The following is a 72,089-nucleotide window of genomic DNA, read 5'->3' as shown; positions in this document are numbered from 1 at the left end:
AACTTCACTTGTTGTGCTAAGCGTTTTGTTGTACGCCAATTTGAAGCAAAGTGAGACTTTTGGTTCGTCAGCAGGCATGTTTGTCAGTCGAGGTTGGTGTACGTGGCCTGTCTATCAATAGCCGTGAGACGATGATTGTCTTTCTTTGCTTCGTTGTTGCAAGTCAGTCTGTTTCTCTTTGTCTGGCTGTCTGTCTCTCTGGTATTTGGACTTCTTGGTAATTTCCATTTCAAGTGTGAGTTGTTGTGTATGTGTGCGTGTGTGTGTGAGTATATGTCGTCTGTCTCCGTATGGCAAATGATTTATTTTTGTAGTATTGTTGACGCTTATTTAACTAATTTCTTAACACACTTTTAATGATATCATTAAGTTTCCATTAAAAATTTTTACATTTTTTCGTTGTCTACCTCACTTGCCAGCTTGGAATTTTTGTGTAAATGTCTCCCAAGGCACACCTAAGAGTGATGATGACAAACGATGATGTCCTCCTCTCCCCGCATCCTGGCAATGCTTAATGCATATGCTTGGGGTGATATATATTAACGTCTGCGATCAATGCAAAGTGAAAGGTTGTAATGTGTCTTTGGGCTTTCTGAAATATTTAAGGAAATCTTATGACGATAGCAGGTTGCCGGCTAGCCTCAAGGTGGAGTTTATTAGCGTTAAATACGATTAAAATGTGATTGTTTGAATGTACAATAATTGTCATTAATTAAATTGTTTAGTAATTGATTATCGCTCCAAAATTGGTGGCATTAAAATATGGGGATATTTAAGTGACTGCAATGTACATGCTTCTTTAAAAATGAACTGAATGGACCATGTAATATTGCATTGAAAGAAATGGAAAGTTATTCCAAATTTAATATATTAAATCCAAAATATATAAAATTCAATACACAATACTTGTTTACAAGCCTTCAAAGCAGATATAACTCTCCCACTAAGTATAGGAAATCTAGATCCATTCCTTTGAATTTGGTTTTAATACCCGCCACCATAGTATGGAGAGCATATTAAACGGGCATTCCGATTGTTACACATCGATATACACATTTTAAAACGCACAATGTCGATTTAGCGATTTCAGTCCATCTGTTCGTCTGTGGAAATTACTTAGCTTCTGAACGAAGTGAATTGGGTTGGTAAAATTGTACTCAGATTTGTATTAGGTCTGCAGGACTTTTGGTATTGAAAATGGGATATATAGGTCCAACTTTTTGGTATAGCACCCATATAACTGTACCTCAAGAAGTTTTTACCGGAAAAATGTTGGATTTAGAAGTTCCTAATGGGCACTAGAGCCTGTGACAGAAAACTGTTTATGCAGGTGTTAGAAGTTCCAATTGGGCACTAGAGCCTGTAACAGAAAACTGTATATGCCCCCATATAATGGTACTTCGTATAGCCCCCATATAATGGTACTTCCCAAAATTCGGAATTTTGATATTTTTCGGCATTCTTCGCCGGAAAAAATTTCTCATTTCCTATGTCCACGTCTTCATGTAGACTCTAGTATAACGGTAATTCCCTATATTCTCTGTTTTTCAAAGGATTTCTTATATAGCCTTCACCGAATAGAGAAAAGGGTATAATGTCTTTGTGTATTTTTTGTACCAGGGGAAAGGAAGGGAGATGGACCTTAAGGATCTTCATAGAATCACTTCCTGAGTCGATTTATGCACGCAAGTCCGTCTGTCCATGTATTTTGTGATTATCCGGTTGAGATGAAATTTTCCAAACAATATTTGTTTAACTCAAGGACAAACACTACTTAAATTGGTGAGATTCGATCCAAATTTAGATGCCATATATATCATCCACCAATTTCGGGTTAATTGTGTACCAAATGGCCAATATCAGTCAACATAAATTTAATTTTGGCACGTCCGACCGTATTCAGTCCAGAATAAAGTATATCAAATTTTGAGGAAATAAGTTCAGATATAGCTCCCATATAAAGCCCTTCACATGCGTAATAAGTACTCCAAAAGAATGATATTTGGTACCAGGAAACTTATGTATGTTTTATCCGATTTGGTGTTAAGATTCGGCTCAGAAATAAGTGTTTAAAATTTTGTAAGGATCGGTTCAGATTTCGATATAGCTCCCATATATATTTTCAAACGTTTTCTGGTTAAGTGTGCACCAAATGGCCAATATCAGTCCAAATGACCTGAATTTCGGCACATCCGACCAAATTCAGGATTTTCAATTACTTCTTTTTCCAAGAAAATTATTGGTTATTATACGAAGCTAATTATCAAACCTTATGAAAACAGCACCTTATCTGAGGCCTCGCAGCTACCGTGACCCACACCTTGTAAGATTCTAGGTTCAAAAATATTGAATTTAACTTCAAAACACAGATTGTAGAAATTTTTAATACCCTCTTACGTTCACCAGCAGCTACCTACATGACAAATCTCAAGATTCTGGCCATCATTGTGGCATTGATACCATTATTTTTAAAGTGGTGTAGATTTATCAAGTCAATTGGTTTATAAGAGTTTGAACTACCAATACTTAGAATTTTACAATATTTCCCCTACTTTGCCAATTCACTTGATATACAATTTTAGAATTAACACAGCCGGGTCAGTTTAATGAAATGAGTTTTGAATTCGCACACTCATCTGTGGCCAATCGATAATTATTACAAATTAATTTGTAACAACCGTATTACAAGAAAAGAAAAGTCGGTCATAGGCCTGACCATTTGCCAGGTGAATGTGGAACTTGGCAAAACATAACAACACATTATCTCACACACTCACACCCATTTATGTTAATAACCTAAATTAAGAATTTGTTATGCCTAAAAATTTTATTTTAGCAATCAAATGATGGTCATGGTAGGTGCTGGTAAAAACTTGTAAAATGTCAAAATTTTCTACGCTTTCAAAACGCTGTAAATCAATATAATTTAAAATTATATTGATATATTGATAGAAATTTAAATTTAGCACTTTATGGTAAGAGTTAGATTGGGCTGCCAAAAAAAAAATGTTTTTAAATAATATTTTATATTTTGGAAATGAGAATTTGCTAAAAACGAAAGTAAGTTTACCCATCTAACCCTCTTATTTGAGTATAACAATGTGGCCAATACATCTATCGCAATGGCTGTAAAAGGTAAGAATATTATTACAGTAATTTTGAAGAGTAATTACTATACAGGGTGACATGAAACAACTGTATATATATATAAAAGACGACCACCAGATCTACTAACTCTACTGGTTCGGTTAATAGAAAGAGTGCTATATTTAGTAACTTTTAGTACTTTTCGTACTGTTCTAGTATGAACTTAATTGTCACGTTCGTAAAGTTTCACAGGATATATGCTATGTAAATTATTTTTTAATATTAATTGCATAATATTAAAAAATATAATACCCCTTCGAAAGTTATTGCCCGCATCAGCAAGGCAGATATGCCTAGATCGACTATAAATATTCCAATATTGATTTCGTCTAAAGAAACATGTGGTCAAAAACGGGAATATAAGAAATCCCCTGTTACTTCCCTATATATTGAACAAAATGTTTCCAATAGGCCAAAATACTAAAAGGGGAAATTTTTGAATTATTTTCAAAATTTATACATCTCAAATCAATCAATAGGCCTTTATGCCTTGTGGTAAAATAATCCATTTATAAAAGTTTCCGAAAACAGAAAATAACAGAAAAAGTCAAAATACATATACCGCAAATTGTTTGATAAAATTTGACAAATTATGACAGCGCCAAAATGCATAACCAATTGCCCTAATATCGAGAGGGCAATCAATATCGTTATTCGCATTGGGCTTAGCTATGCGGCTGGGAACAAAAAATGTTTTGTTTATAGTTGTGCGCCGACCCACCGCTGTTAAAAACTAATTAAAATCTGTTTATCAACAGGTCAAAAACTGCCGATCGACCGAAATGTGCCGGTGTGTTGGCTTTGAAGTGACTTTGTTTCACATTCGACATGTCTGTAACAAAAGCAGGCAAAAAGTAAATGATAGGAAGAAATTAGCATAAAACCGTTAATACTTTTGTAAACTTTTAGTAATTTTTCATTTACATGTCCACTTGTCGGCTTAACCGTCAGCTAATTTCTTTGGTTAGCCGCGACTTTTGAATGATGGTGGTCGATTTTAGATTGAAATATAAAAATATGTGTATTTTCCAATTTGCGTATAATAGAATGGGTTATATAATATTAATAATAATAATAATAATAATAATAATAATAATAATAATAATAATAATAATAATAATAATAATAATAATAATAAATAATAATAATAATAATAATAATAATAATAATAATAATAATAATAATAATAATAATAATAATAATAATAATAATAATAAAATAATAATAATAATAATAATAATAATAATAATAATAATAATAATAATAATAATAATAATAATAATAATAATAATAATAATAATAATAATACTAATAATAATAATAATAATAATAATAATAATAATAATAATAATAATAATAATAATAATAATAATAATAATAATAAATAATAATAATAATAATAATAATGATAATAATAATAATAATAATAATAATAATAATAATAATAATAATAATAATAATAATAATAATACTAATAATAATAATAATATTAATAATATAATAATAATAATAATAATATAATAATAATAATAATAATAATAATATAATAATAATAATAATAATAATAATAATAATAATAATAATAATAATAATAATAAAATAATAATAATAATAATAATAATAATAATTATAATTATAATAATAATAATAATATATAATAATAATATAATAATAATTATAATAATAATAATAATAATAATAATAATAATAATAATAAAATAAAAATAATAATAATAATAATAATAATAATAATAATAATAATAATAATAATAATAATAATAATAATAATAATAATAACAATAATAATAATAATAATATATGATTTGGGTGCTATCGAATAGTAGAAATAAGTATAAGTATACAGGGTGAGATAAAAAAACTTCAACTAACTTCAGAGTGCTGTCATTTCTAAGCCACTCGTCCGACAGCTGTTAAAATTGTCCCAGTGACAGCTCATTATATTGTTTACAAGTGAACAAAAGCATTTTGGTGTGAATTTTCCAAGAAAAAAGTTATTCGTGATGGAATTCAAACGTGATAATGTGATTTCTTTATATTTGGCTGGAAAACCACAAGTAAGGAAGTGACTTGATCGAAACCCGCGTTGCAGTGACCGAAACATGACTCGTGAGCTGAACATATCGCAATATAGCTCGGGGTAAAGCCATTGAAATTCCAAAAAGTGCAAGAACGCAACATGGAGAAAATAGACTCAAAAGAGCTAAAGAGTTGCTTCGCTTAGCCGAAAGTGGTGAATTACCGAAATTGGTTTTCTCCGATGAGAGTTTGTAAACAAAGAAAATGATCGTGTTTACCTGCCAAAGAGGTCAGCTTGAAATGTGCACCTTCGGTTGGCCATCAGAACTCAAGCGCCGGCCATGTGATGGTGTGGGCCATAACAGCCAATGGTCGCTCTTCGCTCGTATTAATCGACCGTGGCATCAGAATAAAGCCGAATATTATCGCGAAAATATTCTGGAGGGTGTATTAAAGCCTTGGGCACGCAAAGAATTTGGCCGCAGTCCGTGGACATTCCAACAGGACTCAGTACCATCGCACTCAGCACGCGCCACCCATGAATGGTTACAAAATGAGATTTCTCACTCTATTTCCAGCGCACAATGGTCACCAAAATCTCCGGATACGAATCCGATGGAATATTGTGTCTGGAGTATTTTTGGAAAGCAAGGTAGGCACTAAAAAATACCAAAGTGTCGATCACCTCATGCAAGCGCTTCGCTGGGAATGGGCCAAATTACCGCAGAGCAACATTCGAGCGTGTGACGGTTTCATTAGCCGTGTAAAGTCCAAAAGTGGCCAATTCGAACGAATCTAAACTTATTCTAAAATTTTATGATATTTCCGACATTTGTTTTGTAATTGTAAAAATTTTCATTTCGTTGCAGTTTTTATATCTCACCCTGTATAAGGAGAGATCAGGTCTCCTGAGGAGAATAACACTGTGGAGCCGCCTAAAAAGAGCTTCTCGGGCAGACCCAGTCGAGAAACTTGCAAAGGGACTTCCTCGACAATCATTTGACCGAGAATATCGAGAAGGTAAAGTTGTGAAATCGAGTGCTAATCCTATGGATTCTGCGAAGAAATTCCGGGCCCGGCAGAACAGGAAGCGGACTATACTCATACACTTATACAGGAGAGGTCCCCAAGAACATCCAAAAAACGCCGTTCTCAGCAGTTGGGCATGGCTCGGTCCACTTTACAACGGATTTTTCGCATTGATTTGCATTTGTTCCCATACAAAATTCAATTGACGCAAATAATGTTGCCTGCGGACAAGCCTCGTCGATTGGAATGGGCCCAAAAAAACATGGGTCCGTCGAATATGGGCAATACTTATATTTCTCAATGGTAGTTCCATTGATTTAAAAAATAAAATACCTTAAATTCAGATAGAATTTCTGAAATTAATATAGAATTGCAATTGAAAATGGTGTAAAATCTTGCAAGTCTGATTAGATAATTTTCTCTGGCATGCAAAACTAAATAGAATATTTGGAATTTTTGTTTTTTCCGATAATGCTTCTTTTCCTAGGTAAATTTAGGAAACCACTCTAAGGTACAACTTATGTTATATATTCGCATCTTAAGTGATTGATCAAACTTCAGAGAAGAGCTTACAAAATCAAATGTTTCCAACATTATAATAATGGAATGAAGTCTACACACTGTTAATTTAAAAAAAAAAAAAACATTTGTATTAAAAAAAATATTCCACAATAGTGATGCTGCTGATGGTGGCGAACGAAAAGAAGCCATACTTTCCAAACACACAAAAAAAGTCGGAAAAAATTAAACATAAAATTTAAATTAAAAAATTCACACAAACGTAAGAGGCTATCGCCAGCCCACTTCTTATCCCACAACCATTTGGTGAGAATTTTCCATCCGCACAACATTATCTTGTTGCCAACAAAAGTGGCAACAAGTTAAAAATAGTCTTCTGATTGCCACCAGCATCTCTGTGGCCGGACGTAAGTAAGTCATAGTGGCAACCAAAAGATTTAAATTCTTTTGGCGCAAAGCACTGTTTCTTGTTGGCAGATATAAAAGAGACGTGTAAACGTCTATGACTTAATAGGCCTCTGACCAAGCAATAAAAGCTCTGTTGGTGGTCATCAGAACATGTTGACCATTGTTGAATGACCGAACGACCCACCAAGGGGCAGCAGACCATCGTTGCCATTTTTCCTGCTGTTGAAGCTGCTTATTGTTTTTGTGTGGTGTCTGTCGGTTTGTTGTTGATGTCTGCCTGCCAGTGATGTTACTGAGGATCATCGCCTGATGATGATCATCATCTTCAATGGATGATGGTCATCATCATAAGTCTATTTTTATGTTTCCATTTTCTCGTGGTCGTATATATGTTTCTGGTTCTAGTGTGAAATTTATATTTTCCCGCGTTTTATCACTTTGCAATGGTGATGGTGTACCACAACAAGGCTTGTTACTTGCAGCATTGATTGTTTGTGTGTGAGTGTGTGAGAGATTGCATGTGGCCATGTCTTGATGTGGCAAAGTGTCGAAAATGTAATGAAAAGTTGGGTCTAAAATAAAGCAACTAACAAATGCTGCAGCGGATTCGAATAACAGTGGAGTGAATTGGTATTCATTTAAAGAATGAAACGATCATATTTGCAATCCCTAGAGTTGAGATATCAGGCCATCGATTGCTGGAGCACAATCTCCGAACTGATTTTGAGGCAGCAAAACTATGGATATCACTCCGTATTTTTTTTTTTTTTTTTTCAAAATAAAAGTGTCGACAACCTAGGCTTCAAAGAGACCATTTGATCCCGGACTACTGTAACGTTAAATACTCCAAATTTTATGCCCGACACTTAGAATGTTTAACTATTGACTTGAGTTACTGACTTTTGTCAGATATAGACGCTCATACCGTTTTCCGAGCTTAGCCTATATGTTGCATATTGCTTGAATGTTGTTTTGTGTTTTAAGTGGGTTATCCATCGGTACTTCGTTGAAAGTTGAATGTAGGGTCCTTCGTGGTCGACCAAGTATAGTCTACCGTAATTCAGAGGGTTCAAACTGGTTCTTAATAAAGGTTCGGAATATGTTCCTGTCTGGGATATGATGATATACTTGGTGGACAGCATTATTTTGTAGGGGAGCAACATCCAAATCTTAACCGAAATTCTCAAAAATTGTCAAACGCACTTCTGGACAGAATTTGACCGCGTGTCCCAAAATGCGTCCGATTCTAACTAATATTACGAATTTGGTGCACAATACATTTCAAATCAAGCGACACTATATATGGTATCTATATCCATATCTGATTCGATTATCACCAATTTCAATTAGGTTGGTTATTGAGTCAAACAAAAACTCGTAAAATTTGATATAAATCGGACCTGTGTAAAATTTGACGCCCTGTTTGGTGTGCTGCATTTTGTTCACAAAAATACATGGACCTACAGAGGGGCGGATGAATATCCATAAATATACTTTGAAAGTAGTTCTATGAGGATCCTTAAAAGAAAGTATGAGTCTATCTCGCTTCCTTCTCCATGATACAAATAAAAAAGAGCTATGAGCTTAATTTTTGTTCCATTAAAATGAGAAATGAAAAATTGAGCCAGAAAGACGAACTCAGAACCACAGTCTCTGTAAAAGAGTCTATATAATCACTTGAGACCATATGAGCGAGCTGAAGGCCAAAAATGTCTATATAAGCGGACTGAAGACCCATAGAGTCTACATAGACAGGCTGAATACTAAAAATCCTTATAGGCGAGCTGAATTTCGGATACAGCTGAAGTTGCAAAGGCTGTAATAATGTGGGCTCAAGGTATAGAGATTCTATATATGCGAGATAAGGGTCCAGAAAATCTATATGAGTGACTCGAAGTCCCAAAGAATCTATGTTATTCCCTGAAATCATATAGAAAATCTGAAGGCCCAAAGATTCTATATAAGCGAGTTGAAGACTTAGACAGTCTTTATAGACGGGCTGAATGCCCAAAGTCTTCATGGGCAAGCTGAAGACCCCAAGAGTTTTTATAGGGGAGCTGAAAGCCTTTCCAAAGATATAAGTCTAATCATCCACTGAACCTAGTGTCTCCTATGCCTTTTTTCTGGTCTGACATTTCGTTTTATCAGAGGAAAAAACTGAGGTTACGAGAAAGAGAAATATATTGCCTCTGCCTACGGCTCCGTACAGAAGACGACTCTTTTGGGTTTCATTTCTGTAAATCGATCAACTATTGAGCGGAAGTAGACAGAACTGAATGCGAGACGGCCTAGCTCTAAGGTGTTGAGGGTCTTCTGTTTAACCATAGGAGACTCTTGACCTCGGAATAGAGCAAACATGAAGTTTTTAACATATTTAGTTTGTACCGCTTTCGTGGCCCTTCTTCGGTATTTTCAAGAGATGATACCCTCAGCTTATGTCCTTTTTTAGATATATTTTGACTTGCGATATGATTATTTAATCTGTTGACCCTTTATGGGGGAGGTACCAAAAGAATCGGTTACTTGGTTCTGAAGTTATGAGAGTTTTATTATGAGAGTGTTCAAAAGTCTTATGGCATGTTTACGTTAGAGCTTTTTTCCGGGTTAACCTTCTTTATGAAGATTTATTCGAGGTATATGAAATGTAATTGACAATTTAAACCTACTGGGTTTTCTAAATCCTTTACAGCGTAAACGTACTATAATCCTTTTTAGGGGTGGGCTGATATCTATCATCTTCATGGTAATACAAATATTTCGATGTTTGCAATTTTAAGAGAATCCGATGATTATAAAGTTTGTTTCAAAGTTTGCCACTTTAAAAATTTCGACTTTTTGTGTTTAGGTGCCAGAAAGAGTGGACCGATATATCTCATCTAGATGGTGTGGAAGGTATTGATAGAAATATTAGGATGTGCCAAGTTTGAAAGGATTCGGATGCTCTTTTACGTTTTATGGGATTTATGGTTATTCAAAATTTTGATTTGCAAGGGAGGTGCCAGAAGTGGTCGTTTGCTTCAATGTTTTCAATGGGAGATTTTGCGTTCGTAGAAATATTGAGAGTTGCAAATTTGAAGACTATCGGACTCTTATTTCACATTTTACAAGAGTTATATTTATTCGAAATGTTGACAATTTATGGGGGAATTATTTGATGGAGGGGACCGATATTATACATGCACTTTCACACCTCAATTAGAGACTATGAAAATATTCCGATTTGCAAAGTTTCGACAGAATGGGATGAAAACCTCCTGTTCTAAAGGGAAAAATTCTGAGAAAATTTTAATTTTGAAAATCGATATTGCCCATCTCCGAACTCGATCTAAGTTTGATGATAATATTACAATGCACAAAGTTTGGACCAAATCGGATATTCCCTTTGAGAGTAATCGTGTGTTTCAGCCAGACAGAAAAACGGAAACCTCTAGATCGACTCCAAATGTGCTGAACATATTGGGTCTAGAGAGACCTTGGGTCTAAAACCGTTATTTCAATGAATATTGCCAATATTCATTCAGGTTTTTTTTATCCCAATAAAATAGTACCTCAGTAAGACGATTCATGGTTATATCATAGAACAAACTGAAAATGTTTTTCAGTAAAACAAATCACGAAACGTGTGGGAGCTGTTTAAACAAGTACTGCCAAAAATATAATAGCTAACCAGTAAAGAAACTCTTAAAGTCGGTCGGGGCCAACTTTATGATACCCTACACCACTTTGCTAATTTAGTAGAGCTGCGCATAACAATTAAAAGTTTTTATGGGAGAATTCAATCATACACGCTATGATTATAATTTTAATTTAAAGTTCAAAGGGCTAAATATGCCGAAGCATTTGTATCTTTTAAATTCGGACTTGTATTACCCATTTGGTGCACAATTAATTTGAAATCGGATAAAAATATATATCCAAATCTGAACCGATCTCGATAAAATTTGGCAAAGATATTTCGTAGCTGTATTTGATATATTTCCTTGAATATCGTTGTTACGGAGTGGATATTTCGGCTGTGGGTAACAAATATGACAAATCGGATGAACAGTATATATGGGAGCTATAGCTATATCTGAACCGATCTCAACCAAATTTCACATACTAGCTTCTAGACTTAATTCGGTTGTAAGTGCCAAATTCCATCCAATTTGGGCAAATATTAGAAGTTTGGTGTACAATAAAAGGTGAATCGGACGAAGTTATATATGGGAGCTATATCCAAATCTGAACCGATCTCGATAAAAATTTAGCAAATGTATTTCTGAGATGTATTTGATATATTTCCCCAAATATTGTTGTTACAGAGTGCATATTACGGCTGCGGAGGACAAAAATAACAAATCGGATGAACAATATATATAAGAGCTATAGCTATATCTGAACCGATTTCGATCAAATTTGGCATACTTATTTTCAGGCCTGTGCATAATACCATACTATTCGGACTGATATTACACGTTTGGTGCACAATAAAAGGCAAATCGGACGAAGATATCTATGGGAGCTATATCTAAATTTGACCGATTATCTCCAATTTCAATAGGGTTCGTCCTTGGGCCAAACAAATGATTTGTGCAAAAGTTCTCTCTGGATAGGGCAATAAATGCGAACTGTACTTTGTTTACAAAAATACATGGACAGACGGACGGACGGACATGCATAGATCGACTCAGAATGTGATTCTATGCAGATCATCAAAGGAACTATGGGTCTATCTCGTTTCCTTTTGCCTGTTACAAACAAATGCACAAAGACATAATACTCTGACCACCTTGTGGTGTAGGGTATAAAAATCGCCCTTTGTTAACAGAAAATGAGGATTTTTTCAGTTCAGTTGGATTTTTCGGAATATACACTATTCAAACCCATTATTATAGAACTTTTTATCATGCCGTTCTTTGCACTGTAACATGAACGTGAAAAGCCTGCATAAAACCAAAAATCTACCTGTTCCAATAGAATGAGAGCTTCTATTATTCTCACACCACGCAACAACACACATACATTACGAAAAGTCCCGCTTGCAATACAAGTGGCAACCGAACTTCGAAGAAAATAGTGAAAAGTGCCGCCACAACCTAGCATCATCACTAACGAAGTGATCTGGAAATAGTCGTGATTTTAAATCACCAATATCTATCTTTTGCAACAATAACACAATACCACCAGGTATGAGAGGAGAAAAAAACCAAACATTGGACGACAACATTGTCAATAGTTATGGACAGCTGAGACTTTAGTGGACAATAAGCAACAGTGTTGGGATGCAATAGACACCAACACCGTCGAAATGTCCAAATATTTGTCTGTCTGTCCATCCCAGCGACTCGATCGTCATCCTCATGACTGCTAACAAACTAAAGTGCCGCTTTAACTGACAATTTTGATTGAATTCCCACTGGAGTAGTAAAGTCTGAAACATTGGCACAGAGGCTTTTTATTGGGCCTTCAATTGGAATGGGGACTGGGACCAGGGATCATGTGAATACAGAATACATTTGATGAGCCTATATACACACACGTATAAATGTGTGCGTGTGTGAGAAAACTAAAACTTGCAAAATCGCAATAGATGGATATCAATAGAACATCGACAAGATGAAATCATTCAAACACCAAATCAAATGCCACAAAAATGCTTAAATAATAACGAGCTGGTTGGCTGGCTAGTCAGCTAGTTGTCTGTCTAGTTCTCTGCCGCCTGGCCACTGATCAAATGTGCTGTCACCTCAGACACTTGTCTGCCACCTTTGACTTGTTTCGTTGCTGGTGTCCATTTCCTGATAGGAAATCAAGTGTTTTTGTTTTCCTGTCCGTTCACTCCTCCTTAGTTAAGTGGATTTCTGAAACAGGTAGGTCGTCAAAATCACCAGACACCAGACATCACTGACTGCCTGTTTGCTGTTGTATGCTTATCTGGACAGCAAGACAGGCAATGGGACATATAGTCCCACCACGGCACCTATCACCTATCCATCCATCTATTGATCTAACCAACTGTTTGGTCATCACAGCAGGCTGGCAGGCAGGCAGGCAACAACAAAAGCTGCAACTAGTCAGTCAATAGCGCGACATTTTAACTAAGCAATCCATCGATCAAACGTATCAATTATGATGACAGCGCACGTTCATATACGCTCTTTTTTTGTTCGAAGGCGTTCTTTTTTCCATTTGTAATTGCCGCCACTGCTCTAACAAAGTTAGTTGGATGAGTTATTCAAACATTTTGCACCAGTGGAAGTTTTTTTTTTTCAAAGTAATGATTTAATTTTTAATTAGGAAGATAATCTTCGGTAGCCATTATTTGAAAAACACTAGGTACAAAATCTCTCTCGACTTTTAATCTAAAGATGAGTTAAAATCTGTCAGCTCGTTTTCAGAACTGAGTTCTTCCTTTATAACTAACAAAACCCTCAAAAATTTCTACTATTCAGAGATCCCAAAAGCTTTTTTTTATTGAGAATATCCGTTGAACCATGTCGATAAAACTATAGGAATACCGTATATAAGTAGAAATTATTAGATAGGCTATTATGTTTCATAGGGAGTATTACGCATTGTGAAACCAAAATTTCAATTTTAAAACAAGTACCGACCATGTGATACCCTACAACACTACAATATGTAAGAAGCCCCCCCACGTCCATTTTGGAAGATTTCGCTTTTGAAATTATGTCACGGAGCACTGCCTAGATATTACCCTTGGCATTTTGACCAAGGACATTTTCCCGATATTTATGCACTCCGTCGTTCTGTTAGTTTTTGTGGTCCATTTTACGGCTAAATATAATCTAATGGTCATCCAAAATGCTAGAATTGTTCACTCTGCTAAACTATCTTCTCAGGAGTGTCGATTGGCTTCAATTGTGTGATCAGGATTTTTTTTCTGTTTTTGGTTCATTTGAATCCCTAAATATTTTGCGATCATCTCCAAAAGCAATTTGGCTATATTCGTCAACGAAATCAGCATAAAAAAGCTAGATGTTCGCCTATTGTGTATTTCTGATATCACATGTAAGTAATGTTGGAATTTTTTCACACAAAAGTAGTGGTCCATTCTATCTATCTGTCTTGAATTCTAACTTCATTCAAGATCTTGTGTCCTTTGGTTTCTTTTTGTGACCTTTATAACGGCTGCAAAATCAGGAAAATGTTGAGATGCTGGTCCATTTCAACCCCTAAATATATTGCGGACATCTTTGAAGCCCTTCTGAGCCTAACCCTACCTTCGTCAAAAAATTCGTGAGGATCGAACAATAATTGCAATCTGTATATAAATAATAACCCCAACCTCTGATGTAAAGTGCAAAAATATTACAAAATATACACTTCAATATTATAAGTCAAGTTGAAAAAATCGCATGCGATAAAAAATTTGCAAAAATAAAAAATGTCACAAAATACTACAAAATCTATATTAACATCATTATTGGCATATATTTATGCGAATTTCTTATATTTTATTCTTTTAGGCCAGGAGGGCATTCTGAATTGACAACATTTGTCAAAATCTGTCCAGCCATTCTTGAGATATAAGCATTCTAGATAACATCCCCTTCCTTTGTATATATACATTGTATATATTTCGCTATATATATCCGATATTTTTACTATCGGCATCTACGTAATGCTCAGAATTGACCTGTTCGTCTATTTTCGCCGGCATTAAAAATATTCGCAGTTTAATGGAAAATTTGACTTTTATTTAACACAAATGTTGTGGTCTATTTCACCCACTTAATATTACCCTATGACCATCTGACCAGCCCTAAGCTCTAGCCACATGCTAACTTCCGCTTTGATTGGTCTATAGTTGCGACTTGTAGAGCAACTGCAAAATCAGGAATTTTTTCAGTTTTTGGTCCATTTCAACCCCTAAATATTATGCAATCATCTCCAAAAGAAATAGGGTTCTATTCTGACCCTAGCCCCATCTCCATTCTAAATTTCGTGAAGACCGGACCATAATTGCGACCTGTAGAGTGATTACAAATTAACATGGACAGACGGACGGAGGGACATACATAGCTAGATCGACTCAGCTCGGCGAGATAGGAAGATCCATATATACTTTCCTATGTGGGAAACCAATATTTCGTGGTGTTACATAATTTTGGCCCAATCAAACTTATAGTACCCCCAACGCATGGTGTTGTAGGGTATAAATACTTTGCAATTATGTCTCCTACTGAGAACCCAAACTACCAATATACCACAAATTCGGTTTAAATTTCTGACTCACAGACAGACAGACAGTGGAGGTAAATGGCTAAATCAAAATATAATCTTATGCTGATCAAGAATATATATATATATATATATATATATATATATATATATATATATATATATATATATATATATATATATATATATATATATATATATATATATATATATATATATATATATATATGCACAACTATCTATGAGTAATACCTTCTGACTGGTTTTAGTGAAGTTGTGTAGCATACGCCGTTGTCGTCTCTACCATTAATTAGGACTAGCCCTTTGACACTTTTCACTATGTGCATTTTTTCTTCATACTTGATTCATGATGATTTTTGTTATCCTTTTGTTTCATATCGAAGATGGCATATCAACGGCACAACATTCAAACAAACATAACCTGGCAATCAAGCCAACTACCATTAAATTTGAATAATATATTCGCGTGCTACCAGAGTGCCAACAAAAACACTACACTTCACATAAGACAGACAGACGAATAGATATAAAGACAGCCTGATAGACAGACGGACAGATGGACAGACGTTCATTCAGATAGATGGCTAGATTCAGATAGATACCTATTTAAGGAGTACACTATCACAACGCCCGTTAAAACTATAGACTTGCAATAATATTACTATTATGCTCCAACAACTTGGCCAACAGTAAGTGCTCGCCCAAACCGACTGAGAACGGAACAGTGTGTGTTAGCCTTTTGTGGCGTTGTGTAGAGTGTGCTGTGCGCGTTGCATATCAATGTGCAATATTATGAGTATGACTTGAAAGATAAACGCTTGGAAAAAACGTCACTTGTTGTCACCATCGATAACCAAGCCACTACATGCGGTGGCAAGTAGTGGGTACTTATTTCCTAAGTGGCAAGAATGAAGTTGGTAGTTGGTGGCGATATCAGCAGCTACATCATTGTGCGATATTGCATGGTGTCCATTCCACCCAACATAGTCATCAACCATCCATCCATGGCAACCAAACTACTGCGCCAAGCTCTTTTAAAATTCTAATGTATGTGCGGTGGGGGTTTTTTGCTGTGTTTAATCTGATAACAAGTTGACAGATAGTTAAGTCTTGTTAAGTTAAGAATTTCATAGACAATTTCTCAGCTTTTTTTCTCAGTTTTCTTGCATTGGTTTGGCCAGCAAATGCCATAACCACATCCATATCGGACAATGATGATGGATGTGTAACGTTCGTATGGCTAAATGAAAATAACCCAGAGCAGTGTTGTTTGGTTTGTTTTTTCTTTCAAACTTTTAATACAACGCACTTACGAAAACGCCGACTGATTGATCATTAACGATCATGGCGCAGCCCAGAGATTGGAAAAATAGACCTGTCTCAATCCATTCGAGAATTGTTTCAGCAAACTGTTTATTAACAAGTGCATAATTGAAATTAATTGGTTAATTAAAAACAAAAATATGAAATTGATTACTTTAGCCCTGCAGGTTCGTATGGAGGGACCACACCTGGCGTAGACGGATATTTATCAAGCTTAGAGAGCTGGACAATAAAAATAAGAAAAATGAAGAAAATATTGTATGATGGTGCATTTTAATATAAAAAACAGCGTTTTCTAAAATTTTAAAAGTTTCAGAGAATAAAAATATGTAAAACATTGAATTACATTTTATGTGGGTGATTTTACAATTTTTATGGTACGAAGTTTCGAATTCAAATAACGGCAATGGTACAAGGTTGTGTTCTCAGGCCAAGGAAGAACTATTGACTGATGCAGTCGCTGATTCAAAAATTGATTTACCTCTCAAATTCCCATTTTTGTCTTCAGCGCTGTCTAAAAAATTAGAGCGATTACAAAATTCTGAACCCAACCCTACCCCAAGTAAAATTTCGTGAGGATTGTGTTACGGGGGTGTAGAAAAATTTACAAAATGTACAATTAACAAGTTAGCAAAGGCTATAGTCATGCGGGACCGACCATTTGATACGCTACAACACTACAATATGTTAGAGGCCCTTTTTATCTCCAAATCTACTTTGAATTTTCAAATTATGTCACGGAACTTAGCATTTTGAACAGATACATTTTCCCAATATTTAAGCAATCCGTCGTGCAGTTAGTTGTTGTGGTCCATTTTACAGCTAAAAGTAATCCAATGGTCATCCAAAATGCTAGAATTCTTCCCTGTCCCTTACTCTCTTCTCATGCCTGTCGATTGCCTTCAATTGTGTGATCAGGAAATTTATTTCTGTTTTTGGGTAATCTCCAAAATCAAGAGGCCCCTTTGTACCTCCAAATTTAGACTCATCTATATGATATGCTTGTCTACGATATTTGGTTATATTCATCAACGAAATCAACATGAAAAAGCAGAAGATCGATTTTTGTGTATTTCGGATATCGCCTATAAGTAATGTTGGTATTTTTTCATACAAAAATAGTGGTCCATTCTACCCGCAGTCCTAAACTCTAACTTCATGCGAGATTTCGTGTCCTTTGGTTTCTATTTGTGACTTTTATAAAGGCTGCGAAATCAGGAACTTTTTCAGTTGTTGGCCCATTTCAACCCCTAAATATCTTGCAGATATCTTTGAAATCGATAAGCATAGCCCATCTGAGCCTTATTAACATTTTCGTGAGTATCGGGCGAAAGTGGCAATCTGTATATAATAACCCCAACCTGTGTTGTAAGGTGAAAATTATTACAAATTGTACACATCAATATATAATATAAAAAATAAAAAATATAAAAATAAAAATATATAACAAAATACCGCCATAACAGGCGTGGCATCAGAATAAATGCCGCGAAAATATTCTGGCCGCAGACCCTGGACATTGCAACAGGACTCAGCACCATCGCACTTAGCCCGCGCCACCCAAGAATGGTTACAAAATGAGGTTCCTCGCTTCATTTCCAGTGCACAATGACCACCAAAATTTCCGGATACCAATCCGTTGGACTATTGTGTCTGGAGTATTTTGGAAAGCAAGGTTGGCACTAAAAATTACCAAAGTGTCGATCGCCTCAAGCAAGCGCTTCGCCGGGAATGGGCTAAAATGCCACAAAAGCATTCGGCCAGCGTGTGACGGGTTCATTGCCCTTTGGTTTTTGACTTTGTTGCTGTTTTTTATACCCTGCACCAGATTGTGGTAAGGGTATTATGTCTTTGTGCATTTGTATGTAACATGGAGAAGGAAGCGAGATAGACCCATAGTTACTTTTGAGGATCTCAATAGAATCACTTTCTGAGTTGATTTATCCATGTCAGTACGTCTGTCCATCCGTCCGCCGGACGTCCGTCTGTCCCTGTATTATTGTGAACAAAATGCAGGTCACATTTATTATCCGATTGAGATGAAATTTTCTAAACAATATATTTTTGCCCGAATAGTATGGAATTTTGCACATACAACCAAATTAGACCTGAATATAAGTATGCCAAAACTGATCGAAATCGGTTCAGATATGGCTATAGCCCCCATATATACTGTTCATCCGATTTGTTATTTTTGTCCTCTGCAGCCGTAATATGCACTCTGCAACAAGAATATTTGGGGAAATATATCAAATACAGCTCAGAAATACATTTGCTAAATTTTATCGAGATTGTTTCAGATTTGAATATAGCTCCCATATATAACAACGTCCGATTTACCTTTTATTGTGCACCAAACGTCTAATATTTGTCCAACTGGGATGGAATTTCGCACTTACGACCGAATTGAGTCTAGAAGCTAGTATGTCTAACCTGGTAAAGATCGGTTCAGATATAGTTATAGCTCCCATATATATTGTTCGTCCGATTTGTTATTTTTGTCCTGCGCAGCCGTAATATGCACTCTGTAATGACAATATTTGGGGAAAAATATCAAATACAGCTCAGAAATACCTTTGCTAAATTTTATCGAGACCGGTTCAGATTTGGATATAGCTCCCATATATAACTTCGTCCATTTACCATTTATTGTGCACCAAACGTCTAACATTTGTCCAAATGGGATGGAATTTGGCACATACGACCGAATTGAGTCTAGAAGCTAGTAAGCCAAATTGGGTAAAGAAGGGTTCAGATATAGCTATAGCTTCCATATATATTGTTCATCCGATTTGTTGTATTTGTTACCCAAAGACTTAATATGCACTCCGTAACAACGATATTCAGGGAATATATCAAATACAGCTCAGAAATATCTTTGCAAAATTTTGTCGAGATCGGTCCCGATTTGGCTATAGCTCCCATATATATATCTTTATCCGATTTCAAATTAATTGTGCACCAAATGGGCAATACAATTCTTAATTAGAAGATACAAATGCTTCGGCATAGTCCTTTGAACTTTAAATTATAAAATTAATCGTAGCGTGTATGATTGAATTCTCCCATAAAAACTATTAATTGTTATGCGAAGCTCTACTAATCTAGCAAAGTGGTGTAGGGTATCATAAAGTCGGCCCGCCCGACTTTAAGACTTCCTTTACTGGTTTATCTATAGGTTTATGTTGAGTAGAGCATACCAACTATGAACCTATTTTGAAGGTATATTATGGCTTGAGAGCAGTCAAAATATCGAATATTGTTGGGTACCGTTAGAGGACCAATATGGAAACGAACTACAAATAACAATTTTTGAATGATTTATATCGGTTATATGGGTGCTATACGAAAACGTGGACGTATACAGTCAATGTTCTGCCACAAAAACTATAATCCATTACTTACTTTTAATGTCAAGTCTGAAACAATTACATGTAAAAGCGCGGTAAATCTCATCAAAACACTGAATACTGGGAGATAACGTTATATGTAGGATATATGAAAACGTGGACCTATATATACAAAGCTCCATTGTGAACTACAACAACCATTTTTCAAAAATAGCCGTGAGAAAATATGAATAAAACCATCGAAATGTCGAATATCGGTAGGTACCCTTATGTGGGGGTTATGTAAAAACTTGAACGTGTTCTGCCACCAGAAGTATATCCTATTACTACTGTAAAAATGTGGAAACAAATGTCAAAATTCCGAAAATCGCGAGGTACTGTTAGGCGGGGTCCGTAGCGAATCGTGGACCGATATATCTCATTTTCTGTACGAACCATTCTAGACGCAATACAAACTATTCTGTCAAATTTTTATACCCTACAACACTATGTGTTGGGGGTATTATAAGTTTGATTGGGCCAAAAATTATGTAACACCTCGAAATATTGATTTCCCACATAGGAAAGTATATATGGATCTTCCTATCTCGCCGAGCTGAGTCGATCTAGCTATGTATGTCCGTCCGTCCGTCTATCCGTCTGTCAATGTTAATTTGTAATCAAGCTACAGGTCGCAATTATGAACCTATCCTCACGAAATTGAAAATGGAGGTGGGGTTAGGGTCAGAATAGAACCCTATTGTTTTTGGAGATGATCGCACGATATCTAGGGGTTGAAATGGACCAAAAACAGAAAAATTTCCTTATTTTGCAGTTGCTCTGTAGGCCACAATTATGAACCAATCGACGCGAAAATTAAAAGTTAGAGTTTAGGAGTGGGCAGAAACCTACCAATTTGTGCGGTCATCGGACTATAATTAGCAGGTAAAATAGACCCAAACTTTTAAGTAAGAAAATAAGAAAATGTTCACCAAAACGCGAATATTTTCAATCCCAGCCAAATCAAAAATACATTAAAATATCACTTCTGACCATTACAGTGATGCTAATAGCCAAGAAATCGGATACATAGCAAAATAGGTACAATGTATATGTAAAAGAATTGATCTAATTTATTCTGATTATAAATCAAGAACCGCTGGGCTGATTTTCACAATTCCCATCAATTCGGAATGGTCTCTTGCCACAAAACGATAAAATCTAAGAAAATCGCGGAAAAATATACCAATAAAAAGTGAATATCTTTTGTCGAATTTTTTCAATTTATGTCATATTTTTTATCGCATGCGATTTTTTCAATTTGACTTAAAATTTTGAATTGTAAATTTTCTACATTTTTACACCCCTCAACAATGTTTTGAGGGTATTATATGCATATCGCAATTATCGTCCGATCCTCACGAAATTTTGCATTGGGGTAGGGTTAGGGTCAGAATAAAAGCCCATTGTTTTTAAGATGTACATTTAGAGGTGCAAATGGACTAAATAAAATTATTTTATTTTAAATTTGTAGTCGCTCTATAGGCCACAATTGAAAACTAATCGACGCGGAATTTCGCATCAGAAGAGAGTTAAGGATAGGGAAGAAGTCTAGCATTTTGGATGGCCATTGGATTTTATTTAGCTGTAAAATAGACCACAACTTTCGTGTGAAATTGTTTTGAATACTTAACAACACTACGGAGTGCGTAAATATTGGCCAAATTCTCCAGGTCAAAAAACTAAGGGTAATCTCTGGGCGGGGCTCTTTGACATTATTTCAAAAACAAAATCTTCCAAAATGGATTTGGATATAAGGGGACTTCGAACATATTGTAGTGTTGTAGGGTATCACATGGTCGGCCCCGCACGACTATAGCCTTTGCTTACTTGTTAAAATCTACATTAGATAATATATGCTGTGTCGAGATTTAAACAGACAGACAAACTGACAGAAAGACAGATAAGCAGACATCGTTAAATAGACATAAAATTGTATGCTGATCATGAATATATATAATTTATGGGGTCTACGACGAATATATAGGGGTGTTACAATCGAAATGTATAAAAGTATAAAAATATATATCGGAGCTCAATAATAACCAAATATGATTGCTGTGGCGTGAAAATTACGAATGTGAGGGACTTAAACACCAAATCGAATAAAAATATATATGGGAGCCATAACCCAATCTTAACCGATTTGCAAATGTGAAGTAGTTGCTTTCAGCTGAATTCGAGCGGATGTGCTAAAATACATCCTATTTCGTCATATATTACACATATGGCGCACATTAAACGTGACCGAAGCTCACCATCACAGAAATTATTTCTGGAAATTTTTATCTCAATTACAATAAATGCGAACTGTACTTTGTTTACAAAAATACATTTACAGACGGACGAATATGCAGAAATCGACTCAGAATGTAATTCTATGAATTGTGTATACGGTCGAACCTAACCTATACCCTACACCTACAAGGTATTTCGCCTTTCGTTTCAACAAACATGTTCTCCAGAATATATTCCTTTCTCGTTATGCAGTTACAATTTCTTATTCTCCATTCCAATTGCAATTGTTTGCACTTAATTAGTATTGATGAAATAACCAGAATGAATTTCTTTATTTTTATATTTCATAATAAATTTAATTTTTTTTTCTTTTTGTACAAACCTGTCGCAATGTTAAAATTCTCTTCCACGGATATAAGACCAATCTCTGCATAAAATACACAACGGGTTGGATGGTAGGAGGCGCTGATGATTATAATTCTTTAACACTGCATCAGAGGCTGACAGATTGATGATACCCCATCTGTGAGTGGGTATTTTCCCAAAGAAGCCGAATTTATTTTTTATTTCATTCATTAAAACAAATCACACATATATGTTTTGTGACTGTTCCCAGTTTTTTTGGGATTTTTATAGTAGTTAACTGACTGACTGACTGACTATATAGCTTTTATACACAATTTTTATTGTGTCTCTTCTGTGTCTGTTTTGTCTCCTTAATCACCTGCCTGGTAGTGGCAGTTAAACGGAAATGCATAAATGTTGATGATCTGACGCCTTTGTGTCGTTGTTGCTTAAGTTTTTTGCCAATGAAGCTAGTCGGCAGAATGGTTGACTGACTGGCTGGATGGCTGGCTGATTGCATGGAGTCAGGTTGTGAGAGTGTGTGTGTGTATGTGTGCATTTCTTGTGTGTGGCACGTACAAAAATATTGTACCCTTTTACGATTTTAATCCGCAGAATCATTACACAGGAAATACAAGATTTAGCAACAGGTTGCTTGCGTTTAATGAACGCCCGCGCATTATTTTCCTTAACGTCTGTCTTATTTGGCATCGTTGCTAGTGATGTGCTATCTTTATCTGTATAATAGCACAAACATAGTTGAATCACTTTACGAAACATATAAATAATCGGTTCTCTGATTGCACAGCTACCAGAGGTAGCAATATCATTGCAAAAGTGACGTTTTGTATGAGGTGATAAATTTAAAAAAAAAAAAACAAAGCGTACATATTTTAGTATAAAATTTTAATATTGAATCAAGGTTCATAAAGATATTCTGCATTTTCTGTATATTCAGAATATGCACAATATCTTTGTGAACCTTGGTTCAATATTATAATTTTATACTAAAATATGTACGCTATTTGTTAAAGACTACTATTTGTTAAAAGCTCGATAAAGCTTTTTCTATCAACTTGAACGAATTGTAAATTTGAAGTGAATGGATGGGAAAGAGTTTCGGACCTGAATTTCCGAGTTAGAATTACCAAATATCGTTGTTGATCTACCACCTATACAGAATCTCTAATACTTCGAACAATTACATTGATGATAGAAAAGATATCGGATGTATAGCAAAATATGTACAGTCTATATGTATAAAACAAAGGGATGTTAGTTACAACCCTTATAACTCTGAATTGAATTCATGCTAGAAACAAGAATTTCAAATTTGGTGAAAATCGGTTCAAAAATAGCTATAGCATTAATTTTTGTTACATTTTGTGTCCTTTTTTGTTATTTTTATACCCTACACTACTTAGTGGTAAGGGTATAATGTCTTTGTGCATTTGTTTGTAACATGGAGAAGAAAGCGAGATCGACCCATTGTTACTTTTGAAGATCTTCATAGAATCACTTCCCTAGTCGATTTATGCGTGTCAATCCGTCCGTCTGTCCGATTGAGATGGACATTTTCAAACAATATTTTTTTTTTGGCTCAAGGACGAACTCTATTGTAGTTGGTGATAATCCGTTCAAATTTAGATATAGCTCCCATAAATACATATCTTCAACCGATTTCGGGTTAATTGTGCACCAAATGGTCAATATCAGTCCAAATGATCTGAATTTTGGCTCATCCCACCTATCAAGTTTGATGAAAATCGGTTCAGATATATCTAAAGCTCCCATATATATATATATATATATATATATATATATATATGGTGGCCACTGTGCACTGGAAGTGAAGCGAGGAAACTTTTTTGGGTGGCGCGTGCTGATTGCGATGGTGCTGAGTCTTCTTGGAAAGTCCAGTGTCTGCGGCCAAAATGTTAGTAGGCCCAAGGCTTTAATGCACTATCCAGAATATTTTCGCGATAATATTCGGCATTTATTCTGATCCCACGGTCGATTAAAACGAGCGGAGAGCGACCATCGGCTGTTATGGCGGTCCACATCATCACCATGGCCGGCGCTTGAGTTCTGGTGGCCAACCGAAGGTGCACACTTTAAACGGACCTTTTTAACAAGTAAACACGATAATTTTGTTTGTTTACAAACTGCTTGACAACGAATATTTTCTCATCGGAGAAAACCAAATTCGGCAGTTCACCACTCTTTAGCTCTTTTGAGTCTATTTTCTTTCTGTTACGGTATAAGTTCTTAAACTTTTTCGAATTTCAATGGCTTTACTCCGAGCTCATTTTTTAATATATTCCGAATGGAATATAACGATATGTTCAGCTCACGAGCCATTTTTCGGCCACTGCGATGCGGGTTTCGATCAAGTCGCCTCTTTTCGAACCATTTCTGCTGATGTTGCTGTTTTCTTCCGTCCTCTTCCTTGACGTTGGGCTACGCTACGAGTATCACTGGAGTGCTCTAACGATAGCTACTTGTTATTTTCCAGTCATATATAAAGAAATCGCACTTTCACTATTGAATTCCATCACGAATATTTTTTTCCGGAAAACGCTTGTAAACAATATAATGAGCTGTCACTGGAATAATTTTAACCGGTGTCGGACGAGTGGCTTAGAAATTACAGCAGTCTGAAGTTGGCTGCAGTTTTTTCATCTTATCCTGTATAGTCACAATATAGGTCAAATACAACAAAAATTTAGAAGTTTATATTGATCCCTTTAAAATCCGAGATAATCCCTTTGAATGACTATATAACAATATTTAAATAATATAATGGAACAAAACATACATAAACAAGAAATGTATAGCATGCACCTCTTTCGTCGAATGCCGAAGTTGTACTTCCGTAAGTTTTTAGAGATCGTAGGTTTTTAAAAAAATGATGATTCCTACAAATGAAAAATTTCATTTTTTAGGGATTATATCAATATATTGAGGAATTCTATCATTCTAAAAAATTTAACGGTAAATTGTAGTGTCGTAGGTGCTGTCCTCCCGTGGTGGTTGGAACCTCCCTTATTATTTTCATTGTTATTATTTTTCCTTAAAATATTTCTAACAAACACAATTTCTGAAACCGATTCTAAACCCGTTACTATCATTATTATTATTTCGTATAGAACTTATTTGCTCAATCGTCTCCGACACTAGTTTCATGGCATGACAACGTGTGCGGTAAAATAAGCATGCAGAATTCTTGTTCGGTGGGCTATAAAACCAAATAATGAGATCGTAGGCTTAAGGATGTCGCCGCAAATCAAAAGATTTTTAGAACTCGAAAAAAAATCAATGCAAAACTTGTTCAAAATTTGCAGGGAAAGCAAAGGATGATTGTAAAGGTGGAAAAAAGTTGGATCGTAGCGATTTGAAATAAAGGTATCTTACAAATTTTGTCAAGAATGAAATATTAATTATGTTGAAAATAAATCCAACAAAATTTTTAAAATATCCTACCTAAGCAACTTTTGAGAAATACGCCAAGACAATTTCAATATTTCACTTTATTCTTAATACAGCTGTAAAATAATTAAAGATATCCCAGAATATTGCCCACCACACTTAAAATACCACAAAAAATCTTGCTGACCACAGACAATTGGGTGCGTACGTCTCTTGTTTTTTTTTTTTTTTTTTTAATTTTTGGTGTTATTTTTGTGGAGGCACCTCAAGAACTAAGCAAACAAAAATGCTGACAAAATAAAAAGTAACCTTGAATATCAGCAGCAGCATCTATAGATGCTGCCTTTCGTCCGTCGGTCCAATTCTTTGTCTGTTTGCATGATTATATTGGGCAGCATATGAACCTGTATTGAAATAAACGGCCGACAACTTGTACAAACAACCAGAATTTGCTTTGTGTCTGGGATAGCAGTCTTGTTTTCGCTGTTGTTTTTGTTATTGTTGGGTTTCATACTCCTCCACTGTCACTTGACATCGACAACAACGACAGCAATGAGAGCAGTACATTAGTACTTGAGAATATGCCGAAAAGAAAACTTGAAAATTAAACAACAACAACAGCAGCAGCAGCAACAGAAGTAAAGGAAATTCATTTTTGCATTGCGTTAAGAGAGGCCTTTATATATAGAATCTTTGAGAACTCATTCAATGAGAAGACCTTGAAAATAAACATACAAAGACCTTTAGGTCTTCTTCTATACGAAGACCGTTGAGGTCTTCTTCTAAACGAAGACAGTTGAGGTCATCTTCTAAACGAAGACCGTTGAGGTCTTCTTCTAAACGATGACCGTTGAGGTCTTCTTCTAAACGAAGACCGTTGAGGTCTTCTTCTAAACGAAGACCGTTGAGGTCTTCTTCTAAACGAAGACCGTTGAGGTCTTCTTCTAACCGAAGACCGTTGAGGTCTTCTTCTAAACGAAGACCGTTGAGGTCTTCCTCTAACCGAAGACCGTTGAGGTCTTCTTCTAAACGAAGGTCGTTGGGTAGACCGAATAGGTCCTCGTATAGCCCCTTTATAACGGTACCTTCCGACATTATTCACCGGAATTCTTTCAAATTTCTTATTCGCATTTCATAATAGGTACTTCAACCTGTGTCAGAAAATTGGCTATGCAAGTCGTATTGCCCCTATGTGATGGTACCAACCTATATTCGGCATTTTTATGCTTTTTATTTATTTTTATACCCTCCACCTTGGAAAGGAGGGTATATTAACTTTGTCATTCCGTTTGTAACATCCTTAAATATTCGTCTTAGACCCCATAAAGTATATATATTCATAATCAGCATACAATTCTAAGTCGATTTAACGATGTCCGTCTGTCTGTCTGTCTGTCCGTTTGTCTGTCTGTCTGTCTGTCTGTATGTTGAAATCACGATACAGCCCACATTATTTGACGTAGAGCGCCAAAATTTAGCAGAGCAATTTGCATTGTGTCTAGGATGGTAAGTATTGAAAATGAGATATATCGGTCCACGTTCTGGTATAGTCCCCATATAACGGTACCTCCCAATATTCGGTATTTTGATGGTTTTTGCCACATTTTTTCACTGATTTGTCTAAAAATTGGTATTTGTGGGTCATAATGGGTCCTAGTTCGTGTGGCGAAACATTGTAATTATAGGTCCACGTTTTGGTGTAGCCCCCATATAACGGTACCTCCCGATATTCGGCATTTTAATGGATTTTGCCACATTTGTTCTAATGTTTCCTTTACCCTAAGGTGGAGGGTATTAAAAGTTTGGCCAGGCCGAACTTAATGTTTTTATACCCTACACCACATAGTGGTAAGGGTATTATGTCTTTGTGCATTTGTTTGTAACACGGAGAAGGAAACGAGATAGACCCATAGTTACTTTTGAGAACCTTCATATAATCACTTTCTGAGTCGATTTATGCATGTCAGTCCGTCTGTCCGTCCGTCTGTCCATGTATTCTTGTGAACAAAATGCCGGTCGCATTTATTATCCGATTGAGATGAAATTTTCCAAACAATATTTTTTGGCCCAAGGACGAATCCTATTGAAATTGATGAGAATCGGATCAAATTTAGATATAGCTCCCATATATATCTTCATCCGATTTCGGATTAAATGTGCACCAAATGTCCACTGTCAGTCCAAATTACCTGAATTTTGGCACACCCAACCGAGTTCAGCCTAGAAGCAAGTGTATTAAATTTGGAGAAAATCGGTTCAGATATAGCTATAGCTCCCATATATATCTTTCATCCGATTTGATCTTTAACTCCCTCACATTCCTACTATGCACTCCACAGCCGTGATATTTGGTACCAGGTATTAGATGGAGCACAGAAATAGCTGTTTCAAATTTTATCGAAATCGGTTCAGATTTGGATATAGCTCCCATATATATCTTCATCCGATTTCGGGTTAATTGACCACCAAATGGCCAATATCAGCCCAAATGGCCCGAATTTTGGCACATGTGACCGAGATTAGCCTTAAAGCAAATATATATATATATATCTTCATCCGATTTCGGGTGATTGACCACCAAATGGCCGTAATAGCATCAATTTTGGCAAATCCGACCGAAACCAGCCTATAAGCAACTACACACATTTCAGTAAAAATCGGTTCAGATATAGCTCTAGCTCCCATATATATGTTTTATCCGATTTGCTCTTTAAGTTACTTACATTCGTAATATACTCTTCACAGGAATGATATTTGGTACCAGATATCAGATAAAGCCCAAAAATAGTCGACTTTAATTTTATAAAAATCTGTTCAGATTTGGATATAGTATAGCATAGCATACTCTTCAAAGGAATGATATTTGGTACCAGATATCAGATAAAACCCAAAAGTAGTCGATTTTAATTTTATCAAAATCTGTTCAGATTTGGATATAGCACCCATATGTATCTTCATCCGATTTCGTGTTAATTGTGCAACAAATGGCCAATATCAACCGAAATGGCATGCATTTTGGCATATCTGGCCAAATTCAGCCTAGAAGCAAGGACACCAATTTTAGTAAAAGTCGTTTCAGATATAGCTATAGCTCCCAAATATATCTTCATCCGATTTTGGATTAAATGTGCAGCAAATGGCTAATATCGGCTCAAATGACCTGACTTTTGGTAGTCTAGAAGCAAGTACATCAAATTTAGTGAAAATCGGTCGGATACAGCTATAGCTCCTATATATACCTTTCACCCGATTTGTACTTTAAGTCCCTCAAATTCGAAAAATGTACAATACAAGAATAATATTTGGTATCAGATGCAGCCAAGAAATATCTTCTTTTTCAGTTTTACAAATATCGGTTCAGATTTGGATATACCTCCTATATATATCTTCATCCAATTTCGTGTTGATTGCGCACCAAATGTCCAATATCAGCCCAAATGTCCTGGGTTTTGGCACATCTGACCGACTTCAGCCTAAAATCAAATACATCAAACTTGGTGAAAATCGGTTCAGATATAGCTATAGTTCGTAAAATGCACGATAGAATTAGATAGATTTTGATTTTGTACCAAATATCTCATAGAGCACTGAAATGCTCTGTATAAACCTTTTTATGAGAGCTCTACTAAATATGCATAGTGGTGTAGGGTATCATATAGTCGGCCCCGTCCGACTTTTGAGCTTTCCTTACTGGTTTTACTTGTTTTAACATCACCAAATACAATGGGTCCCTAACTTCAACTCCATGCGAAATATCGAAACGATCGGCCATAATTGTGCAGCGTCATTTAAAATCAACAAGGACATAGTAACAGCCGAGGAGACGGACGAACACAGATTCATATATAAAATAGTGGGACTAGTACCAGTATTTCGAGGTGTTGCCAAATTTTGGAACCAAAAACGCTTATAATACCCCAAAAAAATACTGTTGTCGGGTTTAATAAAGGCCATTTCAAAGGCCCCCTTGTGGCCACTTATTGCCTCTGGCTAATAACGATAGGTACAGAACCAATTGGCTATGATACTCTTGTCCATCCAACATGAAATACTTCGAAACTGTATTGAAATTCTAAAGTCCACTCACCCACAAACCGAAAAAAAAATAAACCCATACGTGGTAAGAGAATTGATGTCCACACTCACACATACTGTCGCACAAACACACACATTGGTGTGCGAAGTGATCAGCAAAACGTTAAGCTTCCACAGGTCGTTTTTGTGGCTTTGACTGTGTCGCACTTGCTCCGCCGTCCAGTCGCATATGAAGCATAACAAACCTTGGAACGCTTGGTAATTCCTGAAAATAAAAAAATCAATCGCGCTAAGATGCATAGAATTCAGAATGGAATTTAATTTTTAATTTTCAAGAGAAAAAGTCTGATTCCGACAAACGGCAACATTTAATACAATCAAAGCTGCTGTGGCAAAATAACCAAACGCCGAAAAAAGGCCAAATGAAGCTTCCATCACACAAGGCGATCGATACGCATTCATAAGATGGTCATCGCAAACCGCGAACAAAACAAGCAACAACAGCAACACAACAAATAATTCACCAGAAAAATTCGAATTTATGTGCTGGTTCTGTGATTCGGGTTCTGGTTCTGGTGCTGCGACTGCCTGCTACAGGTAAATTCCTGGTTAGGTATTTCGAAACGTTTTGTGTATATTTCATATGAATAAAAATGATCAATCCTTTTTTCGCAAGCCGCTGTTCTGTTCGTCTGAGCTTTTTTTTTGTGGACCCTTGTCCATTCGCCTCTCTCAGTATTTGGGTCTGTATGTCTGTCTGCAGCTGTGGCGGACTTGTTGATGTTGATATTATTAATTTATTGTTTAATCAGTTGGTGTGGCTGGACTCGCCCAGTGCGGTAACATTTTCATGTTTGTTATTGTTGTCGTTGTTATTCCTGTTGTGTTCATCATCCTCTGTTTGCTCTTCTTTGTTGATGCACTGAAATAAACATGAAACACGATCAATGACTGACTGCCCGGCAATGGCAAGTGTATTTTTCGTAACTTACCATCCTTCATTTAATATTTATTTTTCCAATAAACAGGTAATCATTAATGGATGGTGGGAATACCCTATTGCAGGCAGGCAGATCGGTAATTAGTGTGCAGTATGGAATTGTATGGTTTTATGGGCGAAGAGGGTAATAATATAGAAATTAAGAGAAGAAATTATTATGGGTCAATTATTAATTGGTGAGTTATATTTTTTAATTGAAATAATATCCGCAAAGAGTTAGTTTGTGTAATTTTCGATAAAGATATCAAAACAAGTTGTGCGGGGCCGACCCTGTGATACCCTACAACACTACAATATGTTAGAAGCCCCCCTTCTATTCAAATCCATTTTGGATGATTTCGCTTTTAAAATTATGTCATAGAGCACTGCCCAGATATTACCCTTAGCTTTTTGACCAGGGACATCTGCCCAATATTTACGCACTCCGGCGTGCTGTTAGTTGTTGTGGTCTATTTTACAGCTAAAATATATCCGATGGTCATCCAAAATGCTAAACTTTTTCCCTGTCCATAACTCTCTTCTCATTCAGTGTGTATTGGTTTCAATTGTGTGATGAGGAAGATTTGTCTGTATTTGGTTTATTTGAATCCGTGAATATTTTGCGATCATCTCCAAATGCAAGAGGTCCCTCTGTACCTCCAAATTTAGACTGTATGATTTGCTTGTCTACGATATTTGGCTATTTTTTCACACAAAAGTAGTTGTCCATTCTACCCGCTGTCCCAAACTCTAACTGGATACGAGATTTCGTGTCCTTTGGTTTCTATTTGTGCAAAATCAGGAAAATTTTTAGTTGTTGGTCCATTTCAAGCTCTAAATATATTGCAGACAAACAATAGGTCTAGCCCTTATGGGCCTAACCCATCCCTTATGAAAATTTTCGTAAGGATCGGACGATAATTTCAATCACTATATAAAACCCCCATCCTGTGTTGTAAAGTGAAAAAATATTACAAAATGTACACTTCAATATTATAAGTCGAATTTGAAAAAATCGTATGCTATAAGAAAAATAAGAAAAATTTACAAAATACAACAAAATCTATATTATCATCATTATTGGCATCTTAGTATGCCATTTTTTTGAGATTTTATTCTTCTATGCCAAGAAAGAATTCTGAGTCGACAAAATTTGTCAAAATCGGCCCAGCCATTCTTGAGATATGAGAAACCTGTAGATCAACTGCGAAATAAGGATTTTTTTTTGTTTTTGGTACATTTCAGCCCCTAAATATTATGCGGTCATCTATAAAAGCAATAGGGTTCTTTTCTGACCATAACCCCACCTACATTTTTAGTTTCGTGAGGATCGGGCCATAATTGCGACCTGTAGCGTAATTACAAATTGATATACATAGCTGTCGACTCAGCTCGGCGAGATAGGAAGATCCATATATACTTTCCTATGTGGGAAACCAATATTTACAGGTGTTACATAATTTTTGGCCCAATCAAACTTATAATACCCCGATTTTTTCGCATTACTAGTAATTAATACAAATGAGTTTCCCCATCAAAAAACAATTGAAAAGTTAAAAAGTGGATTTTGCCGAAGGATGCATACCCTCCGTCAATGTCAGTTTATTTTTATGGGGTAGTTACCGAAGGAGTGGGCCAATATTTCCACTTTTTATCTCATCTAAGTCGAATATAAATATTACAACGTGACAGATTCGGACTATATCGACAAATTCCTTCTCTTTATATATGTGATAATTTTTGGGAAATTTTGAAATGTGCGTGAAGTTACAGATTTAGTGGACCTATGTATTCCCCTTCATCTAATGGTAATAAAAATTTGATGAAAATCGAAAATGTATTTCCAATCTTATGCGAATAGTTGTTAATCAAAAATGTAACCTCTTGTTGAGAAGAAGTGGCCGATATATTCCATCATTCGTTAATGTAAAATTGCAGTTTATTTTTGTGAGAGCAATTTTTTGACGATAAAAAAAAAGTAAATGCGGATGGGACCATCAACACACCCAAACTAGACCGGAAACGCTTTATGGGGATGATGTCAAAACTAGAACCAATGCTAGAACCACAATTGAAGAGTTCTATTGGGGTCAAATTTCAACCTAGAAAACCCCAAAATGAATAACTGTTATCCAGTCAGTGGGACGGTGTTTGTGATCAAAGATCATGATATACATATTGATATTTTGAACCCTACCATATATTAATTTTTTATACCCTATGGCACATAGTGGTAAATGTATTATGTCCTTAGTTTTGATGATCTTCATAGAATCATTTTCTGATTGATCAGATCTCGCATTTATTATCCGATTTAGATGAAATTTTGGAAACAATATTTGTTTGGCCCGAGGAAGAATCCTATTGAAAATGGTGAGAACCGGTTCAACCTATTTCGGGTTAATTGTGCACCAAATGGCTAATATCAGCCCAAATGGACTGAATCCGACGGATTTCGCCCCAGAAGCAAGTATTCATGTTTTGGTGGAAATCGGTTCAGATATAGCTATAGCCCCCATATGATGATATTTAATATCAGATACTTCTCGAAAATACCTCTGTCAAATTTTACGAGATCGGTTCAGATTTTCATGTAGCTTCTATATATCTTCATCCGATTTTACGGTTATTGGTTACCAAATTGGATAGATTTTTTTCATATTCAACCAAATTTTACCATTTGGTGGAACTCGGCCCGTTATGTCTATTGCTCTAATAAATATCTTAATATAAACCTTATCGAAGTTATACTATGCACTATACAGGGTGAGTTGAAAAAACTACAACCAACTTCAGACTGCTGTCATTTCTAAGCCACTGGTCCGACAGCTGTTAAAATTATTTCAGCGACTGCTCATTATATTGTTTATATACAAAAGCATTTTGGTGACAATTTTCCAGAAAAAAAGTTATTCGCGATGGAATTCAAGCGTGATAGCGTGATTTCTTTATATTTGGCTGGAAAACCAAAAGTGGCCATCGTTAGAGCACTCCAGCATTTGAATGTGAATACATTTTTGTGTCTCGTACCATCGCTCGTTACCCTGATATTGTCAGCGTAGCCCGACCTCAGGGAAGTGGACGGTAGAAAACAGCAACATCAGCAGAAATGGTTCCAAAAGTACAGACGCGACTTGATCGAAACCCGCATCGCAGTGGCCGAAAATGGCTGGTGAGCTGAACATATTCCATTCGGCAAATATTTAAATATGAGCTCATGGTAAAGCCATTGAAATTCCAAAAAGTGCAAAAACTTACACCGCACAGGAAGAAAATAGACTCAAAAGAGCTAAATAGTTGCTTCGCTTGGCCGAAAGTAGTAAACTGCCGAATTTGGTTTTCTCCCATGAGAGATTCGTTGTCAAGCAGTTTGTAAATAAACAAAATGATCGTGTTTACTTGCCAAAAAAGGTCAGCGTAAATTGTGCACCATCGGTTGGCCAGCAGAACTCAAGCGCCGGCCATGGTGATGGGGTAGGCCGCCATAACAGACGATGGTCGCTCTCCACTCGTATTAGAATAAATGCCGAATATTATGGCGAAAATATTCTGGAGGGTGTATTAAAGTCTTGGGCACGCAACAATTTTGGCCGCAGACCTTGGACATTCCAACAGGACTCAGCACCATCGCACTCAGCAAGTGCCACCCAAGAATGGTTACAAAATGAGGTTCCTCGCTTCATTTCCAGCGCACAATCGTTACCAAAGTCTCCGGATACCAATCCGTTAGACTATTGTGTCTGGAGTATTTTGGAAAGCAAGGTTGGCACTAATTAATACCAAAATGTCGATGATCTCAAGCAAGCGCTTCGTCGGGAATGGGCCAATATACCGCAGAGCAACATACGGGCAGCGTATGGCGGTATCGTTGACCGTTTGATGGCCATAATTCGTGCCAAAGGTGACCAACTTAAACAAATCTAAACTTATTCTAAAATTTGATGCTATTTCCGAGATTTTTTGCTTTCATTCAATAAAATTTAAAAAAAAAAAATATAAAAATTATGGCATTTGACATTTTTGCAGTTTTTTTTATCTCACCCTGTGCAGCAAGCTATTTTGTTAATATTTGGTATGATCTATAAATTCCCAATGTAAATTTGTTTGTTACAGTATCTCTACTTTGTACTCTTATTGGTGTGGAATATCATATAGTCGGTTGACCTTTCGATTTAACATTGTATCTGAACCAATGAAGTAAACTGGAAACCCGGAATCTAGCTAAAAGTGGAGAATATTAAACATTCATCCCTGTGGCTACTTTGAGTAAAAATCTTATTTTACGGTCAAAATGAGCCGCAAGGAAATAACGGGCTAAAAACCATGTATTTTTGAACCGGTAGAAATGTGAATATTTTTTTTTAAACTTGTGATATTTTATTTTTTGTTGCAATTATCATCCGATCTTCAGGAATTTTAATGAGGTTTGGGTTAGAGCTAAAATTGAAGTCGATTGTTTTTTTTTAAGATATCGCAAAATATTTATGAACCATAATTAATGTCCTAACGACACAGAATTCCGAATGATGACAGAGTTTAGGGACAGAAGCCTAACAATTTGGATACATTAATTTGTATGTATTGTAGTTGCGATCATCAGCGACTTTTTACATTTTCAGTTTTTTGCTATAACAACATCATTCGACAAAATTTATGTATTTCTAAAATTACAGACAAAATGAAAAAGAATATGAATGTATAACTAAAAATATGAAAAAAAAATTTTCACACCTTTTCTTGTCATCTGATAAAAATAGTATAGATTTCCGTCGCAAAATCCATCGTGGAGAATATTGGGACTAATTTTAATTATTCAATCATAACCCTAATAAAATACGAGAACATTTGTGGAATTGTTGCGAATCTCAATATATATATCAACCAAAGGTCTAGAGTAAAAATGATATGTATCGGTCTATTCCTTTGATACCTTCCCTAAGGAATGTAATGCAAAAAATGGACAAAATTCTGGTAGCTCCCTATGTTAATTTTATTTCTGCTAAAAGAAAACTCCAAAAAGTTCAACTTATAGCACTCTTCTACTGTCGTTCAATGCCGCACAAATATCATCTACACTGGTGTCCATCTAAATCAACTGCGTACAAAACGTGCATACATATGTTTATACATACGTATGATTGTTTGTATGCTTCGATGCGTTTTTTCGTCGGTATGGATATCATATATTGACAATCATGGCGAAGTGGTTCCGTTTAAATTGCATGACACAACACTTAATTTTCGAACATTTGATCTGTTTCATTCTTTTTATTTAACTGATCCCCAAAAGGCATTTATTCGGGCGATATTCCGATCATATCGTATCACCATCATCTTCATCATCGTAAGCAATCAAAGAAAATATTTATGCATGCGTTTCGTTCATTCGTTCGTTTGATCATTGAAAGACTATAATTTAACAATGATGACACTTAAAAATTTATTGCAATTTATTACGTCACCTAAGGAGATGGGCAGGGACGCCAAGATGAGGAGGCAATACAAAGCGATTACAAGAATTTCGATAATGATCACAGGTTTTCGTTTTTCTGCGTATTTATGAAATTGATATTGATGACTTTAATAAGACCGATCGAAATTACGGGCTTATAAATGTAATAAAATTAAAAAAACAAACATGAGTGTAAATATGTACATATGTAAGATTATTACAACGAGGCGTTTGATAAAGATATTTATAATCCCAATATACTGGAAAAACAAATAGGATATAAAGAGGGAAATATTTCGAGCTCATATGTTTCAGGGGATGTACCGGAAGGTGTACCTATGGAGAGATCGTAAGTAGGACAGAAACGACTGTGTGGGGATTTGTCTTATTAACTTGGCCTCAACATAATTTCTATATGTTTATTTTATTATTTTTGTTTTCGAAAATTGTCTAATTTATTATCATATGTTTAAATTTATTAATGGAAATCTAATAATCTGTTGTAGAAAATTTGGCAACTTCAACTATGATTTATTTTCTCAGAATTGAATGAGTTTGTTACTTTTTTTCCCAAACACTGAAAATCTAATTCGAAAATTTCATGTTCACATATTCGCGACTAATTCACATCACGTCTCCATGCCGCAGAAGTCTTAAAAGCAATTACCACCTTTACGACATTTGCGAGCAAATTTAAATGCGTTTTTATGCGTTGCACACACAAATTGTCTGCGCATGCGTAATCATATTATGTCAGGCATAAAAACACATTCTAAACGATATTTTTGAATAGCGAACAGGAAACAAAATCGGCGACAACGAATTGCAAAAGCCGTATTGTGTTTTTAAAATCTCTTTTCAGAAATATCGACAAATTACGGTTAATTAAGTAACTAAAAACCTGTCACAATAAAAGGTTCATTAAATTTATTTCAAAGAAAATTGTTTGAACTGCAGCCTGTTAGAATCGACAAATTTTCATTTAAAGTATTTTGGGGTAATCCACTGTTTTTATTTACATTTTTTATACTATCAATCGGCACTGCCAAAACGAGCTTCATTGGCGTAAGAGTTTTAAGCCATATATCGGTTTGCACCATATTTGATTGAGGAGATTTGGCTGGTTTGAACGATGAAATAGGAAATTTTTTTATCAACAATCCTGGCTGGCCGAACTTTGAATAAAGTCCACAATTTGGAACGAATTTGGCAATTTTCAAAACAATAAAAACCGTCAAAATTCTGTTAAAATCTTAAAAATACGGAATGTAGCCGTTATATTAAGGTCTATACGACATCTTGGGTCTGCATAGGCAACTTTTTCCATTGGCCATTACAAAATTCGAATGCGAAACTTGAAACAAACAATTGGTGAATAATGTAGCTGAAATCATCAAAATACCGAAAACAAGGAGGTACCATTATATGAAAAGCTATACCACAACTTGGACCTACATGGCCCCAAAACTCCTGCAGACATAACATACATTTGAGTAAAATTTAATCAACCTATGATGACAGATATAATTAATGAAAATTGTTGCCCTTTGTGAATGAGATACCAGAAGGGTTTAGTAAACATCTAACAACTTTACAACAGATCTTGCGTTAGCAAAAATAATGCGTGAAATTTTAATGGAGTTGGATGCTAATTTCGCCTTTTATGAGCGTTTTTATACCCTACACCACAAGTTGGTCAGGGTATGATGTCTTTGTGCATTTGTTTGTAACAAGCAAAAGGAAACGAGATAGACCCATCCTTTTGATGATCTGCATAGAATCACATTCTGAGTCGACCTATGCATGTCCGTCCGTCCGTCTGTCAGATGGAATTTTGAACAAATCATTTGATTGGCCCAACGACGAACCCTATTGAAATTGGAGATAATCGGTCAAAATTTAGATATAGCTCCAATATATATCTTCGTCCGATTTACCTTTTTTTGTGCACCAAACGTGTAATAGCAGCCCGAATTGTATGCACATACAACCAAATTAGGCCTGAAAATAAGTATGCCAAATTTGATCGAAATCGGTTCAGATATAGCTATAGCTCCCATATATATTGTTCATCCGATTTGTTATTTTTGTCCTCCGCAGCCGTAATATGCACTCTGCAACAATAATATTTTGGGGAAATATATCAAATACAGCTCAGAAATATATTTTCTAAATTTTATCGAGATCGGTTCAGATTTGGATATAGCTCCCATATATATTTTTATCCGATTTTAAATTATTTGTGTACCAAATGGGCAGCACAAGTCCGAATTTAAAACATGCAAATGCTTCGATATATTTGGTCCGTTGAACTTAAAATTATAATTATAATCATAGCTTATATGATTGAATTCTCCCATAAAAACTTTTAATTGTTATGTGGAGCTCTACTACACATTATTTTTTATATTTAACCCTTTTTGAGGGACTAACCAGAAGGAGATCTTACGTTAGTAGAGATAATGAGATGTGTGGAGAGAACAGGATATTTATTTCAGATTTTATGATCGTTGTAATTATTTGCAATTTTAACCCGTTGTGGGGATGTACCAGAAGTAATGGTCCGATGTGTAGATAGAAATATTGAAATGTGCCCGGTTTGAACGGAATCGGATGTTAATTTCGTGTTTTAGGAGCTTCATGGATTTTCAAAATGTTGACCCTTTGAATGTCGAACTTTTGTGGGGGACGTACCGATATTGTCCATCTCCGAAATCGAACGTCGTTTGTTCGGATACTCCCTTCGAGAGTTACCGTGCGTACCAAGCAGCCAGACAGACAGATAGACGGACGGACATCGCTAAATCGAAACCAAAGCCACTGAAACGGATTTGGTCCAAAGAGACCTAGGGTCTAAAAACGTTATTTCGAGGTGGCACGTTTTGGCCGTATCATACCCTCTCAAGCTATACATAAACACAATGTTATACTAGACGAGAAGATAACCATTACAATCTGCAAATACCAAATATTAAAAAAAATTGTTTTAAAAATCCTCAAAATGTCGAATATGAGAAGGTTCCCTTAAAAAAGGGTTATACGAGAATACACCGCACGTATGGATAATTTTTCATCATATATCGGAATATATTTTTATGCATGGGCTGTACTAAGTAAAAATGTTTCTATCTGAGAGGAACACAAACTGCAAATATACCTCAAGAATATCGCTGATCAAAAATGCAGATATTGCCTACCGAAAACCCTTGGTATCATCTATATCTCAAAAAGTTATAAATGACGTATGGAACACATAGCCGACGTGACTGTATATTTCCTTAACATAACTTTACCTCCAAATTCCAAATGCTAAAACAAAATCTTTTGTTATCCCAGCCAGAAAAAAAATCAAAATTAAAAAAATCATAATAATAATAACATTCCCGGGTAGTTACAAACGATATCCACAGCCTGACCTACCTTCCATTATTTTGGCATCACCTAGCAGAAATGTGCATAAAGTCATAATAAAATTTGCATTTAAATTTGAAAATTGCTAAATGCTACAGTCGCATTCTGCTTCCTCTGTCGAATGTTTAACAAGCCATAAATTATCATAGACCAAATACGAATTCAGAAAAGCCATTAATTGCCAAATGTTTTATTTATGGCCAGAGAAGTGAATGAGAAAACAAAATTGAGAATTGAAATTAAAACGAAACCGAAAATGAAAAAAAAAAAAACAAACTGAAAAACGAACAAGTGCGTTAAAAATTAATAGCGGCGTAATTGATTGTAAAATATCTTGCCAAACATGATGTCTTTTTTTGGGAAACCAAACCTAACCACAGTCCAAATGGCTGGCCGGCAAATGGACGGACATATTGCTGGAGAGAGAGACAAACAAATATTGAACGTCCAAGATATTGGCCAGTCACTCGAACAGTTTCTTACGAATATTTTCCACACAAAAACACACTGTAATTAAGATGTTAAGTAAATTGCTCACATTGGTAATTGATTTTAACAAGAATAACAACAATATTAACAACCGCAACGACAACGAAGCGACACAACGCCAAAAGTAATTTATGGCCTCGGCTTGAATTTCGATTTTTTTGTTTTTGTTTCATTTTGGTTTTTCATTTGTTTTCGTGATCACATTCTAAACAGCAACGAAAATTTTCATTAAACTCAATCATTGAACCCTTTTGGTTTCTTCTCTTCCCAATTCGTATTGTCTTGCCGTAACAAAAGAATTAAAGTTCAATTGTTGTTGATTCGGTCGGTCGTTCGGACGGTCGATTGTTGTTGCCGTTGTTGTTACTAACCCAAGGACAAAATCACCTGTACCCGTATAATGTGCGGTATAATGAACCTGCTGTAGGCTCATTATTATAGCCAACATTAAATTTACTTTTATTTTCTGTTGCCATACCAAGAACCGCATGTATGAGAATATGTTCTGAGAATGCGTAGTGTGGCGGTGATGGTTGCGTTAGGTGTAGAAGATTGAATTGTGCGGCAAGCTATGTGTTATAATGTGTATATATGTATGTGTGTGTTCAAGTGGTGAAGGAGTCACGGTTTTTGGAATGGGAAGCCACTGAAGCTGTAGAATGGTATGTGAACAGTGTGATGAGAATATAATTTAATTTAGAAGTCAACAATCAGTGACGCTATAATTATAATCTAAAGTTCAAAAGACTAAATATGCCGAAGGATTTGCATCTTTTAAATTCGGACTTGTATTGCCCATTTGATATCTATGGGAGCTATATCCAAATCTGAACCGATCTTTATAAAATTTGGCAAAGATATTTCTGAGCTGTATATCATATATTTCCCTGAATATCGTTGTTACGGAGTGCATATTACGGCTATGGGTAACAAATATGACAAATCGGATGAACAATATATATGGGAGCTATAGCCATATCTGAACCGATCTTCAAATTTGACATACTAGCTTCTAGACTCAATTCGATAGTAAGTGCCAGATTTCATCTCATTTGGGCAAGTATTAGACGTTTGGTGCACAATAAAAGTAAATCGGAAGAAGTTATATATGGGAGATATGTCCAAATCCGAACCGATCTCGATAAAATTTAGCAAATGTATTTCTGAGCTGTATTTGATATATTTCCCCAAATATTGTTGTTACAGAGTGCATATTACGGCTGCAGAGGACTAAAATAACAAATTGGATGAAGAATATATATTGGAGCTATAGCTATATCTGAACCGATTTCGCTCAAATTTGGCTTACTTATTTTTAGGCCTAATTTTGTTGTATGTGCAAAATTCCATACTATTCGGGCTAATATTACACGTTTGGTGCACAATAAAAGGCAAATCGGACGAAGATATATATGGGAGCTATATATAAATTTTGTCCGAATATCTCCAATTTCAATAGGGTTCGTCCTTGGGTCAAAAAAAATTGTTTGTGCAAAATTTCATCTGAATCGGGTAATAAATGCGAGCTGTACTTTGTTCACAAAAATACATGGACAGACGAACGGACAGACGGACGGACAAACATAAATCGACTCAGAATGTGATTCTATGCAGATCATCAAAAGGAACTATGGGTCTATCTCGTTTCATATTGCCTGTTACAAACAAATGCACAAAGACATAATACCCTGACCACCTTGTGATGTAGGGTATAAACAGGATGTGCCGAGTTTAAAAGGAATCGGATGCTCATTTCGAGTTTTATGAACTTCACGGTTATTCCCGCCGTGGTGGGGGAGGTATTTGTTGTTTTCCATCTTCATCCCAGTTTTTGTTTTAGATGAAATATTGGATTGAGTGGAATTTGATGAAAATTCGATACTTAGTTCGCGTTTTATGATCGTTTTGGATATTCACAATTTTGACAAGTTGTGGGGGAGGTATCAGAAGGAGGGGACCGATAAATTCCATTTTCGACCATGTGTTGGTAGAAATATTAATATGTGCGAGATTTGAAGCCAATCGGTCTCTTATTTCACATTTTATACTATTTAGTGAAATATGTTCTTTGAAAAATTGTACCTTTTGTGGGAAAGGTACCAGAAAAGTAGTCCCATATCCGAACTCAATCTAAGTATAGCAATATTATTACTATGTGCCAAGTTTGGGCCAAATCGGACAGACGGACGAAAGACTAACCCGACACCGATTGTCCTGAAATATATTTATATTAAAGAGACCTAAGGTATTTCGTTAATTCGATGATGCACCTTTTGGCCACATAGCTTTGGGTATAAAAAAGGGTTTTAGAGAATATTTTTCATTGGATCAACAAATCTACAAGCGCGGATTATTTAAAGAATATATTTTTAAAGAACCAACAAATCCTTAAGCCCAAATTTTTATGGACATATTATTTAAAGGATCAATAAATCAACGAACGGGCATTTTTTATAGAAGTGTCTTTAAAGGAAGTACAAATCTACAAACGTGGATTTTTAAAGAATATTTTTTCAGACAAGTCTGGGACATTTAATTTAAGTTTTAATTTTTAAAGAACATTTTTTCATAGGACAAACAATTTTATTTTAATTCGGTCCAATATTCTGCATTTTCTGCACAATAAACATGAAATTGGGCGAAGATATATGTGGAACTGATATCCAATTCACTAGGGTATTGCGACCTGCCAGAATGCCGCCCGTACAAGTACAAGTGCACGGAAAGTACTAAATAGTTGTAAATTTGGTTTTTTGTTCACCCAAATCTGACATTTGGTATTAGGGTCGCTTGTTCATGTGTAGCCTGGAAATATGGAGGTGGTTTCACAAATGTGTACTACAATGCACGAAAAATACTGAATGATACTATATTTAGTATTGGGTAATGGGATAAAAATAAAATTCTGAAATTTGATATTTAGAGTACTGATGGTATCTGTGATTGAGATTTGCCTGTTGTTTGGAAATATGTCCCACATTTGTATGAATAGTACTAAATGGTACTAATTTTGGTATTGGGTGGTACTGGGTGAAGGAATTCTCAAGTTTGATATTGAGGTCTCTGCTAGTATCTGGATTTCTGGTATGGAGGAGGTTTTAGAAATGCGTATTATAAATGTACGAAAAGTACTAAATAGTACCAAGTTATGTTTTGGGTATGGAAATAGACCTAAAATCTTGAATTTTAAAATATATAAGTGGTACTCAATTGAGTATTGGGTGAAGGGATAGGGCTGAAATTCTCAAATTTGATATTGAGGTCTCTGTTGGTATTAGGAACTCAGATATGGATATGGCTTTCGATATGTGTATTATAATTGTACGGAAAGTACTAAATGGTAACAAATTTTGTAAATACGTACTATAATTGTTCGAAAATTAATAGATGGTATTAATTTTGAGTCACTGTTGGTGGGTGTCTAGGATGGGGAGATGAAGGTTATTTTGGGATATGAGTACGATAGGTTGAGATGAAAAAACTGCAACCGACTTCCGGCTGCTGTTATTTCAAAAGCACTCATCCGACAGCTTTTAAAATTATTCCAGTGACAGCTCATTATATTGTGTACAAGCGTACAAAAGCATTTTGGTGAGGATTTTCCAGAAAAAAGTTATTCGTGATGGAATTTAAGCGTGATAGTGTGATTTCTTTATATTTGGCTGGAAAACCACAAGTGATTAGTGCACTCCAGCCTTTAAATGTGTCTTGTACCATCGCTGCCTACCGTGATACTGATAGCGTAGCGTCAAGGAAGTGGACAGGCAGAAAACAGCAACAACAGCAGAAATGGTTCGAAAAGTAAAGAAGCGAACTGATAGAAAACCGCGTCGCAGTGGCCAAGAAATGGCTCGTGAGCTGAACATATTTTCCGTTAGGCAAATATTGAAAAATGAGCTCGGGGTAAAGCCATTGAAATTCAAAAAAGTGCAATGACTTACACCGCAGGAGATAGAAAATAGACTAAAGAGTTGCTGCGCTTGGCCGAGAGTGTTGAACTGCCGAATTTGATTTTCTCCGATGAGAAAACATTCGTTGTCCAGTAATTTGTAAACAAAATGATCGTGTTTACTTGCCAAAGAGATCAGCTGAAAATGTGCACCTTCGGTTGGCCACAAGAACTCAAGCGCCGGCCATGGTGATGGTGTGGGCCGCCAAAACAGCTGATAGTCGCTCTCCGCGCTTAATAATCGACCGTGGCATCAGAATAAACGCCGAATATTATCGCGAATGTGTTATGGAGGGTGTATTAAAGCCTTGGGCACGCAGACCTTGGAAATTCCAACAGGACTCAGAACCATCGCACTCAGCACGCGCCACCCAAGAATAGTTCCAAAATGAGGTTCCTCGCTTCATTTCCAGCACACACCCAAATCTCCGGATAGCAATCCGTTGGACTATTGTGTCTGGGGTATTTTGTAAAGCAATGTTTGTACTAAAAAATACCAAAGTTTCGATAACCTCAAGCAAACGCTTCGCCGCAGAGTAACATTCGGGCAGCGTATGACGGTTTTATTGGCCGTTTGAAGGCCGACGCCAAATATGCCAAAGGTAACCAATTCGAACAAATCGAAACTTATTCTAAAATTTGATGCTATTTCCTATAAAATTGAGAAAAATGTATAAGTTATAGCGTTTGACTTTCACCCGTACATCTTAAGAACAACAGGCTTTTATTTTGACCCTATCTCCGAGAAAAATTTCGTGATTATCGGACGATAATTGTGACATTTATATATTACCCTCAAAACGTAGGGTTTTGGGGTGTACAAATTTTACAATTTAAAATTGTATAAAAAAATCGCATGCGATTAAAAATTGATTAATTGATTAAAAATACAAAAATTAAACAAAAAATAGTCACTTCTTTATTGGTAAATTTTTTCGCAATTTTTTAATTTTTTTCCTTTTCTGGCAAGAGGCCATTCCAAATTAATAGGAATTACGAAAATCGGCCCAGCGATTCTTGACTTATAAGCAGAATAAATAAGATCCATTTCTTTTAACAATATATTGTACCTATTTTGCTATATATCCGATTTTCTGGTTATCAGCATCCCTGTAATGGTCAGAAGTGATCTTTTAATGTATTTGAAATATGGCTGGGGTTAGAAATATTCGCGGTTTAGTGTAAATTTTCGTATTTTCTTACATAAAATTTAGAGTCTATTTTAACCGCTAAATATTGTCCGATGGGCCTACTGTCCAGTCCTAAACTCTAGCTCTATGTAAATTTTCACGTCGATTGGTTCATAATTGTGGCCCATAGGGGAACTGCAAATGGACGGACATACATAGTTAGATCAACTCAGATCCATATATAGGTTCCCATGTGGGAAACCAATATTTGAGGTGCTATATAATTTTTGGCCCAATCAAACATATAATACCCCCAATACATAGTGTTGTAGGGTATAATTATCTATTTAGGCTTATATTTTCCAATAGCCTCCATATAACTGTACCTAAGGCTATACGGTATTTTGATGGCACATTTTCCTCGGATTTGCTTCAAAGTTGATATTCAGAGTTCGTAATGGGTACCTCTTCCTATGACAGAAGAGCGTAATATGAGGGTCCATTTCTGTGTATATCCCTATATGATGGATGGTACCTGCAGATATTCATTTTATTATTTCAATGCTTAATACATTTTCAAAGGATTTATGACGGAATAATAGACAATCAGCCATTAAAAATTCATATATTAGGTTCTAATTGTTCCACTGTAAGTAAGACAGCGTAAATTTTAAGTAGAATAGAATGCTAATGAAAAATTCGTATGTTTTTTTTGCGTTGAAGTTACGTGTTTTTGTTAACGGACAATAATAGCAACACTCTGCTGCCAACGACGACAGGTACTTGAGCCAAAGGGTCTTCACACACAAATATCATACGATCGCTAAAACAAAAACAGAATGTAGCCCACATGAGAACCCATGGCGGCGATGATGATGAACTAAGCAAAACCATCAAGCCTACAAGCTGGCATAATCCAGCTATACTGCCAATAATCCTAAAACATAATCGCCTACAAAACGACCCTTAATAGAAGACCAGCATAATAGAGCGGTAAGTGGTCAGTCATATTTTTAACACGTTGGAGATGTCGAGAAGAGCACAAATCACTCGAGGTGGGGATGGAAGGCAGGGTAGGGGTTTTTAGCAAAATTATGAAGATAATGGTGTCGGTAAATATTAAGATATTTAAAATTGTAAAAATATGAATGTTTGTCTTTTTGTTGGCTTGATCCCACATATTAAGAGATAGAGTGCGAATTTTATTATGTCATCATACCTACCTCGTATTCACAATTCTTCACAATGAATTGGCAATATCATTGAATCTAAGAATGAATATTGACTCGCATAGGAAAAAGACGAAAACAGAATTGCTTAACGTGTTATGCTCAAGGGCAGTATATGAAGGAAAGAACAAACCCTAAAATCATCACAGTCAACAGCAGGTTGTTTCTTTATGTTTGGTAAATTCCATGGAATCACGATTTTTTAACGAGTTGTAGAATGAACGGACAATCAGTCGCATTCACAATGGCTCAACTACAACCAACGAACAGAACAATATCAAGAAAAATTGAAAATAACGCAAAACTCATTTCTTATGAAAATAATACAAGGCAACCAACCATCCAGCGCATCATCATCAAGCCGAACAAAAGATCTTTTATTGAAAATATCTGGGAGAAAAAGATGGCCAACACCACCACCACCACACAGCAGCCATGACCACCGCCAACAACAATGAGAAATTATAACAAAAAAATGCTACGCATCTCGGAACATGATGTTTTTTTCCGACCACAATATAGCCGCAAATGAATGCGTGAATGTTCGATTTTTCGGCCGACTATGTTCAGTGAGCCCGTTAAGGAACAAACAAACAAACATTCAGTGCCCGTACAATTCCTAGGCAATGTTATGGCCACTATCCACCGTCGCCGCCACCATCATCATTACGGACAACAACAAGAATGAAGCAACAGGTATATTTCAAATGAACTATGAAAGATCAACAAAAGAATGATCTTGTGAAGAGAACGGGAAAAATATTCCTCTTTTTTGCGTTTGTCGAACCCACAAGTCATGGCACCATAGCAAAAGAGATGAAGATCAAGAGCACTTGTGGAAAATTCATGTTTTTTCCTGGGTCTCATGGTAATTTAGTAATGCAAGAAGTCTAATAAAAACAGAATTAGTCGATTTTTTAAAATTCTAAATCAACACTTTGACATACTGATCATAGGCCCACTATGTGGTACACTGATCATTATATATCGATGAGCTGACTCCATGATGCACTGATAGTGTGATTTCTTTATATTTGGCTAGGAAACAACAATTGGCTATCGTCAGAGTACTCCAGAATTTAAATGTGAATAAATCATTTGTGTCTCGTACCATCGCTCGTTACCTTGATACTGGTAGCGTAGGACGACGTCAAGGAAGTGGACGAAAGAAAACAGCAACATCAGCAGAATTGGTTCCAAAAGTACAGACGCGATTTGATCGAAACCCGAGTCGGACTGGCCGAAAAATGGCTCGTGAGCTGAGCATATTGCAATATTCCATTCGGCAAATATTGAAAAATGAGCTGGGGAGAAAGCCATTAACTTCCAAAAAGTGCAAAAATTACACCGCAACCTATTGAAAATAGACTCAAAAAGTTGCAAAAAAGTTGCTTCACTTGGGCGAATGTGGTGAACTGCCGAATTTGATTATCTGCGATGAGAAAATATTCGTTGTCCAGCTGTTTGTAAACAAACAAAATGATCGTGTTTACTTGCCAAAAAAGGTCAACTGAAAATGTGCACCTTCGGTTGGCCAGCAGCACTCAAGCGCCGGTCATGGTGATGGTGTGGGCCGCCATAACGGCCGATGGTCGCTTTCCGCTCATATTAATCGACCGTGACATCAGAATAAATGCCAAATATTATCGCGAAAATATTCTGGAGGGTGTATTAAAGCCTTGGGCACGCAAATATTTTGGCCGCAGACCTTGAACATTCCAACAGGACTCAGTACCATCGCACTCAGCATATGCCAACCAAGAATTGTTACAAAATGAAGTTCCTCGCTTCATTTCCACAAAAAAACTCCGGATACCAATCCGTTAGACTATTGTGTCTGGAGTATTTTGGAAAGCAAGGTTGGCACTAAAAAATACCAAAGTGTCGATCACCTCAAGCAAGTGCTTCGCCGGGAATGGGCCAAAATACCGCAGAGCAACATTCGGGCAGCGTATGACGGTTTCATTGGCCGTTTGAAGGCCATAATTCGTGCCAAAGATGACCAATTCGAACAAATACAAACTTATTCTAAAATTTGATGCTATTTTCGACATTTTTTGTTTTCATTCAATAAAATTAAACAAAAACAAGTAAGCAAGGGCTATAGTCGTGCGGGGCCGACCATTTGATACCCTACAACTCTACAATATGTTAGAGGCCCCCTTATGTCCGAATCCATTCTGGAATATTTCGCTTTTGAAATTATGTCATGGAGCACTGCCCTTAGCGTTTTGACCAGGGACATTTGCGCAATATTTACGCTATCCATCGTGCTGTTAGTTGTTGGTGGTCCATTTTACAGCTACATATACCAATGTTTATCAAAAATGCTAGAATTCTTCCCTGTTCTTAACTCTCTTCAATTGTGTGAGCAGGAAATTTTTTCTGTTTTTGGTTCATTTGAACCCCTAAATATTTTGGGATGAACTCCAAAAGCAAGAGGCCCCACTGTATCACCAAATTCAAACTCATCTATATGATTTGCTTGTCTACGATATTCGCCTTTATTCATCAACGAAATCAGCATAAAAAAGCCAGAAGTTCACCTTTTGTGTATTTCGGATATCGCCTGTGAGTAATGTTGGTATTTTTACACACAAAAGTAGTGATCCATTCTACACGCTGTCCTAAACTCTTACTTCATGCGAGATTTCCTTTGGATTCAATTTGTTAACTTTATAACGGCTACAAAATCAGGAAAATTTTTAGTTGTTGGTCCATTTCAACCCCTTAATATATTGCGGACATCTTTGAAAACAATAGGCCTAGCCATTCTGAGCCTAACCCTACCCTTTTTCATGAGAATAATTGCCATCTACCCCAACCTGTGTTGTAAAAAGAAAAAATATTACAAAATTTACAATTTAATATTATAAGTCAAATTGAAAAAATCGCATGCGATAAAAAATATGAAAAAATAAAAAAAATGTCACAAAATACTACAAAATCGATATTAACATCATCATAGGCGTATTTTTTTTTTTGCAATTTTTTTAGATTTTATACTTTTATGCCAAGAGGGCATTCTGAATTGACAACATTTGTCAAAATCGGTCCAGTCATTCTTGAGATATAAGCATTCTAGCTAACATCCCCTTCCTTTGTGTATACACATTGTTTATATTTCGATATATATAACAGATATATATTAACCATCGGCATCTACGTAACGGTCAGAATTGACCTGTTCGTCTATTTGTGATTTCGCCGGTATTACAAATATTCGCGGTTTAATGAAAAATTTGACTTTTATTTAATACAAATGTTATGGTCTATTTCACCCATTAAATATTACCCGATGACCATCAAAATTGGAAGGCTTCTGCCCAGCCCCAAGCCTTAGCGCCGTGCTAACCTGTAGAGCAACTGCAAAATCAGGAAAATTTTTGGTCCATTTCAACCCCTAAATATTATGCGATTATCTCCAAAAAGTAGGGTTCTATTCTGACCCTAACTCCACCTCCATATTCAATTTCGTGAGTTAACATGGACAGACGAACAGACGGACGGACGGACATGCATAGCTAGATCGACTCAGCTCGGCGAGCTCGGAAGACCCATATATACTTTCCTATGTGGGAAATCGATATTTCGAGGTGTTACATAATTCTTGGCCCAATCAAACTTATAACACCCCCAACAGATAGTGTTGTAGGGTATAAAAACAGTACGGAATGACAAAAGTCGGGCGGTGCCGATATTATGATACCCAAAACATTTAGTACAGTCCCGTATAGCAAATAAACGTTCATCTTGGCAACTTACAGGGTGAGAGAAGAAACTGCAACCAACTTCAGACTTCTGTCATTTCTAAGCCCTTCGTCCGAAAGCTGTTAAAATTATTCCAGTGACAGCCCATTATATTGTTTACAAGCGTACAAAAGCATTTTGGTGAGAATTTTCCAGAAAAAAAAAACGTTATTCGTGATGGAATTAAAGCGTGATAGTGTGATTTCTTTATATTTGGCTGGGAAACAACAAGTGGCTATTGTTAGAGCACTCCAGCATTTAAATGCGAATAAATCATTTGTGTCTCGTACCATCGCTCGTTACCGCGATACTGGTAGCGTAGTCCGACGTCAAGGAAGTGGACGGAAGAAAACAGTAACATCGGCAGAAATGGTTTCAAAAGTACAGACGCAATTTGATCGAAACTCGCGTCGCACTGGCCGAAAAATGAGTCATGAGCTGAACATATCGCAATATGCCATTCGGCAAATATGGGTATGAGCTGGGTATATATACCCATATTTACCCATATGGGTATATATACCCATAATATATGGGAAAATGAGCTGGGTATAAAGCCATTAAATTCCAAAAAGTGCAAAAACTTACACCGCAACGGAAAGAAAATTGACTCAAAAAAGTTGCAAAAAAAGTTGCTTCGCCAATTCGAACAAATCCAAAATTAATTCTGAAATTTGATGCTATTTCCGTTTTTTTTTTGCTTTCATTCAATAAAATTAAAAAAAAAATGTAAAAATTATGTCGTTTGACTTTGTTGCAGTTTTTTATCTCACCTTATATATCTTCCACCGATTACGAGTTTATTGTGACCAAATGGCCAATATCAGTCAATTTTGGCACATCCGGCCGTATTCAGTCTAGAAGCAAGTACATCAAGTTTGATGAAAATCCGATCAGATATAGCTTTGGCTCCCATATATATGCTTCGTCCGATTTGGTTTTGGATTCGGTTTAGATTTTTATATACCTTCGATATACATCTTCATCCGATTTTAGGGTTGGTGTCCACTATATATAAAATATCTATCTAAATTGGATTGATTTTTTTAATTCAACCGAATTTTTCCATCTAACTAAACTAGGTCCGGTATATGTATTGCTCCAATAAATATTTTTTAATATAATCCTTATCGAAGTCATACCATGCACTATAGTCATAATTGGTATGATCTAATTCATATAAATTCCAAATATAAACTTTTTTTATTACGGGAGATCTACTAAATACCCATAGTGATGTAGGGTATCATACAGTCGGCATTTTTAACTAAATTAGAGGAATTATTTAAAATATTTAATTGGTAATGGAAAATTTCCTCCATTATTACACCACACTTCCGTTCCAACTTTTTCAATACGGCAATGCATTGGGATTTTTCGGATAAAAGAGTGATATAATGATGGTATGCATAAGAAAACTGAAAACCACAAACCCGCAGCAACAAGTGTATAAACTTACAAGTGGCACAAAAGAATGATCATTGATCTTGGCAATCGATTGGCTAGCTAGATAGCAGCTAGCTCAGCTGTGGATGACGGTAATGCAAGTACGTAGAGCGCGTACTTATTCTTCGTTCGTTCATTGTGCGTTTGTTGTTTCTTCCTTCTAACTTTATGGTATTGTTGTTATGCTTCTATTTTTTTTTTTTTTTTTTTTTTTTTTTTTTTTTTTTGGAAAACAAAAAGAAGAGATGATCTGCGAAAGGTCTTCTTTTAGGTTTGTTCATATTCCGACACAACGTCGTGATCATGATCATGATCATTATTATTTTCCTGCCATGTTGGTGGTTAGTCATTGTCCTCATGATCATCATCATCGTGGTTATTATTATTCTGTAACCGCAAACGTATTGTGGCGGTCTCTTCTGTAATGAAAACTAAAAATAAAACACTGAAAATAAAGGAAAAAATTACGAAACAGACAACAACAACGAACTACATGGTCATCTTCAACACCTTCGACAGGTTATAGAAACAAAAGTGGTAACATTATTGTTATGTCTACCGCCTCCTCCATTTGCTGGATGTCCATGAGCACCCCAACATCGACTTTTTGGTTGTTGTACAGCCCCCAAGAAAATCGGAAAAATGAGTTTTTTGCAATTTTCTAGTGAATTGTATATTTGTGTTTGCTCTTGGTTTTGTTTTCTCTATTTTGCAGACTCGAGTCAAAATTAAGGTGCGGTTTGTCTAGGAGGATGTAGGAGATAATACCAAAAATTAACAGTGGTTTAAGTTAATTCTAATTATTCTGAAATTATTTATTAATTTTTTTTTGATATTTGGAGTGATGTCCGAGGACAGTTTTTTATAATTCGTTTGAATTGACCCAGAATTTTGTAAAGGTAAACTGCGGAGTTGTCGCTAAATGTGGGTCGAAAAAGAAACATATATCGAATATCTTCGGTACATAGAATTTCTAACCCCAAAGGAATTAAACTAAAACAAGTAAGCAAAGGCTATAGTCGTGCGGGGCCGACTATGTTATACCCTACAACACTACAATATGTTAGAAGCCCCCTTATGTCCATTTCGCTTTTGAAATGCACATAAGGAAGATTTCGCTTTTGAAATTACGATTTTGACTAGGGACATTTGCCCAATATTTCTGCACTCCGTTGGACTGTTAGTTGTTGTAGTCCATTTTACAGCTAAATATAATCCAATGGTCATCCAAAATGCTAGAATTCTTCCTTGTCCTTAACTCTCTTCACAGGCGTGTCGATTGGCTTCAATTTTGTGATCAGGAATTTTTTCTGTTGGTTCACTTGAACCTCTAAATATTTTGCGATCATCTCCAAAAGCAAGAAGCCCCTCTGTATCTCCAAATTTAGACTCATCTATATGATTTGCTTGTCTTCGATACTTGGCTATATTTGTCAACGAAATCAGCATAAAAAGCCAGAAGTTCGCCTTTTGTGTATTTCGGAGTAATGCTGGTATTTTTTCACACAAAATTAGTGGTCCATTCTACCCGCTGTCCTTAACTCTAACTTTATGCCAGACTTTGTGTCCTTTGGTTTCTATTTGTGACCTTTGTAACGGCAGCAAAATCAGAAAATTTTTTTGTTGTTGGTCCATTTCAACCCCTAATATATTGCGGATATCTTTGAAAACAATAGGCCTAGCCTTTCTGAGCCCAGCCGGACCCTTGTGAAAATTTTCGTGAGGATCGGACGATATTTGCAATATTTATATAATATCCCCAACCTGTGTTGTAAGGTGAAAAATATTACAAAATATTATAAGTCAAATTGAAAAAATCGCATGGAATGTCACAAAATACTACAAAATCTATATTAACATCATTATTGGCATATTTTTCTGCGATTTTTTTTAGATTTTATACTTTAATGACAGGAGGGCATTCTGAATTGACAAAATTTGTCATAATCGGTCTTGCCATTCTGGAGATATAAGCATTCTAACTAACATCCCCTTCCTTTGTATATATACATTGTATATATTTCGCTATATATAACCGATATATTTACTATCGGCATCTACGTAACGGTCAAAATTTACCTGTTCGTCTATTTGTGATTTCGACGGGACTAAAAATATTCGCGTTTTAATGGAAAATTTGACTTTTATTTAACACAAATGTTGTGGCCTATTACACCCACTAAATATTACCCGATAACCATCGAAATTGGAAAGCTTCTGCCCAGCCGTAAGCTCTAGCCCCATTCTAACTTCCGCTTTGATTGGTGTAAAATTGCGACCTGTAGAGCAACTGCAAAATCAGGATTTTTCAGTTTTTGGTCCATTTCAACCCCTAAATATTATGGGATCATCTCCAAAAGAAATAGGGTTCTATTCTGACCCTAGCCCCACCTCCATTCTAAATTTCGGGAAGATCGGGGCATAATTGCGACCTGTAGAGTGATTACAAATTAACATGGACAGACGGACAGACGGACGGATGGACATACATAGCTAGATCGACTCAGCTCCGCGAGATAGGAAGATCCATATATACTTTCATATGTGGGAAATCAATATTTCGAGGTGTTACATAGTTTTGGCCCAATCAAACTTATAATACCCCCAACACATAGTGTTGTAGGGTATAAAAAATAGATATTTCAAAAAGCTGTCGAAATTCAAATTTCCGTTCTACCATATACTTACAACGAATTTGGTACCATTTAGTACTTTTCATACGCTACCTACTACGCATTTCCAAATTGAAATCTTTTTTAAAGGCTTTACAGTCGCATTGATACCTATAGCATTTTTTAAAATTCCAGCTTTCCTTCACTCTGTACCAAAATTTTGAACTATTCCATACCTAATTGCTTCGTATTCATATTCTACATTTTTACAATATATACAAAATTTAGTACATTTTTAGCAAGTATTTGCAGAACAGGTTCTGAATCTTAAAACTGTGACCTTAATGGCAAACTTCAGATTTCAAACCATCCGTTCACCCAAAATAAAATTTAGTACCATTCAGTACTTTTCTTATTCTTGTACACATTTCCAGAACAACCTCTTTTAGTATATTTTAGTACATTTGGTAAATGTATTAATCGAATTTCCAAAAACACTCAAAGCGTGGGCATACTTCTTTCATAATCCGTCCAATGAGAGCTCAAAATGCAAAATTCTTTGGGAGTAGAATCAGTAAAATACAGGTTTGCCCATATTCGACGGACCTTTGGTCCCTTTGGGCCCATTCCAATCGACGAGGATTGTCCGCAGGCAACATTCTTTGCGTCAATTGAATTTTGTACGGGAACAAATGCAAATCAATGCGAATAATCCGTTGTAAAGTGGACCGAGCTTGGTCGACTTTTATATGGCCTCTTCGAGGAGACTTACCAGTCGAAAATTTTTCGTATAAACGCTTAATGGTGTTCTTACAAGGCGCACTTCTCACATTTTTTAATGTTTTAAAAGCACGTTGAGTTTTCACTATTGACTTCTTCTGTTGAATGTAAATTTCAACTATTTCAGAGCGCTCGCGTGGCGTGTATTGGTTCATGGTAGAAATCTGCTTGGACTGACGCTTCAAACGCGGTATGTCATTAAGCGATGTGACATCTTTGTCAAAAGTTATGGCGTTGCCAGATGCGTCCGTCGAATATGGACAACCCTGTATATCCTGCACAATGTCGGAGACCCTCATTCCAAATTTCAGAATTCCAGCTCCATCGATTCTCTCCAACTTTCAGGATACTAGCTCTATTGGTTCACGTGAATACAAACTGTACCAAATTTAGTACCATTTTGTACATATAAGTACAAATTTTCATAAGTAGCTACATGCCTCTATCCTACAATACAATAATAATTTTATTTCCAAATTTCAGGAATAGAAATCAGTTCGTTCTCCCAAAATTTAAATTGTAACAAAATTAGTACACTTTAGTACACATAAGTACGAATTTCCAAAACTAACCACATTCCCCAGTCATAGAATGCAATAGTAATAGTACCAAATTTAGTACTATTTAGTACTTTTCGTGCTTATAAGTACAAATTTAAATTGTAAAAAATTATATACCATTTAGTACCTTTCGTATACATTTCCAAAACTATCTCCATCGACATTGTTTCTACTACCATTCTACTTGATTCCCATTCCAAATAACAATTTTTAGCTCCAGCCGATGACATGATACGAAATATTACTAAATGTAGTATATTTTAGTAGTTCTCGTACACTTTTAGTGCGAATTTCCAAAAACTCTTTAAGACATCTATTACAGACTCCATCGGCGACCCTTATTCCAAATTTCTAGCTCTACTTCTCTCTCTAATGCCATATTTAGAACCTTATCAGCCTTATCTGACCCCTTCTGACCAAAAGTGACCCTTTCAAGATTCTACCTTTAGAAGTTCCTTCTGAACGCTGATAAATCGCTAAGTCAGTCATTCAATTATTTTTCTCTTTTATTAACATAGATTACCAAACATTTTATTACTGTTAAGGATTTTAAGAAATCTTTTCCTAGAATTGCAAAAAAATGAGAAAAAATTAGTCCGTACTCAGAAGGAACTCCTTGTGTAGAATTTCAGACAATGAAATCGAAAAATGTGTCTAAAATCATAAAAATGCCGAACATCTGGAGGTATCGTTATTTGTGGAATATACGATATTCTGGACCTATATAAACAATTCTCTTCCAGGGGTTAAAGTATCCACAAAAACTCATTTTGCAGAATATCGGACAATTCCATTGAAAAATGTGGCTAAAATCATGAAAATACTGAATATATGGGGCTAAACGATATAGTCGACCGATATTGTCCATCTTCGAACCTCACTGCCTGTAGACAAAAGACTGATAGCTGCAAACTAGCGAGATTATAACATAAGATAACATAGCAGACGGACAGGGCTAAAGCATCTTAGAATTTTACGCAGATCAAAAATATATCTATACTTTGATCATATGCTCAGGCTATTACTCCTTCGGCAAAATTGTTACAGGAATCTAGTAGACCTGCACAAAAATGACTGTATGCCCCTAATTTTAAAGCTTTAACAACACTGTGTTGGACTTGGACCAGCTAAATGGTCATTCGTTCTTTCTTTCGTACCTGCTCGGGCTCAACTACAAAGCATTTTGGGTGCGTAAAAGTTCATTTGAAACGTGTGAATGTCATGCTCCCTGAAATTTAATGGTCATGCTCGTAGGTCTCTTCTAGAAGCGCTTTGCCAAGAAGTCGCAAAAAGCAGACATCGACCTGCACCACTTAGACAAGGCACCCAGGCGCAGAGAGCAAAGGCACATTACGTTCTGTTAAAGTTGTTTAACAATTGTAAGTCATACACACCGACGAGACCATGAGACCCAACACCACAAGACGATTAAATTATACTGGCATTTACTTTGCGTTTTTCGCGCAATACAAGAGCTATGTATTCCGTGCTCCGAACAGTAGTTAGAATAAATAATGTTTGTTAACTATTGTTTTGTTTGGCATAAACAACACCATGATCAGCGGTGACTGCCACCACCAGCGCAGCAGTCATACATCTAAGCTATTACACATCCTACTACGGCGATGCCACCATCTTGCCACGGACAACTTTGTTGTCGGCCTCAATGTTACACACAGAGGTAAAGTCACAAAACACTGGTAAACACAAAAAAGATGAGAAATGATCATGACAAAAACAGAAGGATATTATAAATTTGCCATAATATGCTTCTGAAGTCAGCTACTGCTTGTTGCTACAGCAGCAGCCGCAAAATCTAGAGAAATTTATTTTAACATCAGACAACAATCCGAGTGCGTGAGTGGATGGATACATGTAGACAAAAAAAATAAAGAGGTAGATAATATAGTATATATTTGTGCGAATATGAGAAACGGGTCAACGAAAGTCAGTCATCGAATTAGCCATAAACTCAATACACGTATTGCAATTAGGAGAAACGTTTTTCAGCGAAGAAAGTCTTAAAGTCGACTTTATGATACCCTACACCACTTTGCTAATTTAGTAGAGCTCCACATACTAATTAAAAGTTTTTATGGGAGAATTCAATCATACAAGCTATGACTATAACTATAATTAAAAGTTCAAAGGACTAAATATGCCGAAGCATTTGTATCTTTTAAATTCGGATTTATATTGCCCATTTGGTGCACAATTAATTTAAAATCGGATAAATATATATATATATATATATATATATATATATATATATATATATATATATATATATATATATATATATATATATATATATATATATATATATATATATGCATATATATGCATATATATATATCCAAATCAGAACCGATCACAATAAAATTTGACAAAGATATTTCTGAGCTGTATTTGATATATTTCCCTGAATATCGTTGTTACGGAGTGCATATTACGGTTGTGGGTAACAAATATATCAAATCGGATGAACAGTATATATGGGAGCTATAGCTATATCTGAACCCATCTTCACCAAATTTGACATACTAGCTTCTAGACTCAATTCGGTCGTAAGTGCAAAATTCCATCCCATTTAGAAAAATATTAGACGTTTGGTGCACAATAAAAGTTAAATCGGACGAAGTTATATATAGGAGCTACATCCAAATCTGAACCGATCTCGATAAAATTCAACAAATGTATTTCTGAGCTGTATTTGATATATTTCCCCAAATATTGTTGTTGCTGAGTGCATATTACAGCTGCGGAGGACAAAAATAACAAATCAGATGAACAATATATATGGGAGCTATAGCTATATCTGAACCGATTTCGATGAAATTTGGCATGCTTATTTTCAGGCCTAATTTGGGTGTATATGCAAAATTCCATACAATTCGGGCTGATATTACACATTAGGTGCACAACAAAATGCAAATCGGACGAAGATATATATGGGAGCTATATCTAAATTTTTACCGATTATTTCCAATTTTAATAGGGTTCGTCCTTTGGCCAAACAAATGATCTGTGCAAAATTTCATCTGGATCGGGCAATAAATGCGACCTGTACTTTGTTTACAAAAATACATGGACAGACGGACGGACATGCATAAATCGACTCAGAATGTGATTCTATGCATATCACCAAAAAGAACTATGGGTCTATCTCGTTTCCTTTTGCCTGTTACAAACAAATGCACAAAGACATAATACCCTGACCACCTTGTGGTGTAGGGTATAAAAATTATAAACCGTTAAAAATTCTATTAAAATCTTAAAAATACCAAATGTAGCCATTATATTGGGTCTATACGACTACATGAACCTGCACAGACAATTTTCTGTCTTAGGTTGTAGTATCCATTACGAACTTCTAATACCAAATTTGAAAAAATTCCGGTGAATAATGTCGCTAAAATCATCAAAACACTTAATATTGGGAGATTCCGTTATATGGGAGCTATACGAAGACGTTAACCCGCACAGACACTTTCTTGTCTTAGGCTGTAGTGTCCATTAGGAACACCAACTACCAAATTTGAAACAATGACGGTGAATAATGTCCAAATAATCATAAAAATGCCGAATATGGAGACGTACCGATTTATGGGGGCTATAAGAAGACGTGGACCTGCGCAGACAATCTTCGGTCATAGGCTGTAGTATCCATTGCAAACTTCAAGTACCAAATTTTAAACAATTCCGGTGAATAATGTCGCAATAATAATCAAAATACACAATATCGGGAGGTACCGTTATATGGGGGCTATACCAAAACGTAGACCTACATGACCCATTTTATACCAATACTAAATACCTGCAGGCATAATATACATATAAGTAAAATTTTATCAACCTACTACATTTCGTTCGCGGGCTACAGTTGACAGACAGACTGACGTCGGTAAATAGACATAGAATTTTCAAGAATATTTATACTTTGTGGGGTCTAAAATGTATATTTTGAGGTGTTACAAACGGAATGACAAACTTAATTTACCCTCCATACTATAGTGGAGGGTATACAAATGAGTGATCCGACATATTCCATCTTCATACCGGGTCTTGTGTTGATAGAAATATTTAGAAGTGGCTAGTTGGAAAGGAATCGGATGCTTATGGTTACTCAAAATGTTAACGTCTTTGGGGTGGAGGTATCAGGAAGGGTGGTCCGATATATATTCCGTCTTCACACCAGATCTTGTGTTGGTAGGAATATTGAGAATTATGAAACAGAATTTTAAACCAGCTGTATATACCCTTCTCTGCCAAATTGGGCTGAACCCATTATTAACTTCAAAAACCGAATTTTTAGCTTTTCCGCTTTTCTATGCTCGTGATATTAACTGCCCCCATATCACATTGGTTCTGGACTTTCGTTTCTTTCGAGAATAATATTCACTTTATGTTCAGTCGACGTTAAGTCGGAGCGGTTTCGGAAACTCGCCGAGATCAACAAAACTGAGTAAAACCACAGCCACATCATACTATGGTACAGTAATGTGCAGCAGGAAACAAAATAGGTCCATAGTTAATTTTTATGATCAATATAGGATAACAATCTGAGTCCGTCCGTCTGTCCATGAATGTTTGGAATCAGATAGATTGAAATGAAATTTTCCACAATTTTTGGACCCAGAGACGAACCCTATTTTAAATTTAACGAAATCGATCCAAAAAGCATGTGTGTCAAATTTGGTGAAAATCGGTTCAACAATACGGTTCCATATGTCACACAGCATTCGTAACTATAGATTTATTGCGAGGCAAGTTCGGTAAGCAGTTTATTTCAAGTTGGGAACTGGTCAATTGGCCGCACAGATCCTGTGATTTAACGCCTTTAGACTATTTGTGGTAGAGCTATATTAAGGTTCATGTTTATACAGAGCAGACCGCTTTACGTGACACATTGAAAGACAACATTGAAGCAGTTGTTCGTGAGATACCGACCGAAATGTTGGAAAGAGTATGTCAAAATTGGACTGAGCGCATGGGCCATTTGAGACGCAGTCGCGTCAACATTTAAATGAAATAATATTCAAACATGCGCTGGAAATGAAGCGCGGAACCTCATTTTGTAACCATTCTTGGGTGGCGCGTGCTAAGTGCGATGGTGGTGAGTCCTGTTGGAATGTCCAAGGTCTGCGGCCGAAATGTTTGAGCGACCATCGGCTGTTATGGCGGCCCACAACATCACCATGGCCGGCGCTTGAGTTCTGGTGGCCAACCGAAGGTGCATATTTCCAGCTGCCCTCTTTGGCAAGTAAACACGATCATTTTGTTTATTTACAAACTGCTGGACAACGAATATTTTCTCATCGGAGAAAACCAAATTCGACTTTCGACCAAATGACAGCAATCTGAAGTTGGTTGCAGTTTTTTTGATGTATATATATATATATATATATATATATATATATATATATATATATATATATATATATATATATATATATATATATATATATATATATATATATAATCACAAATGGACGAACAGGTCAATTCTGACCGTTACGTAAATGCCGATAGTAAATATATCGGATATATATTGCGAAATATATAAAATGGATATATACAAAGGAAGGGGATGTTAGCTAGAATGCTTATATCTCAAGAATAGCTGGACCGATTTTGAAAAATTTTGTCAATTCAGAATGCCCTCTTGGCATAAAAGTATAAAATCTAGAAAATCGCAGAAAAATATGCCAATAATGGTGTTAATATATATTTTGTAGTATTTTGTGACATATTTTTATTTTTTTATCGCATGCGATTTTTTCAATTTGACTTATAATATTTTTTAATATTTTTTCAACTTACAACACAGGTTGGATTTATTATATAAGGATTGCAAATATCGTCCGATCTTCACGAAAATTTACACAAGGGTAGGGTTGGGCTCAGAAGGGCTTTTAGGGGTTGAAATAGACCAACAACTAAAAATTTTCCTGATTTTGCAGCCGTTATAATGGTCACAAATAGAAACCAGAGGACACGAAATCTCGCATAAAGTTAGAGTTTAGGATAGCGGGTATAACAGACCACTAATTTTGTGTGAAAAAATACCAGCATTACTTACAGGCGATATCCGAAATACACAAAAGGCGAACTTCTGGATTTTTTAGGCTGATTTCGTTGACGAATGTAGCCAAATACTTAGACAAGGAAATCATATAGATGAGTCTAAATTTGGAGATACAGAGGGGCTTCTTGCTTTTGGAGATGATTGCAAAACATTTAGAGGTTCAAATTATCCAAAAACAGAAGTGTTTTTCCGATCACACAATTGAAGTCAATCGACACGCCTGTGAAGAGAGTTAAGGACAGGGAAGAATTCTAGCATTTTGGATGAACATTACATTATATTTAGCTGTAAAATGGATTACAACAACTAACAGCACGACGGAGTGCATAAATATAAATGTCCCTAGTCAAAATCCTAATTTCAAAAACGAAATCTTCCAATATAGATTTGGACATAAGGAGGCTTCTAACATACTGTAGTGTTGTAGGGTATAACATAGTCGGCCCCGCACGACTGTAGCCTTTGCTTAATTGTTTTTTTTTTTTTTTTTTTTTTTTTTTTTTGGGAAAAATTTGAACTTCAAATGCAACAACTACAAATACAATTTGAATAATTCGAATTGCAAATGAAATAACCCCCATAATTCGAACTACAACCGAAATAATTCGAGTCACAATTGGAATTTTCGAATGTCAAACGAAATATTTCGAATTATAACTGGAATTCTTGAATTACAAGTAAAATGTTTCGAATTACATCCGAAAGGAGTATAGCCATTTTGCGTTTGAATTAGTTTTGCCAAATTTCGCACGAGAATTGACATAGTAATATCTCTACCCATATCTATATCTCTAAAAGAGGAAAATGGTTGTATGTTTGTTTGTTTGTAATTTATGGACTCGCAAACCGCTGAACAGATTTTCCTGAAAATTTGCATGTATACTGCAACATTGCCTGAAAGAAACATAGGTTATATACATTTTTGAAATTCCACTTGGAAGTGGAGATATAGCATTAGAATCGGAGGTACCTCCCAAAAATTTAGATATTGTATGCACATATCTATTGATCGGTTACATATACAGTCTCCAAATTTGTATTGCGTAACGGAATTTGGACAAAAATAAATTTGCCAAATTATATTGAAATCGGTTCAGATTTGGATATAGCTTCCATATATATTTTCGGCCGATTTCAAGCATTTGATGCACCAAACACGCTAGTATCACAAATTTCAATGAAACGTGGGATGGATTTTATCCAAAAAATTGATTTCCCAAATTATATTGAAATCGGTTCAGATTTGGATATAACTCTCATATATATTTTCGACCGATTTCATGTATTTTATGCATCATACACGATATGTATGTTCGATTCCAAAAAATTTTGGAATATGTGACGGGATTTTGATTAGAAAAAAAAATTAGTCAAATTATATTAAAATCGGTTCAAGTTTGAATATAGCTCCCATATATATTTTCCGCCGATTTCACATATTTGATACACAAAACACGATACGTATTTCCGATTCCAATGAAATTCGCCATGAGTGACTAAATTTGGTACAAAAATAAATTTGACGAATTATATTCAAATTCGCTCAGATTTGATTATAGCTCCCATATATATTCTCGGTCGATTTCACATATTTGATGCACCCAAAGCGAGAGAGACGAAATCTGGCAGCAGAAAAAAATTGTCAAATTATATTGAAATGGGTTGAGGTTTGGGTATAGCTAACATATATATTTCGTCCGACTTCATACATGTTATGCACCAAACACTATATATATGACCGATTCCAATGAAATTCAGAATGTGTGGCGGAATTTGGTTATAATGTGATAAATTAATTGGAAATTAGCTAATATTTGGATATAGCTCCCATAAATATTCTCGGCCGATTTCACATATTTGACGCACCAATTTCAAGTTCTGGCGGAATTTGGTGTAAAAGTAAATTTTTTAAAATTATATTTAAATCGGATCATATTGAGATATGATTTTATTAAGAACCATTGACCCACAACGGCTTAGGCTAACACTAAAAAACAACACAACAATTAGTTTGAAATACGCTTATTACGGGGAAGTATGTTTCTACCTCGAATTCACTAACTGCAATAGAAATGCCACTCAACTTCAAAAAATTGCAGTTTTCTGCACGCTTGAAAAGAAATAAATAAATCCAAAGGACAAACCCTTCGTGTATGCATGTGATGTTACTGCTTTTCTAATGGTTTTGTTTATTAACGCATTTTGAATGCATATAAAATCAAAAGGGGTAGCGAAGCGCACCGGGTTCAGCTAGTACACTATAATATTCTGATCATTATCTGGAAGACACTGTAATCCTGTTTATGTTTGCTTAAAATTTAAGCTACTTTTTTACCATCTGTTACCATGACATTTGTTTGAAAATGATATGTAGCAAGTTCAATTTTGTCAAATTTCTTAGTTCTAAAGTTGAGTGTCTTTGGATAAGTACATCTGATTTTGGAAACAATTCAGTTATGGAGAAGTTTATTCGTCATAAAATTGCCATATTAAAAACTGTAGGTTTAAACTTATTAACATTATTTACGATGCCATATTTCATTTGTTTGTTAACAAATTTGTGTCGAAATCGGTCATTCTCATCTCAATAATCCATCCATTGATGAACTTCGTACATTTTGGATTAATTTTTAAATTATTTAAGACTAAATTATGAGACATTTAGTTATTGTTCCATTGTTGAATAAAACATCGATTTTCATAGTCTTAATCCAAGCAGCGAGGTTGGAAGATTATGTCTGCCTCAGCAGAAAAATGTCACCAATAAACCTTTCGACTTACATGCAGTGGACAAGAAAATAAAAAGCAACAAAATTATTTTTTGGTTAAGATCAGTTTCAAAGGAGACAGCGGAACGTGCCAACCCAAGTCCGCACAATTAACTACATCGAAGAATATTACCACAATTTTGAGTTTGTTGCAGTCTGTCTGTATATTTGTCCGTCCGTCCGTCCGTCTTTGATGTTTTGATGATATTTTCTTGGTTCGTTTGTTCGCTTTGGTTATTATTGAATTATGGTTTGTTTTTATGGCAACACAGTTCCATTCCTGACACATTAACGAGATAAGGACCACCATGATTGTCGTCGTAGCTGATCTTGGTTGGTGGTGTCTTACTACATTACATAGTTGGCCGGAATTGTTTTCGATCTATTAAGTGGTAGTATTCAACATCTTTTATGTGAAAATGGTATGATGATGTAGTTGGAACGTTTCATGGTCATCTTTTGGTCTACACATGGACGTGCACACACACACTCATGCTTACAGCATCTAGCATCATGGCACTAGCCAACAATCAGTTATGTCTTTTGTTTTTATTACACTTGTCTTCGAAAGGTGACATCTGAATGTCTTTATAAGTAAAATCAATTTTATGGCTATGGTGCCTACCAACAGACTATGGGTCGAATGTTTTTACAACCATAACGTCATGCGTGCTTGACTTTGTGTGTAGGGGTCAAATTTACTTTTTGCTGTATCATCGCAATGACTGCAAGTACGTAATTGTAGGGAAGTACAGTGTTTTGTATGATAAAAATATAATAATAACAATGTAGGTGGTTAGGGTTGAAATAAAGAGTTATACTAAATGCTACCAAATTTGGTATTTGGTGAGCGGACAGATATTTTGGATGGTGGTTTGAGATTTTGAGGTAATTTTGAAAATAAGTAAAAAGTACGAAAAATACAGAATGATACCATGCTTGGCATATAGTTTAGCAATAAATTTCGAATTATTCATTATACCCTACAACTCTATGTGTTGGGGGTTTTATAACTTTGATTGGGTCAACAATTATGTAATACCTCGAAATATTGGTTTCCCACATAGGAAAGTATATATGGATCTTCCTATCTCGCCGAGCTGAGTCGATCTAGCTATGTATGTCCGTCCGTCCGTCTGTCCATGTTAATTTGTAATCACTCTACAGGTCACAATTATGGTCCGATCTTCACGAAATTTAGAATTTAACTGGTTTTAAGGTCAGAATAGAACCCTATTTCTTTGGAGATGATCGCATAATATTTAGGGGTTGAAATGGACCAAAAACTGAAAAATTTCCTGATTTTGCAAATGCTCTACAGGTCACAATTATAGACCAATCGAAGCGAAAGTTAGCATGGGGCTAGGGCTTTTGGCTGGGCAGAAGCCTTCTAATTTTGATGGTCATCGGGTAATATTTAGTGGTTTAGTAGACCATAACATTTGTGATAAATAAAAATCATTTTTTTCCGGCGAAATCACAAATGGACGAATAGGTCAATTCTGACCGTAACGTAGATGCCGATAGTTAAAATATCGGATATAAATATAGCGAAATATATACAATGTATATATAAAGGAAGGGGATGTTAGATAGAATGCTTGCATCTCCAGAATAGCTGGAGCGATTTTGACAAACTTTGTCAATTTAGAATGCCCTTGTGGCATTAATGTATAAATACTAAAAAATCGCATAAAAAGATAACAATAATGATAATAATATAGGTTTTGTAGTATTTTGTGACATTTTTTTATTTTTTCATATTTTTTATTGCATGCGATTTTTTCAAATTGACTTATAATATTGAAGTGTTTGTTTTGTAACATTTTTCCACTTACAGATTGCAATTATCGTTCGATCCTCACGAAATTTTTCACAAAGGTAGGTTTTTCTAAGAAGGGAATAGGCTTATTGTTTTCAAAGATGTCCGCAATATATTTAGGGGTTGAAATGGACCAGCAACTCAAAATGTTCCTGATTTGGCAGCCGTTATAAGGGTCTCAAATATAAACCTAAGGACACGAAATCTCGCATGAAGTTAGAGCTTAGGACAGCGATTAGAATGGACCACTACTTTTGTGTAAAACCAGTAAGGAAAGCTCAAAAGTCGGGCGGGGCCGACTATATGATACCCTACACCACTATGCATATTTAGTAGAGCTCTCGTAAAAAGGTTTATACAGGGCATTTCAGAGCTCTATGAGATATTTGGTACAAAATCAAAATCTATCTAATTCTATCGTGCATTTTACGAACTATAGCTATATCTGAACCGATTTTCACCAAGTTTGATGTATTTGATTCTAGGCTGAATTCGGTCAGATTTGCCAAAACCCAGGACATTTGGGCTGATATTGGACATTAGGTGCGAAATCAACACGAAATTGGATGAAGATATATATAGGAGGTATATCCAAATCTGAACCGATATTTGTAAAACTGAAAAAGAAGATATTTCTTGGCTGCATCTCATACCAAATATTATTCTTGTATCGTACATTTTTCGAATTTGAGGGACTTAAAGTACAAATCGGATGAAAGGTATATATAGGAGCTATAGCTGTATCCGACCGATTTTCACTCAATTTGATGTACTTGCTTCTAGGCTGAATTTGGTCCGATGTACTAAAATTCAGTCCATTTGGACTTATATCGGCCATTTGGTGCACAATTAACCCGAAATCGGATGAAGATATATTTGGGAGCTATAGCTATATCTGAAACGACTTTTACTAAAATTGGTGTACTTGCTTCTAAGCTGGTTTCGGTCGGATTTGCCAAAATTGATGCTATTACGGCCATTTGGTGGTCAATAACCCGAAATCGGATGAAGATATATATGGGAGCTATATCCAAATCTGAACCGATTTCGATAAAATTTAAAACAGCTATTCCTGTGCTCCATCTAATACATGGTACCAAATATCACGGTTGTGGAGTGAACATTACGATTGTAAGGGACTAAAACACTAAATCGGATGAAACATATATATGGTTGTTATATCTATATCTGAACCGATTTTCACTAAATTTGATATACTTGCTTCTAGGCTGAATTTGGTCCGATGTACTAAAATTCAGTCCATTTGGACTTATATCGGCCATTTGGTGCACAATTAACCCGAAATCGGATGAAGATATATATGGGAGCTATATCCAAATCTGAACCGATTTTCTCCAAATTTGTTGTACTTACTTTAAGGCTAATCTCGGTCACATGTGCCAATATTCGGGCCATTTGGGCTGATATTGGCCATTTGGTGGTCAATTAACCCGAAATCGGATGAAGATATATATGGGAGCTATATCCAAATCTGAACCGATTTCGATAAAATTTAAAACAGCTATTTCTGTGCTCCATCTAATACCTGGTACCAAATATCACGGTTGTGGAGTGCATAGTAGGAATGTGAGGGACTTAAAGATCAAATCGGATGAAAGATATATATGGGAGCTATAGCTATATCTGAACCGATTTTCTCCAAATTTGATATACTTGCTTCTAGGCCGAACCCGGTTGGTTGTGCCAAAATTCAGGTAATTTGGACTGATAGTGGACATTTGGTGCTCATTTAACCCGAAATCGGATGAAGATATATATGGGAGCTATATCTAAATTTGATCCGATTCTCACCAATTTCAATAGGGTTCGTCCTTGGGCCAAAAAAATATTGCTTGGAAAATTTCATCTCAATCGGATAATAAATGCGACCTGCATTTTGTTCACAAGAATACATGGACAGACGGACGGACGGACGGACGGACGGACAGACGGACGGACATGCATAAATCGACTCAGAAAGTGATTCTATGAAGGTTCTCAAAAGTAACTATGGGTCTATCTCGTTTCCTTCTCCATGTTACAAACAAATGCACAAAGACATAATACCCTTACCACTATGTGGTGTAGGGTATAAAAATACCAACATTACTTACAGGCGTTATCCGAAATATACAATAGGCGAACTTCTGGCTTTTTTTGTGCTGATTTCGTTGACGAATATAGCCAAATGTCGTAGACAAGTAAATCATATAGATGAGTCTAAATTTGGAGACACAGAGGCCCCGGGTTTAAATGAACCAAAAACAGAAAAAAAATTCCTGATCGCACAATTGAAGCCAATCGACACGCCTGAGAAGATAGTTAAGCACAGGGAAGAATTCTGGCATTTTGGATGACCATTGGAATATATATAGCCGTAAAATGGACCACAAAAACTAACAGCACGACGGAGTGCATAAATATTGGGAAAATGTCCCTGTTCAAATTGCTAAGGGTAATATCTGGGCAGTGCTCCGTGACATAATTTCAAAAGCGAAATCTTCCAAAATGGATTTGGATATGGGCCACTCTGTCTTGCAACCCTATAAATATTTTGAGAACATCTTCCAAAACAATGAACTTGTATTCTGACCCTAACCCAACCCTCATGAAAAATTTCGTGAGAATCGGACAGACCCATAGTTCTTTTGATGATCTGCATAGAATCACATTCTGGGTCAATATATGCATGTCCGTCCGTCTGTCTGTCCATGTATTTTTCTGAACAAAGTACAGTTCGCATTTATTACCCGATGCAGATGAAATTTTACACAAATCATTTGTTTGGCCCAAGATATTTCTGAGTTGTATTTGATATATTTCCCTGAATATCGTTGTTACGGAGTGCATATTGCGGCTGTGGGTAACAAATATAGCAAATCGAATGAACAATATATATAGGAGCTATAGCTATATCTGAACCGATCTTCACCAAATTTTATATACTAGCTTCTAGACTCAATTCATAAGTGCCAAATTTCATTCCATTTGGGCAAATATTAGACGTTTGGTGCACAATAAAAGGTAAATCGGACGAAGTTATATATGGGAGATATATCCGAAATCCGAACCGATCTTGATAAAATTTAGCAACGGTATTTCTGAGCTGCATTTGATATATTTCCCCATGGGCTATATCTGAACTGCCCATTTATACATGTACCTCAATTCATTCGGTATTTTGATGATATTAGCGACATTATTCATTAAAAATTCATTGTTCAATTTCTTATTTGAAATTTGGAATTGGTACTACACCATATGACAAGAAATTACTTATGCAGGACCACGTCTTCGTATAGCTCCCATACAACGGCTTTCATTTGAGCAATATACTGCTGTCATTTCTAAGCCACTCGTCCGACAGATGTTAAAATTATTCCAGTGACAGCTCATTATATTGTTTACATACGTACAAAAGCATTTTGGTGAGCATTTTCCAGAAAAAAGTTATTCGTGATGGAATTCAAGCGTGATAGTACGATTTCTTTATATTTGGCTGTAAAACCACAATTGGCTTTTGATAGAGCACTCCAGCATTTAATAGTGAATAAATCTTTTGTGTCTCGTACCATCGCTCGTTACCGTGATACTGGTAGCGTAGCCCGACGTCAAGGAAGTGGACGGAAGAAAACAGCAACATCGGCAGAAATGGTTCGAAAAGAAAATAAGCGACTTGATCGAAACCCCCGTCTCAGTGGCCGAAAATGGCTCATGAACAGAACCGCAACAGAAAGAGAACAAGAATGGTTACATAATGAGGTTCTTCGCTTTATTTCCAGCGCACATAGGCCTCCAAAATCTCTGTATACCAATCCGTTGGACTATTGTGTCTGGAGTACTTTGGAAAGCAAGGTTGGCACTAAAAAATACCAAAGTGTCGATCACTTCACCGGGAATGGGCCAAAATACCGCAGAGCAACATTCGAGCGGTTGGTTGCTGACATTAATTCGAGCCAAAGGTGACCACTTCGAACAAATCTAAAGTTATTCGAAAATATAATGCTATTTCCGACATTTTTTGCTTTCATTCAATAAAATTTAAAAAAAATGTACAAATTATTGCTTTTGACTTTGTTGCAGTTTTTTTTTTTTAATTTGATATTGATATCACTTTTTGTATCTGAAATTGAAGAGGTGGAGGAGATAACTGTACGAAAAAGTACTAAATAGTAATACATTTGGTATTGGGTGAAGGAATAGAACTGAAATCCTGAAAAATGTCTCTATTGGTGCCTGTGGTTGAAATAGTTTTAAATGGTACCAACTTCGGATCACTGTTCGTGTCTAGGATGGACAGACGTAAATTGTTTGGATATGCGCGTTAAATGTTACTAAATTTGGTTTTGGACAAAGGAATAGATCCGAAAATTTATATTGAGGTTACTGTTGACGTTTACGTATGGAGATGTTTTGATAACTTTGACCAGAAAAATTGGATGCATGTCCATTGTCTAAAATCCATGAGCCTACATCCAATTTATCGTACGGTAAGTTTCAAAATGAAAATTTTTGTAGAGTGGTTGGTGTAAAAGGTAAACATTATTATTCTTTCAGAAAAAGGAAAAACTTAAATAACATGTTAAACGTTGAAGTTTTGATTTAAACATGTTTGTCAAATTAATTGTGCATGAGTACTAAACTAATAAAGAAAGTCTTAAAGTCGGGCTAGCCGACTTTATGATACCCTACACCACTTTGCTAATTTAGTAGAGCTCCACATAAAAATTGAAAGTTTTTATGGGAGAATTCAATCATACACGCTATGATTATAATTATAATTTAAAGTTCAAAAGACTAAATATGCCGAAGCTTTGTATCTTTATACCCTACACCACAAGGTGGTCAGGGCGTTATGTGTTTGTGCATTTGTTTGTAATAGGCAAAAGGAAACGAGATAGACCCATAGTTCCTTTTGATGATCTGCATAGAATCACAGGCTTGGACCTGCCTAGACAGTTTTCTGTCATAGGCTGTAGTATTCATTACGAATATCAAATTCAAAATTTGAAACAGTTCCGGTTAATAATGTCGCTGAAATCGTAAAAATACCGAAAAAGTATACGCATTTTCCGTCATAGGTTGTAGTACCCGTTACGAACTTAAAATCAAAAGATAGCATGATTACAACAGACAGACAGTTCCAAACACTAATTTCCACGGCCAACCTTACAAAAACACAGTGCACCGCGAATACATCAACTCCGCTCGCCCTCACTCCATTCATTGTTCACTGTCAATTGGTCCAAAATAGGCTATTAAGTCGGTCTATTTGTTCTGTATGGCCATAAATGTTTTTTCTTCTTCTTCTTCTTTCCAGCCACCCAAAAATGTACTGAAGCGCAACTTCGATTTCGGTAAATAGACTGGATTGCCTCATTTATTATTCGACATTGTGGTGTCACATTTGGGTGTTAATAATGTCAAACTGTGTCGGAGTTTGTTATGTTTTCCCCATGGGTTGCGGGAAGCTGACGTGTTTTCATTTCCACAACTGAATTCCACTTGTTGTTGATT

Source organism: Musca domestica, unplaced genomic scaffold (assembly GCF_030504385.1).
Source record: "Musca domestica strain aabys unplaced genomic scaffold, Musca_domestica.polishedcontigs.V.1.1 3, whole genome shotgun sequence".
NCBI lineage: Eukaryota > Metazoa > Arthropoda > Insecta > Diptera > Muscidae > Musca > Musca domestica.
Note: the sequence above shows the minus strand (reverse complement) of the source record.